A 72,089-nucleotide genomic window follows, 5' to 3' on the forward strand; every position below is an offset into this window, starting at 1 on the left:
AGTATCCGCTGGAATATTTTTGGGCTTCATGCTTACGGCCAAAGGGATAGTGGCGAATCCGAACAAGTGTAAGGTGTTGCTAGAAATGAGAAGCCCCTAAAACCTTAAAGAGGTACAACGCTTAGGGGGACGGTTGACTTCGTTATCCCATTTATCCCAAGACTGGCCGAGCGTATCAAGCCTATCGTAAAGGTGAGAAGAGTGTCAAGACCAGTTGGGACGATCGGTGTGAGGAGGCTTTCAACGATGTAAAGGGCTTTCTGGCTAGCCCGCCCGTGATGGGCCAACTTGATCCAAAGAACGATTTGCAGTTATTCCTAGCAGTGTCGGAGGAAACGATTAGGGCAGCTCTAGTGCAAGAAAGCCCAGAGTTCAAACTCGTCTATTTTATCAGTAAAACTTTGCAGGACGCAGACATAAGGTATAAGCAAGTGGAGAAGATTGCTTTAGTCCTTGTCGTAGCCGCACGACGACTAAGGCCTTATTTTAAAGGCCATCAAGTGGCGGTAAGAATTGACCATCCTATTGCTAAGATATTGCGTAAACCAGATCTGATGGGAAGGATAGTAGGCTGGTCAGTAGAGTTGTCCGAGTTTGGCTTACAATTTGAACTGTGCGAGTCTGTTTGAGGGCAGCAGTTAGCTGATTTTATAGTTGAATTACCTCTATAGGGAGAAGAGCCTTCGCAGCCTTGGAAACTCTTTATAGACGAATCAACTGACAAAATAGGCAGGGGAGCAGGAGTTGTTTTAGAAGGACTGAATGGATTACTTGTTGAACAATCCATTCTCTTTCGATTCGAGATTAGTAACAATCAGGCTGACTATGAAGCAGTGATTGCTGGTCTTGAATTAGCCAAAGACTTGGGGGCAACTTCCGTTGAATGTCGGACGTATTCACAACTAGTGGTTGGGCAGCTGGACGAGAGCTTTCAGACTAAAGATGACCAGATGCTTTGGTATTATCATAAAAGAAAAGAATTAGTGAAACAATTCCAAATGGTAGAAGTCAAGCATGTTCCCAAAACAGAAAACACTAGGGTTGATATCTTGTCAAAATTAGCTAGTAGTAAGGAAAAGGGCCAATTGTCCTCAGTCATACGACAGGTTATGTTGAAGCCCTCCATTGAATGTTTGCCTATATTTAAGATATCCAATCTTCCGGACTGGAGAAAGGAGATTGGGGAATTGATCAAAAGGCAAGAGGAAGGCTCGACCATAGAACGATGAAGGCCAAAAAGATTGCTCGGTACTTGTTCATAGGCGGTGACCTTTACAGGTGGGGATTTTCAGTTCAATTGTTGAAGTGCACTTCGTCGGACGAAGCTGAGTATGTGATGAGAGAATTGCACGAAGGGACAGGTGGAATGCATACTAGGTAGAGAGCTCTCCATGCAAGGGTATTGCAAGCAGGATACTTCTGGCCGACGATGGAAAGAGATTGGAAAATGTTCGTGCAAAAATGTGTGAGGTGTCAGGAAATGGGAACAATCTCAACTTGTCACCAATTGAATTGCAAAACTTGGTGTCCCCTTGGCGGTTTGCTCAATGGGGAATGCACATTGTCGGACCTCTTCCGATCGGGTGGTCGTAGAAGAAGTTCCTCTTGATAGCCATTGGTTACTTCACGAAGTGAGTGAAGGTGGAACCTGTGGCTACAATAACAACTGCATAAGTCTAGAAGTTTGTATGGACGATCATTTGTCGCTTTGGCTTACCACGTACAATAGTGATAGATAACGATCGACAGTTCATAGATAGACGACTCGCAGATTTCTATTCAAACTTAGGAATTAAGCATGTCACTAGTTTAGTGGAGCATCCTCACATGAACGGGCAAGTAGAGGCTGCCTATAAAGTCATAGTGTTGGAGTTAAAGAAGCGTTTGGGAAGTGCTAAAGGAGCTTGGGTTGATGAATTGCAAGACGTTCTTTGGAGATACCGCTATACACCACACGGTACAACAGAGAGACACCCTTCAATCTTACGTATGAAACTGATGTCATGTTGCTAGTAGAAGTGGGAGAACCAACGCTTAGAAGGAGAATGAAGGACATGCGGGTGAATGATGATTAGCTAAGCGTGGAGTTGGACACCCTGGCGGAAAGAAGAGATATATCAATTGACCGGGCGGATGCTCAATAAAGGCTGGTCGCTCGTCACTACATAGTGCCGTCAAAATGGGTTGAAACCCGTGAGCCAACACGGCTCACCACGGGTTTGAGCCGGGTTGGGTTGGAAAAAAAATGCAAAATTTTTTATGCGAGCCAATTTTGACCCAGCTCACTAAGAACCCGCCTCACACGGGTTAAACCCGTGGTGGGTCGGGTTGGCTCACCAATCCACCTATTTTTTTAATTAAATTAAATTAATTATTCAAATCTTATTTTTTTTATTGAAATCAAATTAATTATTCAAAATGCATAACCTGATAAAGAAGGAGATGTTTCAAGAGAGCATAATACTGTGGATTTATCCATTCAGAACTCCAATTTAATAGATGAATAATATTATAGATTGGATAATTCAGGAATATATTATTTGTTTTATCTTGTTTTTAGACCTATCTACAAGCATGACAGTTTTATCTTGTGCTATATATTTTTGTTAATGACTATATGTAATTTCTTGGTCAAACGGTTGTGTATTCTCATTAAATTAAATTGGCAAAATTTTATGTTTGATAGCTTAGAATATATATAACAATATATTTATTTTTGTTTCATTTTCTTTTATATCAATTGGTCCAATTATTATTGTTTCAATTTGATCGATCAAAGTAACATGTTATAAAAATCTGAGAAAAAGAGGGTGAAAAAAAAGTTAATTAAGTGAGCCAATGAGCCAACCCGTTTAACCCACCAACCCGTGGTGGGTCGGGTTGGGTTCAAATTTTTTTGGCTCGCTAATAAATGAGCCGGGTTGGGTTGGCTCACTAAGTGGCCAACCCGTGATGGGTCGGGTCGGGTCGGGCCGGGTTACCCGTTTTGACAGCTCTATCCCTACAACACCAAGATTAAGCCAAGGCAGTTTGTCGAGGGAGATCTAGTTTGGCGAAAGACGGGAGACGCTCGAAGAAACCGGGAGGAAGGAAAGCTAGTTGCTAATTGAGACGGTCCTTTCAGGGTCGTTGAAAACCTGAAGAACAGAGCATACCGATTGGAACACCCAACAGTCAAAGCAATACCCAACACCTGGAATGCATTGCACCTTCAATTTTATTTTAGTTGATAGTTTATGATGTAAAATGCAATTCAGCTCTTAATAATATCAGGTGTTTTCCATCCAAATTTTAAGCAATACATACAAATAATTCGACCTAGGGAATGTTCTAAGTAAACTCCTAGAGTCTACCATTCGCTGAGGAACGTTTTCGTAACTCTCACCTTAGCAAGCTAGACCTAAGGAACGTTCTAAGTGAACTCGTAGAGTCCACCGTTCGGTGATGAACGTTTTCGTAACACTCACCTTAGTAAGCTCGGCCTAGGGAACGTTCTAAGTTGAACTCCTAGAGTTCAACGCTCGGTGAGGAATGTTTTCGCAACTCTCACCTTAGTAAGCTCGGCCTAAGAAACGTTCTAAGTTGAACTCCTAGAGTCCAACGCTCGGTTAGGAACGCTTTTGCAGCTCTTACTTTAGTAAGCTCAACCTAGGGAACGTTCTAAGTGAACTCCTAGAGTCCACCGTTTGGTGACAAATGTTTTTGTAACTCTCACCTTAGCAAGTTAGACCTAGGGAACGTTCTAAGTGAACTCCTAAAGTCCACCGTTCAGTGAGGAACATTTTCACAACTCTCACCTTAGTACTCTTGACCTAGGAAATGTTCTAAGTTGAACTCCTAGAGTCGAATGCTCGATGAGGAACGTTTTCACAACTCTCACCTTTGCATTCTTGGCCTAGGGAACGTTATAAGTGAACTCCTATAGTCCACCGTTCGGTGAGGAACGTTTTCGTAACTCTCAACTTAGTAAGCTCGACCTAGGGAACGTTCTAAGTGAACTCCTAGAGTTCAGCGCTCGGTGAGGAACGTTTTTGCAGCTCTCACCTTACTATTTTTTACCTAGGGAACGTTCTAAGTTGAACTCCTAGAGTCCAACGCTCGGTGAGGAATATTTTTGCAACTCTCACCTTAACATTCTTGACATGGGAAACATTCTAAGTTGAACTCCAATAGTCCAATGCTCGAGGACGAACGTTTTTGCAACTCTCACCTTGGCATTCTTGACCTAGGGAATGTTCTAAGTGAACTCCTAGAGTCTGTCGTTCGGAGAGGAACGTTCCCATAACTCAGCCAATTCGACATAGGAAACAATTCACTAAGATCAAAGCGATTGAGAGAACGTGAAAGAGAAAGAATGAAAAAGAAAAAGACAAGTAATGCGTAGATTCATTCATAAAGTTCCATACAAGAGCTAAGGGGTAGATAACTATATGGGCCCCGGTACAAAAAGTAGATAAAAATTATGCAAAACTAAACATTTTCACGTTCGGCCTCTGCAATAACTTCAACTAATACTTGTTGAGGCTCAGCAGAAGAAGCGATCGGGGTTGGAGTCTAGGGGAACAATAGGGAGGGGTACAAGTTTACCCTTAACCACAATCTTCATAACATCAAAGCAAAGATCATCTGTTGGCACTTGATGAAAGAAGTTACATTGGATGACCTGGTTGAAGCCCAGGACATGTTTGTTAATAACCTCTTCATCTAAGAACTTATTTTCATCGTCTAACTTCTGCACTTTGCCGTGAAGAGAATCCCGCTTGGTTAGAAGGCTTTCCCTTTCAATGACTAGCTCCTTGTTCTTCTCCACAGAACGTTGAAGATCCAACTTCAAGCCATTGTTGGATTGTTGTAGTTGACGTGCGATGGTGCGAGCCTCAGCAAGTAAAGTTTTGGCCTTCGTTTTCTCGTCAACAGGAACCTTCTCAACCTCTGCTACCCGAAGGGTAAGCTCTTCATTCGACTTTATGGTTGCATCAAGCTTTTCTTGAAGAGCTTGTAGCTCTACGGAGGCAGCAACTTTCCTCCTAGAAGCAACATAGGCTATGCATACGTTGGACCGAGCGGCCAGCTCGTAAGCCATGTCAGAGGCCTCTTCTTTTGTCATCCCCTTGAAATACTCCTTCTCCTCGGGGATGAGATTGAAGTGAATCCGACGGGCCACCCATAGGTTTGGGTCGAGCGGGAGGAGGCCTTGAGGGGTAGCTGAATTAGTTGGCTGATCACTTCTAGCTCCTTAGGGGTCATGAAGGACTTGGGACAAGAAATTATTTTCTTGGCACGATCGGTCAAATATAATGGAAACTTAGGCTGGCATTCGGAAAATAAAAATGGGAACGACCGGCCTCAAGAATGACAACCTTGAGGAAATTTCCCTTGGAGTCTTTGTAAGATGTGTTGAACAATGTAAATAATTGTCTTTCTTTTATTGAGATAAGGGAAACCCAAGGCTTGTTCGGGTGAGGAGTGACACAGAAGAAATAGAGGAACGAAGTAGGAGTGGGAGTAAGTGCAAGAGCGATGAAATCAACCGAGAATGCTTGCATAAAAGCCCAACTGTTCGAATGAAGTTGGGTACGAGCAACGTTAAGTTCTCACAACACGCCCATTTGAAATTTTAAGAAGGGAAGAAAAACACCCAAATCGTGGAATAATTTCGAATAGTAGTAGAAGAAATCTGAGGCATACCCTTCTTGGCCATGGCAAACCCGCTGGTTTTACTGGCAGACGACCAACTTAAAACAATCAGCATCACTGGCCTTCCTCACCAAGAAAACCCTACTGGCCAGATCTTCTATTAATTTTCCAATGACGAAGGAGGAGGAATAAAGCTTAACCTCGTGAGGAGCCTAATCATAACTAGGAATGGTGGGCCTAGCTTTGCATCTTCCGTCCCACTCACCGGTGAAGTCGACATTGATCGCAACCACGTCGTCTTCACTTTCCTGAAGTAGTCAAGAGGAGTTCTCGATAGTTGGCGAAGCAGCCTGGTCGTCGGTGGGAGGGTCCCTCTCACCATTGGGACCCAACGTGGAAGAGTTGACTGAGGAGGAGGACTTTACAACATCGTTAGCATACCTACAACCATCCACCCCAACAAACTCAAAGGAAGACATTATTTACCTAAAAAAGAGGATGAAGGCTTGGAGCTTTGGAAGGGAAGGTAGAACGTTCGGGAGTCGGAGATGTTAAGGTAAAAGTGAAAATAAGGGACGACCACACCACTTTTTATAGCCGATAAAAGCGGTTCATCGAAGCTATTGAGACGTTGAAGGAGAGGGGATTTGACGGTTTAAAAGTCCTGACGTTGAAGTTTCTACCCTTTCCCGCCTTTTCACATATCCCGGAGGAACACGTGTCATCATGTGAATCGAAGTTACCCTGGGTAATTTTTACAAAGATATATTTATCAACCAATCGGCAAAACTAAGTAAACCTTACGTAAAACCAAAGGATTCGCTAGGGCTTGGGGGGCCTATGTTACTATAGGGATAGAACTTTGCAACCGATCGGATGAACCGATCGGTAGGGTCACAAGAAAGAACTTTGCAACCGATCGGAAAATACAGCAATTAAGCACAATTAAAGCGTAATCAATACGGTAATTGCTATTGATGAGTGATCAATGTGGCATTAATGACTATTAAGAGGTAAATTAATAGGTCTGATTTTTTTAAACTCTATAGGTAGAGGTTTAATTTGGGGTAAGACACACTTTCCATATTTTAATTACTTTAGACCTTCAAAAAAAAGATATCTGACTTGAGTGTCGGAGTGTCTTCTACAAGTCATCCCCCTCAAACCGATCGATCATCTGGAGTAGAGAGAGGAGCAACTGTTCGTCCAGATAGGAGAGTTGACCAAGATTCATCCTCGTCCCAATCCAGCGGAAACAATTACCATCAATGTTGATTTTGTCATTTTATCTTATTCGTGATGTTATTATTGAAATTGTATTTACAATTTATCATCATTTATATACCTTTGATGTAACTATTTATAATTATTTTTCATAGATTTATAGTTACTTAACAAAATAAAAAAAATACATATATTGAAGTAACTATCTTATAACTATTCGTGCCAAGAATGAGTGTTTCTTCATGTATTCTTATTCTTTTTCCTTGTACCTCTAAAATTACAAATATAACCTTTAATGTAACATTTAGATTTCTGATATCTCACGAGTTATTAAAAATCGATAAAATTCAAAACTTACATAGTTCTTAAAGAAAACCTTACCCAATTACATTATTTCGAGTAATAAAATAACGAAGGAAATACTTCAATTATATTGTCTTAACTTTAAAACAAAATAGCTTTGAATGAATCCCAAGGTTATTCCCCATCCTCTCTCGAGTCAATCATGCACTAGAGCATCTGGAACATCTGTAACATTATCTGCTCACGTATAACACATTATACAATCATCGCCGATAATTTCATTCACAAACACACAAACACAAACATGTATATGGTAAGCTACCGATAAAATAATCATAACAAAAAGATACATACATACTGATTATATCAACCATAATCAAAGACACAACAAGATACATATCTTCTGATTATAACAATCATAATCAAACACAGAACAAGATACATACCTTCTGATTATACCAACCATAATCAAACACACAACAAGAGACATATCTTCTGATTATATCAATCATAATCAAACACCCCACACATAGTAGTAATAATAATAGGATTCATAATCCTCTAACATAAATAATTCAATCATACTGAATTACTCGATCCTGGATCCCAGATCCTTGAACTTCAATCATCGATCCTTAATCTCTAACCCTTGATATAATTTGTAACATCTCACACATACACCCTTGGTCTATCCGCTTATTAGCACACATGCTAACTACTTACTATTGTAGTAACATAAGTTGGAGCATCTCAAGTACCATGATCATCATTATAGATACGCCACCATCATGACTATCTTAGTCATGAAAAACACCATGAGCATCACCATACCATAAATACATAGTAGAAAGAGTCCATCTCACTCTTGTACCCTATCTCACCTACTGTAGCCTCTCCTATAGCCCACTTATAGCCTCCCCTACAAGACATTTGTTGCCTCCCCTAAGGATCATCTCCTTCCAATGCACACAAGGAAAAAGGAAGCACCTATCTATAGATAGAATTAGGATTTACGAGGTACAATAAGCAGACTTATCCTCCACTCTCATGCTCATCAATCACATACTCAGGTACATCCCAACACTCATTCTAACACTAAACATAACCACTAACCTCAATCTCTCATTATCATCATGTTCCATAGCTGCTCAAGCTTGGTTCACGTCTATTCTTCATGAAATTTGCCATTTTTCACCAAAATGTGCTACGATAATCGATTATCACTTACCTAAAAACATCACGTAGGAACGGATAATCAATTATCATCCCAAATCATCAATTATTCCTGAAACCACACTCGATTATAACTAATGATAATCGATTATTGTTGAATCGAAACACATCTTGGACGTGATTCAAGCATTCAAACATACATACATCAACCCTAGATCACGTGGAAACATAGTTATACACCTCATACTCAAACACATATAATACATCACATACTAATGTAAACATACTCAAACACATATAATACATCACTTGAATCATCGAGATCCAATCATTGACATGTTATACCCCCAATAATATGGTACAAAAGAGTCTTCGATAAAAACACCAAATAGGGTTTTCAATCACCTAAACTAACTTAGCATAATGCTTACAAATGAGACCCAAGAAGATGAAATTTCTCCAAAATAGAGATGCTGATGGGAGGCTGTTTTCTCGCAAACTAGACCTCCAATTAATGGTTTGAACGATCAGAATAAAGAACCATACGTCTGGAAGCCATTGTCCAAAAATCAGCCCGATCCAATGGTGAACGACTCCATAAGGACGAAAACACCAGTGCAGATTTTATGAAATTCTCCAAAATAGATCTACTGATGCAAGGCTATTTTCTCCCAAATAGATCTCCGATTGACGATTTGAATTGTGAGAATGAAGAACCATACGTCTGGAACCAACTGTCCAAATCAGCCCAATCCAACGGTGAACGACTTCACAACGACGAAAACACCAGTGCATGTTTTATGAAATGTGGGAATGACTTCTTCTCTTCCTTTCTCTCTCACTTGGGTTTTGCCTCTCTTCAAATGACTCTAATGTTTCCTACTCATCTAACCCATCTCTACTAAAACAAAGTGAGACATAATGGTCCATATTATTTGGCCTATTCTCCACATAGGAAGGGGGCCCAATAACCCAACACTTACAACATATATTTGCATGGAAACCTCCAAGCATCATAACTTTGTTCTCCCTTAGCATCAAACCCTTTGTTGAGATAACCCAACAAAACATACACAATACATTCATAAGGAAAACTCATCACAAATATTACATACACCCTATGTCCATTCATACACAAACTCTTACCCAACAATAACCACAGATAATCATAATCATATACACATGTATCAAAACAAGGATTACCAATAAAGATAATCAAGAACACATATAACATACAACCATAACCAAACAAAGGTAAGCTTCCCCATACCTTGGTCAGTCATAATTACTTATCTACAACCCTAAAACACCACCAATCTTCCTTTACACTAAGAGTTTCCCGTCGCTCTCTCTTTTCTTCTCCCAAAACGCCAATCTCCTTTCTTCCTCTGTTTTCTCTCTTTGATTTAGAGTTTCTACGGTTTCTAAACACCAAACCACACCTTAATTAATTTCTACACCAATTAAATAAAGGTAAAAGACCCTTTTGCCCCTAGGTAAAAATATTAAAATAAAGAAATAACATAACAATTATGTTTCAAATAAATATACACTCAAGAACACTAATTTCCAAACAAAAACCCAAAGTCTCAAAATTACTTTATTTTTAAAACTCTTATTTTCCAAGATTTTACATTTAATCCTTTACTAAATTAATACTTTTTTTACTTTTCACTTCTCTCTCTTCACTCTGCACCCCTTTTATTTCTTAACCGGCTTTCGAAAACGAGTTAAGTGTTCAACGATTTTCGAAAGTCGGCTAAGGATCGAAATACATTTTTTAATCGGTTTTCGAAAGTCGACAAGCTCTTAACCATCGAACGCCTGTTAATGAAGAAACGTATTTCGAAATCCGTTTAAGGAATAAACGTATTTTTATATATGTTTATTTGTTAACCTTATTACGAAATATGTTTATTCCTTAATTGTAGTTCGAAATAGTTTAAGAAAAAAATGTATTAAATTTAAAATAAAAAAAATTAAAATAACAAATAATAAATTTTGAAAAATCAAAATAAAATAAACAAAACAGAAAAAAAAACAATTAATAAAATTTCAAATAAAAAATAACAACCAAATACAATTGTAATATTTAAAAAAATCAACTAAAATTAAATTCAAAACTTATAAACAAATAACAAATATTAGTGTTGTCAAAACGGGTCACCCAACTCAGCTCGACACGGCCCACCAAGGATTGGTGGATTAAATAGGTTGACTCACTTACTTAATTACACTTTTTTTCCTTTTTTAAAAAATCTAAAAAAGAGTTACGATTTTATGTAATTCAAATTTAAATAATTTCATTATAAAATGATGTTAAACTCCAAAAACAATTCATAATAAAAAATTGACATACAACTTAAATATAATCCAAGCAAACCTAAAAAGCAAATAAATAAGTTTATAATATTGATAATTTGTGTCACTTATCCATTTATAAGATTACAGTCTTGAATGGATTTATAATATTTTTCTCTCTTGAAACATCTTTTTCTTTATTCCCATTTACAATAAAAAATATGTTAACTAATAATATTGAAACACAAAATAATAAATAATTAAATTAAACTAGGTGGGTTGGTGAGTCAACCCGGGTGAGTCAGGTTCTAAGTGAGCAGGGTTGAAAGTTGGCTTGTATAAAAAATTTCATTTTTTTCAAACCCAACCCGACCCGAACCCGTGGTTGGCCGGGTTGACCAACAGGTTCTAACTCATTTGACAACACTAACAAATATTAATATAATTTAATATATATATATATATATATATATATATATGTATATTAATAATAATTACTAAATATTACAAATTTATTAAAACAAACAAAACATAAAATTAACAATTAAAATTAAATAAAAAAACCTACAATTTAAAATAACAATAAAAAAATGATTTTAAATTGTTTAAAAATAACAACTTAAAGTAATAAACGTTTTTTTATTTATTTTAAATTGTATGTTTTTTTTATTTAATTTTAATCGTTAATGTTATGTTTTGTTTGTTTTAATAAATTTGCAAAATTTAATAATTGTTTTTAAAATATTTTTTTGTTGTTTAAAATTATATATATTTTTGTTATTTGTTTGTAAATGTCTAATTTAATTTTAGTTGATTTTTAAATATTGCATTTGTATTTGTGTAATGCCTCGTAATTATGCACCCAAAACCCACCTGTTAAATCGCATTTAATGCGTTCAAACCCTGTTCAGATTTCATTAAAAACGCACTCAAACTCTACACACGGACGCCAGGTGTCGTTAAACGAGAATCCGGAATCAGTTAGTGGAATACAAGTGGCAGCAGGAGAACGGACGCTCGTCCTACGTGGGAAGGGAAAATGATTTTTCTGAAAACCCTCTTCCCACTCTTCTGCATGCACCTTCTTCTTCCCAAAATTCTGATTTCCATTTCTCCACCTTCTCTCTAGAAAACCTCCACCTTCTCTCTACCGTAACTCACTTTCCTTTTCTCCGATCAAATTTCAGAGACCGTAGAAGAGATCCCGACGTCCTAAGCTTTCCATTAAACCGAACAAATTCAAGTTTGAAGCTGGTAAGTTTCTTCCCTTAGTCGTTCGTTCTTAGGTTTCATGCAAAACCAAACCTGGTTGCATGCATTCACTTTGTCTGAATCAAATCTTGATTCTGTAAATTGTTTTAGTACACAAGAGTTGAGTGACCTGAGGGTAGAAGTTGTAGTGGACGAACCAAGAACATACGTTAGGACGTTTCAGTCACGAATCCAAGTAAGGGAAGCTTATTTAATTTAATTCGTGTGTTTTATTTGTGTTGTATGGACGTTCTGTGAGTTGCATGAAGCATGATCTGTGTTATTTGATTTTTGATACATGATTATAAGTATGAACTGAAGTATGTTGAATATGAGATGTACTGTGATATGATTATTTGGAAGTATGAAATGTATATGTTGAAATATGAGTAAGTGTAAATGAATCTATAAATCTGAACTTCGCTATGATAACATACGTTCGTCATTGAACGGTTCTTGACCGTTCGGTGCTGTTGGTAAACTTATTTCAAATGGAATTCTTTCATTTGGAAAGAATTCTAGTTGAGGACGAACGCCCTCTTATATTAATCCTACGTTTGAGCGTTCGGCCAAACGTAGATGCCTGAGTGTTATGTGAGAAAATTGAGAAGCTGGTAAATATATATTCATACACTTAGTCATTAAAAACCTAACTTCCCTATCTCTTAATTTATAAATTTCTATTTCTATTAATATTTCACATCAGCGATGGGTCTCGACCCAAAGCGTTCGTTATGAGTGGCGTTCGGTCTTATACTGAACGCTCGTCCTTGCCTTTAATTATCAAACGGGTGTAAATAGCGTTCATCCAAATATTTTAGTAAATGTGTATTACCGCTTTCGGTCATTGACTGGCAATCGGTTTTCCTAAGCGAATTGATCTCAGTATAGTCCTTTATTAGTCTGGTGGTGTTTATATCCTTTTGGATTCGGCCTGGAGCCCTTGTACTTAAAACATTCTAAGTATTATTCGGATCGTACTAGAATCAGTTCATTGAACTGATTCAAGTGGTAATGACATTCGTCAAATAACATGTGTCGGCTTTATTCTGCTCGAAAATGAGTTTCCTCGGTCTCGTCTTTAACGTTCGTCCTCGTTATGAAGAGGGCTGAACGCTCGTCTTTTTATGAAACTAGAACGGAATATGAAAATGATATTAAAGTGGAAAGTTATTAAGAATTAACAGTATATGAGGTGAAACTATGGTTGTGGATTTTGAACGAGCGTTCCAAGGAGGAACGACTCTTGGATGAAAGTTGAGATTTGTAAAGTATGAATGTGGTAAGCTTAGTTGGCGGTTCATCCTGATGTTCCGTGAGTGCTCGTTCTCAAGTAGAGAGGAGTATGTCATGCATGGGAACGACAAGAGGTCCTACTCCATAACTGTAACTTGGACGGAACGGACTAACCTCGGGAGGTAGCTGATGTAATATTCCAGTTATTATATCACCGGGTGCACGAACGTCGTAGCTACACATAATTCATACGGTCCGGACAGTCAGTCTAGTAACAGGAAATTGTTTGAATTACAGAAGTTGATGTAAATTGTATGTTGTGATTTAATTAACATGTTTGATGTGTTATGAAATGCATGTTGTTACTTGAATTAAATTCAATAAGCTTACCCTTTCATTTTCTTTGCGTTGTCTATTGTCCTTGTACGTCCGTCCTGTCTATGCAATGATCATCCGTGTGGATGTGAGCAGACGGAGAGGCGTTGCTTGAGGAAACGCTGGAAGAAGAAAATTTGGAGGATGCAAACCTCGTGGAAGTTGAAGTGAAGACCGAATAGTAGGACGTTCGATTATGTTGTTAGTGTTGAACGTTAGCCTATTGTATTAGGACATCCCTCTTCCCTTTTGTTCATTTGGACCGTTCGGTATTTTTGCATTGTAAGCCGTTCGGTTACTTTTTTTTGCTCAGAACGAACGTCACTAATTGTATTTAGCTTCTTGTAAGGTCGTTCGGCCAGAACCTTGGTTTTAGTTAATTAAGACTGATTTGGTTTATCATTAAATGTAATTAATTCTACTATATGGTGTTTACTGTATTTTTGGGATGTTACATTAGTGGTATCAGAGCAGTTTTGTTCTTTTAAGGACATTGTAGGTTATGAGTGCACTGTGTTTTTGCTGTGTGCTTAATGTGTGTTTAATGAGTTATTTTAAACTCTTTGAACATGACTAACGACCGTTTTTCTCTGTTGTTCCAGAGAACAAATGGCACCCAGACTCCCCCCTCCACCTCAACCTAACGAGCGTGATGCGCCCGACAACAACAAGTTATTGGAAACAGTGATTGAGAGGCTACAACAACAAAACGCTCTCCTAATGGAGCAGAATGCAGCTGCTCAACAGAGTTTGGAGGCCGCTCGCGCCAACTCCGAAGCTAAACATAGGCAGCTAATGGAGATTCTTGCAGCTAATAGGAATACGCAGGGAGCGTCTTCTTCCAACGCTGCCCAACATACTGAGTGGAGCTTGGAAAGCTTCCTTCAACACCATCTTGCAAAGTTCAGTGGAAAATGCCTTCCTGATGAGGCGGACTAGTGGCTGAGGGATATGGAACGTATCTACAACGCTAAGAGGTGTCCGGATGACAACCGGTTGGCCTTTACAGAATACTTGCTGACTAGAGATGCTAGCCACTGGTGGACGAGCATGAAAGCTATTTTAACGGACACTCAGAGTCCCATTACTTGGGCGGTTTTCAGGAGTAAGTTCTATGAGGAATACTTCCCAGACAACGTTCGTTACGCTAAGGAAGTTGAGTTCCTTCAACTGGTGCAAGGAGCGAAATCTGTGTCGGAGTATACCAACACTTTCAAACATCTGTTGAGGTTTAATACCATGGCGACCAGTGAGGAGTGGCAATGTAGAAAGTTTGAAAACGGGCTGAGGAGTGATCTGAAGGTGTTAATCTCCAGCTTATGTATTCGGTCATTCCCTGCAATGGTCGAGAGGGCCAAAGTATTGGAGAAAAACATGGCTGAAGTCGAACAACAGAAGAAACAATAAGCAACTAGGGGACCGATTCTAACGAGAACAAATCTGAATCGGAATAGGACGCCGTAGCTCGACCAGTGCAATTAAGTGGGTCTCAGGCGATGGTTGTTGCTGGACAGTCTGGACAGCAGGGGACGATCGAATGTTTTCAGTGTGGAGGGCCCCATTTCAGGTCAGTCTGCCCTCAGTTGGTAGGAGGAAAGTATTGCACTCGATGTAGAAGAAACAGCCATCTGGAGAGCGAGTGCAATATGGGCGGACGAGCGGCAATGAGACCGCCAAACGTTGGAAGAGCACAACAAGGTCGGGGTGGACGAGCACAGGCAGTGGGGAGAGTGTAGGCAATCACGGGTGCTGAAGCAGCCAGCTCAGGTACACTCGTCATCAGCCCTTGCTTATTATATGGAATGCACTGCTGTGTGTTATATGATTCGGGGGCAACACACTCCTTCATCTCGAAGGCCTGCGTTGATAAACTGGGGTTAGTAGAGAGCGAGATGCAGTTTGACTTGGTGGTGTCAACCCCAGCGGCTGGTGAGGTTAGGACGTCTAAAGTCTGTATTAGATGTCCTATTGAGGTAGAAGGGCGTAGATATAAGGTGAACCTCATTTGCTTACCTCTTCAAGGGTTGGAAGTGATTCTAGGAATGGATTGGTTGGCTATCAATCGCATTCTCATAGACTGTGGAGAAAAGAAGTTAGTTTTTCCGGATGAAGAGGAAGAAGAGTTGTCAGTAACGCTCGGTCAACTGAAGGAAGATATCATGGAGGGCGCCAGTTGCTTTTTGATTATGACGCACTCGGATGAAGACTCCAGTGGAGAACGATCGTCCAGTAATCAGATGAGTAGAGGACAATCGGTCGTGGACGAGTTTCTTGATGTTTTTCCAGAAGAAGTACCTGGACTGCCTCCCATTCGTGAGGTTGAATTTACCATTGATTTAGTGACGACGGCGGCACCCATCTCTGTTCAACCATACCGTATGTCGCCTGCCGAGTTGGTTGAACTTAAGGATCAGATTGAAGAATTGATGGATAAACAGTTCATCAGGCCGAGCGTGTCACCATGGGGAGCGCCTGTTCTCTTAATGAAAAAGAAAGATGGCAGCTCTAGACTTTGTATTGACTACAGACAACTAAACAAGCTGACCATCAAGAACAAGTACCCGCTACCTCGAATTGACGATCTGCTGGATCAACTACATGGTGCGAGCGTATTCTCTAAGATAGATTTACGATCGGGGTATCACCAAATTCGAGTGAAGGAGGAAGACATTCGGAAGACAGCGTTCCGATCTCGTTATGGACATTATGAGTACGTGGTGATGTCGTTCGGAGTAACGAACGCCCCAACAGTGTTTATGGAATATATGAATCGCATATTCAGGCCGTATCTGGATAAGTTTGTGGTGGTGTTCATTGACGACATCCTCGTCTACTCCAAGAACCACGAAGAACATTTGAGGTTGGTGTTGGGCGTATTGAGAGAAAAGGAGTTGTACGCCAAGTTATCTAAGTGTGATTTTTGGATCAAGAGCGTACAGTTCTTGGGGCATGTAGTCTCGGCAGAAGGTATCTCAGTAGATCCGGCCAAGGTGCAAGCGGTATTGGATTGGGAGAGTCCACGATCGGTTACTGAGGTTCGTAGCTTCGTGGGACTCGCGGGCTACTATAGGCGTTTCATTGAAGGGTTTTCTAAGATAGTAGCGCCGTTGACGCAGCTAACGCGCAAGGATCACCCGTTCGTTTGGACTGACCGGTGTGAATCGAGCTTCCAGGAGTTGAAGAAGAAGTTGACGAGCGCTCCAGTGTTGGTCATTCCTAACACGTCCAAACCCTTTGAAGTATTCTGCGACGCGTCTCACCAAGGGTTGGGCTGTGTTCTTATGCAAGAGAAACGAGTAGTGGCATACGCTTCTCGATAATTGAAGATTCATGAGAAGAATTACCCCACGCACGACCTAGAATTGGCAGCGGTCGTTTTCGCACTGAAGATTTGGAGGCACTACTTGTATGGATCAACTTTCTAAGTCTTCAGCGATCACAAGAGTCTCAAGTACCTCTTTGATCAGAAGGAGTTGAACATGAGACAAAGGAGGTGGCTTGAGTTCTTGAAGGACTACGATTTCGAATTACTTTATCATCCTGGCAAAGCGAACGTTGTGGCAGATGCGTTGAGCAGGAAGGTGGTACATGTCTCGTCTATGATGGTGCGCGAATTAAGATTAGTAGAGAGTTTTAGAGACCTAAGGTTACAGTTTAATCTAGAGCCGGACAACATTAAATGCTGTAACCTTAGGATATCAAGTGACGTGTTTGACCGGATCAGAATAAAGCAATTAGCAGATGAAGAATTGGTGAAGATAAGAGGCGCGCTCGGTACAGATCAAGCAAAGGAATTCAACACTGGAACGGACGGCCTATTACGCTATATGGGTAGGACATGCGTTCCAAAAGATGGGGATCTGAAGAGAATTATCCTGGAGGAAGGACATCACAACCGTCTTAGCATGCACCCTGGCATGACTAAGATGTATCAAGACCTCAGGGGATCATTCTGGTGGCCCGGAATGAAGAATGATGTCGCACGTTTTGTGGCATCATGCTTGACTTGTCAACGTGCAAAGGCTGAACACCAAAGACCGGTCAGTTTGTTGCAGCAACTTGAGATTCCAGAATGGAAATGAGACAGCATCTCAATGGACTTCGTGACCCATTTACCGCGGACAGTCAAGAATCACGACTCCATCTGGGTCATAGTGGATCGCTTAACCAAGTGTGCTCACTTTTTGGCAGTCAACTTGAAGATGTCGATGACCAACTTAGCCAAGCTCTACATCAAGGAGATCGTTCGTCTACATGGAGTGCCGTCCAGTATCATCTCTGACCGAGACACGAGATTCACCTCTCGGTTCTGGCAATCCTTGCAAACCGAGCTCGGTAGCAAGCTTCAAATGAGTTCGGCATATCACCCTTAGACGGACGGTCAATCCGAGAGGACCATCCAGACGCTTGAAGACTTATTGAGGACGTGCGTCCTAGATCACATGGGCGTTTGGGATGAAGTATTGCCGTTAGTAGAGTTCACCTACAACAATAGCTTCTAGTCCAGTATTGGAATGGCTCCCTTCGAAGCTCTGTACGGACGGAAGTGTCGCACGCCACTTTGCTGGTTTCAAGAAGGAGAGAATGTATTGACTGGACCCGAGCTCATTCAACAAACGACTGAAAAGGTGAAATTAATCCAAGAGAGGTTGAAGACGTCAAGGAGCAGACAGAAGTCATATGCAGACAAGAGAAGAAGGCCGTTAGAGTTCAAAGCTGGAGACCATGTTTTTCTGAGGCTCAATCCGACCATGGGAGTAGGCAGAGCTATGCGACCAAAGAAGTTATCTCCGAAGTTCGTCGGACCCTATCAAATACTAAGGAAGATTGGCCCAGTAGTGTACGAGCTATCCTTGCCTCCTCAACTGTCCAACCTTCATCCCGTCTTCCACGTTTCCCAACTCCGGAAGTACGTAGCCGATCCATCTCACATACTGGAGTTGGAAGACGTTCGTCTTCGCCAAGACCGAACGCTGGAGATGCAGCCGGTACGCATTGAAGATAGTGACACCAAGTATTACAAAAGGAAAGCTGTCAGAATGGTGAAAGTGGTGTGGGACGAAAAGACGGGCGACTCTACATGGGAAGTGGAGGATGCCATGAAGGACTTATACCCTCAACTGTTTCCGGGAGTTTTAATTTTCGAGGACGAAAATTTTTGTAGTCAGGGAGAATGTAATGCCTCGTAATTATGCACCCAAACCCCACCTGTTAAATCGCATTTAATGCGCCCAAACCCTGTTTAGATTCCATTAAAAACGCACCCAAACTCTGCACACGGACGCCAGGTGTCGTTAAACGAGAATCTGGAATCAGTTAGTGGAATACAAGTGGCAGCAGGAGAACGGATGCTCGTCCTACGTGGGAAGGGAAAATGATTTTTCTGAAAACCCTCTTCCCACTCTTCTGCATGCTTCTTCTTCCCAAAATTCTGACTTCCATTTCTCCACCTTCTCTCTAGAAAACCTCCACCTTCTCTCTACCGTAACTCACTTTCCTTTTCTCCGATCAAATTTCAGAGACCGTAGAAGAGATCCCGACGTCCTAAGCTTTCCATTAAACCGAACAAATTCAAGTTTGAAGCTGGTAAGTTTCTTCCCTTAGTCGTTCGTTCTTAGGTTTCATGCAAAACCAAACCTGGTTGCATGCATTCACTTTGTCTGAATCAAATCTTGATTCTGTAAATTGTTTTAGTTCACAAGAGTTGAGTGACCTGAGGGTAGAAGTTGTAGTGGACGAACCAAGAACATACGTTAGGACGTTTTAGTCACGAATCCAGGTAAGGGAAGCTTATTTAATTTAATTCGTGTGTTTTATTTGTGCTGTATGGACGTTCTGTGAGTTGCATGAAGCATGATCTGTGTTATTTGATTTTTGATACATGATTATAAGTATGAACTAAAGTATGTTGAATATGAGATGTATTGTGATATGATTATTTGGAAGTATGAAATGTATATGTTGAAATATGAGTAAGTGTAAATGAATCTGTAAATCTGAACTTCGCTATGATAACATACGTTCGTCATTGAACGGTTCTTGACCGTTCGGTGCTGTTGGTAAACTTATTTGAAATGAAATTCTTTCATTTGGAAAGAATTCTAGTTGAGGACGAACGCCCTCTTATATTAATCCTACGTTTGAGCGTTCGGCCAAACGTAGATGCCTGAGTGTTATGTGAGAAAATTGAGAAGATGGTAAATATATATTCGTACACTTAGTCATTAAAAACCTAACTTCCCTATCACTTAATTTATAAATTTCTATTTCTATTAATATTTCACATCAGCAATGGGTCTCGACCCAAAGCGTTCGTTATGAGTGGCGCTCGGTCTTATACCAAACGTTCGTCCTTGCCTTTAATTATCAAACAGGTGTAAATAGCGTTCGTCCAAATATTTTAGTAAATGTGTATTACCACGTTCGGTCATTGATTGGCAGTCGGTTTTCCTAAGCGAATTGATCTCGGTATAGTCCTTTATTAGTCTGGTGGTGTTTATATCCTTTTGGATTCGGCCTGGAGCCCTTGTACTTAAAACATTCTAAGTATTATTCGAATCGTACTAGAATCAGTTCATTTAACTGATTCAAGTGGTAATGACATTCGTCAAATAACATGTGTCGGCTTTATTCTGCTCGAAAATGAGTTTCCTCGGTCTCGTCTTTAACGTTCGTCCTCGTTATGAAGAGGGCTGAACGCTCGTCTTTTTATGAAACTAGAACGGAATATGAAAATGATATTAAAGTGGAAAGTTATTAAGAATTAACAGTATATGAGGTGAAACTATGGTTGTGGATTTTGAACGAGCGTTCCAGGGAGGAACGACTCTTGGATGAAAGTTGAGATTTGTAAAGTATGAATGTGGTAAGCTTAGCTGGCGGTTCATCCTGATGTTCCGTGAGTGCTCGTTCTCAAGTAGAGAGGAGTATGTCATGCGTGGGAACGACAGGAGGTCCTAGTCCATAACTGTAACTTGGACGGAACGGACTAACCTCGGGAGGTAGCTGATGTAATATTCCAGTTATTATATCACCGGGTGCACGAATGTCGTAGCTACACAGAATTCATACGGTTCGGACAGTCAGTCTAGTAACAGGAAATTGTTTGAATTACAGAAGTTGATGTAAATTCAATAAGCTTACCCTTTCATTTTCTTTGTGTTGTCTATCGTCCTTGTACGTCCGTCCTGTCTATGCAATGATCATCCGTGTGGATGTGAGCAGACGGAGAGGCGTTGCTTGAGGAAACGCTGGAAGAAGAAAATTTGGAGGATGCAAACCTCGTGGAAGTTGAAGTGAAGACCAAATAGTAGGACGTTCGGTTATTTTGTTAGTGTAGAACGTTAGCCTATTGTATTAGGATGTCCCTCTTCCCTTTTGTTCATTTGGACCGTTTGGTATTTTTGCATTGTAAGCCGTTCGGTTACTTTTTTTTGCTCAGAACGAACGTCACTAATTGTATTTAGCTTCTTGTAAGGCCGTTCGGCCAGAACCTTGGTTTTAGTTAATTAAGACTGATTTGGTTTATCATTAAATGTAATTAATTCTACTATATGGTGTTTACTGTATTTTTGGGATGTTACAATTTGGTTGTTATTCTTTATTTGAAATTTTGTTAAATTTTGTTAATTCTTTTCTTCTGTTTTGTTTGTTTTATTTTTATTTTTCAAACTTTAATATTTGTTATTTAATTTTCTTTTGTTATTTTAAATTTAATACATTTTTTTTCTTAAAAGTATTTTGAAATAAGGAAAATTTCGTTTATTTCTGAGATGTATTTCAAAATACGTTCATTCCTTAAACATATTTCAAAATACGTTTATTCATTAACCACCTTTCAAAGCTAGTTAAGAAAAAAAAGGTATTTCGAATTTTAATAAGCTTTTTTAAACTCCTTAATCGGTTTTCGAAAGTCAATTAAAAAATAAAAAGAGTGCAGAGTGAAGTGAAGGTAAAGAAAAGTAAAAAAAAAAATTAATATAGGGTTGAAGGTTATATTTATAATTTTGGATGTGTATGAAAAAAAGAAAGAGGTGGAGGGAGAAACACCCTCCAAGTATCGTGGTTGCTTCCACAAAGCGGTTATTACATGTAATCTCTCTTTCAAGCTGAAAGCATACAAATAGACTTAGTGCAAAAATTGAATTATTGCTTTGTAAAGCTAACCTTAAAATGTAGTCTCTAACATTCTCGATCAGCTCATCAACCAAAATGTTCAAAATACTTGCAACCTATATCCAACAAGATTAATTATGTTAACATATATACTATTGTTTTTTACGTGTTCTAACATTAAAAGACCCCTACCACAACAAAGATAATATGCCATAATGGCAGTAAAAAAAAGGTCTTATTTAGTTTCTACATCCAATTTTGTAGTTAATCCTTCGTGTGAAAATTTTTCACCAAAGTTCGTCATATTTATTTACGAAATTTTCCTATGTAGTTGTTTTCTTTTTGCTATCCACGAATTTTAATATTATTTTTGAATTCTTTTTATAGATAAAATGTAATTATTGACGAAAGAAACTTCTAAATAATATTTTGTCGTAATAGACATTTTTTTTGTAGTGGATTATTTTTATTTGAATAAATAATTTTATTTAAAGTGAGTTTTGAAAGTAGGTTCCCAATTTAGGAACCTAACAACCACACTCTTCATTTCTCCCTGCCTTCATTTTCTCCCAAACCCAATTGACTGTACCGTAATCTTCAAACAAGGCGATTTCGTGTTGGTCTTCTCCTGCTTGGGCTAAACAAGGTGTCGAGGTGTGGAAGCATGGAGGCGTGGAGGAGTCGAGGCGTCGAGGCATTTATGGGCTCAGTGAGGCATTGAGGCACCCTATCGTGGCTGCATAAGTCGTCGAGGTGCTCTAGCTGCACAGGTTTAATTCTAGACCAATTCCCAAAATAATTTTGTATGTAAAAGTCAATTCACTCCCATGCTAAAACTTGCTTTCTTCCTTCATTGAACGGGTGAATTTATAAATACATTCTTTATTTTCCTCATATTTTATTTGGTACTAATACTATAGCGTAACATGTAGGAACGATTAGGGTGTTGAGATGTTATGATAATTTAAAAGTCCATGGTGCAAAAATCAAAGAAGAGGAATATAAAATCTCTAGTGAAAATAACTTGTGTTGTGTTGTAGTAAGGTGTACTACATGAAAATGAGCAACCATATATTTGTTATTGAGATAATCTTACTCTCCCATGGGAGAGTGTGCTAACGGTGAGGATGATGTTGTTCACGAGATCAGAAACTCTATTGATCCCATTATCATAGGTTTTGTTTGGAAGTAAGAATTTTGGACCTTAGCTTTTCATTTCAGAATGCCAAATTTGGACCCTTGCTTTCCAAACTATATTCCACTCCTCACAATTTAGGATTACTTGTTCCCTTGCTTTGCTTTGGAAGAAATGTGTAGCAATTACAGAAATATAGGTGGTTTGAGTTTTATTTATGTAATTGTTTGTAGACCACCTAAAGATGAAGAGAATGACAGTTAAGAAGGAGACACAACATCATACACTGCAAAGTGCCTCTTATACATGGGTCATATAGTTAATCATCCACCAGCAGCTCAAAGTGCAACTCCTCTAGTCCAATCCTCTCCCTCTCTATCTGCCCCTCAAAGAAGTAAGTTCCCTTTTCTGAATGTTTAATACTTGTTTTATTCATGTTGTTATCATTTTTTGACATTCATTTATTTGTAGGAACATACAAACTAAATTTACCTTTGATAAGCCAAAGTCCATGCACTCCTGCACCTATTCAGTCCCCAAATGCAGTTATTTTTCAGTCAACAGTTCAAGTTGATTCCTTTGGACAACCCCCAAATGAAGTTGTTGTTCAGTCATCAGTTCAAGTTAATGTATTAAGTGTTCTGTTTCCTTCAATAATTGACTCCATTCAAAGTCTGATGGTTGTGTGGTTGTGTCTTAAAATTGATTATAGCCTAGTTAGGAAACTGTATTTAGACTTTAAATGAATTAAATGCGCAATATTTGATGATGCAATTTTGTAGCTTTCCTCATAGATGGTTTTAATTGGATGAACTCTTGGGGTTATTCACTAACACTTATGTGTGTTGCTGAATTGAAAGTCACATTGAAATTAACATGTACTACTGTAATTTGGTTTCTAAAATTGAGTTTGTAGAGCTAAATCAAATAAACTGGTTTGGTGCATGAGGTTTTAGCTAGTTAATGAAAATGCTTGAAGGCATGATATGAGGTTCTGGTTAATGATTAAGTCAAAGCTAGGACTTGTTTCTTATTTCTAGTACCTATTGCCTTGTCCATTCCAAAAGGCTCCTTAGCTCTCTTGAACTTTTTAAGTTATTGATCAATTGTAATTCTTGTGCTTACATCCAAAACCATTCTTTCAAATGTTTCATATAAACCATTCAACACTCCATATCTGGATTGAAATTTTTGTCATATTAATATCTAAGACAATAAAAAATAAGTTTATGAGAACAAAAAAGATAATGCTACTTGGTAGGAAAAATTTAGGTGTAATTAGCTTACCTAGAATTGAGATAATAGACTGTTGCTTTAAGAGGAATTTAGTAATTGTAAATTCCTCACTTTTAGTAGCATGTGGACTAGTAGCCCATTCCTCTAAAGAAAACAATTATCTAAGAGCATTCTTGTGTAGTCCTTAAATGGAGATGCTCTTCATTCACCACCTCAAGTTGGAGGAAATTCTCATGTACAAGATGAACATGAACAAGATGAAAATCAGGATATTTTGTTGGAAGTTGAACAAGAAAGACCACCAACACACAAGGGATCATGGTTGGTTGATGTCACACAAGTTCTACATAATAATGATTGCATTATGTTCCTTATATGAATATTTACTGTTGAAGTTGTTTGACACAAGGGTATTTGACACAAATTTTATTTCTTCACATATGAACAAAGTATGACTACCAAACACTTAAAAAGAAATGATGTTTGGAATTTGCCTCAAAATGAAAGGATTATTGTACGTTGGAATGATAAGTATCAACCAATTGGAGATGGTGGCGCATTATTGAATTGGTTCTTAGGGAGTATTACTAGAAACGTCAAGGCATTCTCTATTTGTTATTCTACTTGGAAAAATATTCCTAAAGATTACAAAGAAGACGTAATTAAAAATATCATTCAAGTAAGTAATGTAAATTTAGAATACCATTATGAAGAAGGCATTCACAATTGATTTATTTGGTAATTGTTGTTAATTTTGATTAAAACCTATTTTGAAGGCAAAGTTTGCAGTGAATTCCGATATTCAAATCAATTACATCTTGAAAGCGCTTAATCATAAATGGAGAGATTGTCGAAAAGAATTGTGGCAACAAAGAGATGATGGCACGTGTACTAGAGATGAACTGATTGTCATGGCTCCGGAAGGCATATATAGAAATCACTAGTATTCTTTTGTTGAATATCGACTTGATGAAAGAACAAAGGTAAAACCTATATTTCTTTTCATAAAATTTTGTTATGATTTAATAACTTTTTTTATGACAATGTTAGGAGATTGCCCTAAAAAGGAAGCACAATAGTACAAAACAAACTCTTGCTTGCAGGGGTCCAAGAGCATTGCAAGGAAGAAAGAAGAAATGGTGAAGCATTATTTATCTTCAATTTTTTTTCTCATAATATTTATGACATACCTAATAAGCATTCGTTAATTTTCATAGCAAAGAGAGAGTGGGCACAAAGTTAACAAAGGAGAAGTTTGGATAGCTACCCATAAGAAGACCAACAAAGCTTTTATCAGTGATGACATACCTAAGAAGACCAACGAAGTTTGGATAGTTTCCATTCCTACTTATGACCTTGCTGCTTCACCAAGATTCCATGCAGATTTTTGTTGTTATAACTATTTTTACAAAACTATAGGAACTTAAAAGTGTCGGATTGTTTTAAATCTGAATGCATAGATAATTAAAAGGTTAATCATGTGGTTGTTTGAATGCATATATCTTCACTATGTAGTTAAAGAATAGGTAAGCATGAAATAGGTATACCTAACCAACTGACCAAGCAGACCGATTTAAATGTTGAGATAGTTGACTACCCCATCTAGCATCCTTTGGGGTTGAAACTGACCTTGGACTTCTTATAGCACCGGGTGAAGAAACATGACTTGCTGATTTAGTAGTCCTTCCCTTCCCCAATGGCTTTTCTCTATCATTTCTTTTCTTCTTAAACACAACCAACTTCTTTTCTTTCTATATTTTCTACAAAATCATGATAGATTATCTCTTTATACAAATGAAATGTTTTTAATACTGGCATCATTGATTACGTTGTACGTAGGAAAAAATTCAAACATATGAATCTACAACATCATCGTCTTAATCAAAAGAAATATCCAATTCAGATTCATTGGCTCATGTTTTAGGAAGCCAAAAGCATTATGGACGCTGATAACGGTTGAATTTACCGTTATTTGATACTTAATTTTGATACTAAAAACACCCTTTTTGACTTAGAAACTAGCTTGAAATCATATTTTGTGTGAATAAGAGAGTTGAAGGTGAATTTAATGATTTAGTGCTAGATTTCCTTGTTTTCAACAGCAATTAAGATGATTTGGAAGAAGAGTTGAAGTAGTAAGGAGTTGGAACTCAGGAAGAGCTAGAAAAGCGTCAGAAAGGAGGATCACAACAACGCTGAGCGCAATTTTAGGGGCCCTCAACACCGGATTACACTGTCTCACGCTTGGCTGCCCTTTTTCTGAAGCCCTCAGCGTAGGAAGTCCCTGGCTCTCACATGAGTGCCCTTTTTGGGGCGTTGAGCACCACTTCCTCGAGTCGCACCACGCCTGCTTGCCTTTTGAGCTGACCCTGAGCATCATATGATTCAGCACGCCGCCTGGGCACCCTAAGTGGGACGCTGAGCGCCAGTTTCGTGGGCTTGGACCATTTTCTGTTATTTTTATGTTCTATTTAAGGACTTGGACGTCCTAGGGATTATATCTTTTGACAGAAGAGGTGTAGAAACACATCCTTTGACCTCTCGGAGGCAGATTTGGATGCAGAAGCTCTTATGTTCAACTTCTAGGGTTTTATCTTTCATTCTTTTCCATTATTCATCTAGTTTCACCATGCCAATGGTGAACTAAATTCTATTTGTTGTTGGGGAATGATGTAAACCTTTGTAAACTCTCATTTATTGAATTGATTCTTAATTATATATGCTTCTTTCATTAATTGTTAGGGTAATTCTTCTTCACTCAATGTTTGCTTTGTTTAACTCATTCATTAGCATGATGTATGATTTGCATGAGTACTGGAAGGTATCTTACAATTCAGGTTCTGGAGAATTACTCCCATAAGCAGTATTGCTCAGGAATGGGGGTATGAGTTTTGGTTGTCTTAAGCTACTAATCGTAATGTAGAATTAATTGTTAAGGATGCAAGGAATTATGACCTAGTAATTAAGGATAGGCTTTTTTCGCCGAGGAATCGAGTTTTAAGTACTTTAGATAGTGACATTGACATTAATGAAGAAGTAGAATTCGTATATACATGAGAATAAACTAGGTGAAATCTAACCCCAACAACATATTCATCCCATAATATCAAATTCATCCGTTCATCTCTGCATTTTTGTCCAATTGATCATATTTACTTTTCTGTATTTGCATTTTAAACCAAAAGATTTTGTGTTCAAGTCTTATTTAATCAAGAAATCACATAACTGTTTAGGCCGTGAGTCTATAGGGAAAAATGATACTTGGTCTTACCATGTTTATTACTTGATAAGATTCGGTACACTTGCCGGAGTGTTAACATATGTGTTCGTGGTCTAGGTTTGGGTCCTTGCCCATCTAAAGTCTTTGGAGTTCATGTTCGTTCTCATAGTGGATCATCTTCATTTACTCCTTCTAATGTTGAATTACAATATCAGGTTAATGAATATTTTATAAATATTTACTTGGTTTGTTCCTTTTAAGATTAACTTGTTAGGTATCATTTTTCTTACTTTTTAAATAAATTTTTCTGTTACAGGTATCTTCATTGACATCATGAAGGCAATGAACACACTTTTGTTGCAAAATCATTAAGGTCCATTGACTTCACAGCTTTCCATATTTCAACCATCTTTGGTAGTAATTGCAAAATTTATTTGTATGATTTTTTTTATTAAATATATTATAGATTAATTATTATGTTATATATTGTAGGTATTTGATCAAGCAAGCGTGCCAAACAATGAATGTAATGAAAAAGAAGAAAATTAGATATTGTTATTGAATATTTTTATCAGTCATATTTTTCGTATTGAACATATGTATTGAACATATTTCTTTTTAATTTTTATATATCAACAATTAGTTGTATGAATCATATTAATATGTTGAACAATGTAGTTTATTTTATACAATAATATTCAATTTTAGTTCATATTAATTTATTATTTGTTTTGTCACCAAAACTACTTTTATCATAATCCAATTTTATCACAATAAAAAAATGTGATCTATATACATTTTTGGCGGTTTAGAACCTCGGTTATTTTTGACGGTTTAAACAAACCCCGGTTAGTTTCAACGGTTTATGAGAAACTCCCGCTAATACCGAAAGTTTGTGTAAAACCCCTGGAAATGACAGCGATTTTAGAAAAATCGCCAATAATTATTTAGCGATGCAGCGAACCTTGTTTGGTGGAATCCTCGCTTGAGGTGTGTTCTCTCGAATCTCTCTCGATCCCTAGCTCTGCATTCTCCACTAATTCTCCCAAATTTCTCTGCAACCCTAACCTTAAGTCTCCACTCTCTACGCACTGATTCTCTCAAATGTCTCTGCAACCCTAACTTCAATTCTTCACTCTCCATGCACTCTCCACTCTCCACGCATTGATTCTCTCAAATCTCTCTCGAACCCTAACTTCAACCATCCACTCTCGATGCATTGAAACTCTCATATCTCGAACGCACTGAAACACTCGAGCTGTGTTCGTGCGAAAAACCTTTTCCCTAAATCTCCTTGTGCCTCGTTGAGGAATCTCGTTCAGCACCTTCGTTTCACCTCCGTGGTTCAGTTGCGGTCTTCGTTAAGATGATGCTAAGACCTTCATCTTGTAAGTAATCCTTTCTTCCTTAATTTTCGTAGTAATCTCTAATGCTAGTATTGCGTAAAATCGAAAAAGGGTCAACCCTAATCTGTGTTTAATTCATTCAGGTTACCCGCAATAATTCGTTAATAAGCATGAAAAGATTTTAGAATTAGGGATTTACTAGTTTTTCTCTATTACCGAGTAATATGATAAGCAATACTTTGCTTTTTTTTGGATGTTATGGGTTTGATTTTGAATTTCTTAATTTGACATCTGAGTGGGTTCAGCTTAGTTTTGTTAGATTGTAGAGATTTGATTTTGGTGAGGAGGGTTTTTCCTTTTTCAAATGAATGCATTTTTTTTCATTTACTTTCAACTGTTTGGATGCTAGACTTTTGAGTTTGACTTTCGAACTCCGAAAAAAATTATGAATTATGGGGAGCTTTAGGGAAGTTAGCGCTTGTGTTATGTTGTGGAGGTAAAGGTAGTGGAAAATAGTAGTGATAAAAACTGGTTCAGAGGTTCAGTGGATATGAATATTGTTGATTGATGAAAAGAAAGAACACAATTTTTCTGGATATTGGAAGTGATGCATTTACTCTTTGCAAGCTGGAAGCACTTTAACCAGGAAAAAGGGGAGCTGTCGTGGGATTAGTGGAATAGAAGCATTTCATTCTCCTTTCTTAGATGGATGGTGACGCTGCAGAAGGTTTTTAGTTTTCTTGTCTATGTTGAAACCGAGGAGAATTTTGAAGAACACATGGTCTTGTTCTTGTTTTTGTCTTTATGTTTGAACCAGATTTTTATTTTTATATTAGTGTTATTTTGTTGTGAAGAAGTGTGCATGTTGGTAGCTTTTGTCATTTTCATTTGGTGATTAGATTGTTGCTCACGGTGATTTGTGGTTTCTTTTAGAAAAAGCTGATTTATTTGAGTTGAAAGAACTTGCACAAGGTGTCAAATTATTTTCTTTCTTTGATGAAAGAGGAGAGCACGGTCATTGAAAGTAAGTGGGGTCACAGCTTGAGTTGGTGCAGCTGCCATGTGGAGAAGAATTCATCCACTTTAGAAAGCAAAACTGAAAGGGTGGTTGGTGATTTACGTGAAGAAAAGAGAAGTGGCTTACATGATGCATATTTCTTTTATTTCTGAGTTGGTGCAGCATGGAGAGAAGAGAAGCACACTTTCATTTGTTTAGAATACTTTCAAATTTTTTATTCCAGCTTAGGAGTAGTTTTAGTTTATTTTATTTGCTGCCAATTATTTTGATTCCTTAAGTGTTCACGTTTTTTTGCAATTGAGAAAAAAAAAAAGAAGGGGTGCTAGAATGAGGAGGGCTATTGCGTTTGCCTTTAGGGAATGAGGAGCAAATAGGTGTTGCACGTAGAATAGATGGAGTAAGGGCACAGTGATTAATTGCATTTCAAGTGGAAGAATATGCCAATCAAGGGCTGCTGCCACGTTATTCATCTAGGAGCTAAAAGGGTCTTCTTTTAAATTATTTTAAATGCTTATTCTTTGGAATGGTTACGTGAATTGGTATATGATGTGTCATGCATTATCTTATTTCTATGTATTGCATTTTAGTGGATTTAAGCCAATGGTAATTGAAATGCATTCTTGCTGCACATGCTATGCTTCCAACGTTGGTTTCTAGTTGAATGAAGAGCACATTTAATTTACTTGCATTTAGTAATAGGGATGTTCTGGGAAAGGAGACATACGATGATGGATGTTTGGGTGGTGCTGGAATATTTTTTTTATTTCATCTTCTTTAGAGGAAGTAGCTCATGCCGTTACCAACAAGGTGAAATTAAAGAATAGGATGAAATTTCAGGGATGGTTGTAAACATTTTATATCTCTATAGAAAAGAAAGCATGAAAGTGGCCAATGGCTTGAAATTGAAGCTACCGAAGTCACACCCAATCGTGTTGACACCTGTGCAGTTAATGCTTTTGGTATATATATTACACTTTTATTCCATTATTCACCATTAAAGTGACTTTGTGTAAAATATATATTGACTTTGTGACTGACATGCATTTGGTATTTGAGTTCTTTTTCCAATCCTTTTTTGCTTAACTTAGTGCCACCATTTTATAACTGCCATGATATTTGGTATTTGACTTGAAGATTTGACTTCTTTTGAGCCCTGCTTCTTCTTTTCTGTGTTGGCAGTCTATCTGTGCAGAAAGAACCGTAGGGATGCTTTTCTGTGCTGGTATTCCGAGAGTTAATGGTGATTACTAGTTAATACCCTCAATAACTACCATGGTCTAACCTTTTTGTTCAAATTTTCATACTGGATTGAACTTCATTAAACTTTTCTTTGTCATTGCAGGTTGGAAAAGCTATAACAAAAGATGATAAAGCTCAAACATAATTGTTCTGGTTGTGATTACAAGTTGCTAAATTAGTATTGAAGTCCAAAGTGTTATTACTACAGAGAGGTATATGATACTATTATACCATTCTTTTGTAATAGGTTTGGTTTCTGGAAAGTTTTCTTGGCTTATGCTCAAGAGCAATGATCTATTGCTCTGTAGGAAAACCAATAAAAGGTTTTGTGCTAGGTTTGGTTCCTCTTTTCCTTTTTCTTATCCTCTCTTCTCATTTCTTCTTCCTCGCCTAGAAGCCATCAAATCCTGGAATCCATTGTGCAATGGGACGTGAGAGGAAGCAATTATGTCCGGAGAGAAACGAAATTAGCAGAGTTAAGAAGGGAATGAGTGGGAGAAGAAGTGGGAATCACATAAAGGAAAGAGAGAAAAAGAGTCTCAAGAGCTAACGAAAATAGGAAAAGAAAACAAAGGCCAAGGTATGGGAGAGTTAAATTGATTTTGATCTTGTATCTTGTTGTTCTATGAATTGTAATGGTGTCTTTGGATTCTGGAAATTTTATAATATTGTTGATAATAACTGAAATAAGTGTATGAATGTATTTATTCTGAGAAATAGATGTGTATGGGTGTTGTTATCTTTGCTTGGGCTGCAGTTAGTGACATGTATGAGTCTGAAAAAGTAAGTATATGATGTATGCTCTGTTTTGTGAATGAAATATTAGAATGGGTTTTCTTTATGGGATGGTTATATGTCAAGAATAAAGGAGTGTATGAACGTGTATATATTTGAACTGAATTAGTTAGACTGGGGATTCCCACCAAACCGATGAGCTACGTTGATCTGGGTTGGAGTAATTGATGACTGATTTATGTAAGTATTGTGCCTTGATATTGCTATGTATACTGTCTCAAGAGTTCTGCATAAACTGTTGTTGTTTCAGAATAAAAATCTGCTGAAAAACTGTTTTGATTCAAATGCTGCAGAAAATTATTTGCTGTTTTGATAAAAATGTTGCAGGAAATTATTTGATGTTTGGATGTAAAAATGCTGCAGAAAATTTTTTGTTGTGTTGATTCAAATGCTACATAAATATTTTATTGTATTAGTTGGTTAAAATCTTGTTTAATATATATTTGTATAGTGTGGATGCAGGGCATATATATTTATTGTATGGGATGTTAGTCATGATTGATATATTGTTATATATATTACATTTATTAAGTTATATATTATATAGCAAGATAAGTTTTCGTTTCAGATTTTGGGTGTAAAATATTATAATATATATATATATATATATATATATATATATATATTAGATGGTTTGTAATAAACTTTTTCCTTTGGAATTATTAGTATGTTATATTAAAAGTATTAACTGGATTGCTGCAAAATTAATTATATTTGGATGTTATGTTAGATGCTTTTTGGCAATTTGTTAGTTATGTTGACTTTTATCAGCTATTGAAACTCATAACTATTAAATGCAGATGCAGAATCACCTATCTTTTTCTTTATAAAATCATAAATTATATATGGATTGTATATACGAATTTTCCGTATATAATTATATATGGATTTTCTGTATATAATTATATACAGATTTTATATACGGATTTTTCCGTATGTAAATTATATACGGATTTTTCCGTATGTAAATTATATACGGATATATCCGTATATAACTTATCTACGCTTGTTTTATATACAGATTTTTATCCGTATATAATCCGTATGTAATATCATTTTATATACGGATTTTGAAGGTTATATACGGATTTTGACCGTATGTAACTATGATTTTTCTTGTAGTGTTAATAGCTAGCTTTGATCTAATAAACATATTCAAAAACAATTTTTCTAATGTAAGAAAACTTCATGTGAAGCCACATTTCTTGAAGGATAAGTATTTATATTATTGGAAAATAATATACGTTTTAGAGACATGATTTATCATAATAGCACAACCTGCACTAACGAAGAGGTAACAGAGACATCACGGTTTGTCTGCTCTTAAAATATGTGAATGAGTACGGAGATTGAAGTAGAAATTTGAACAAAATTTTATAGTTAGAAACCAATTTTTCAACTTATAAAAACAAGGAAAGGTAATATATTCAAATGACATACTATAGATGAGGAAATGTTCAATATAATAAGGTAGATGAAAATAAATAACCATCGTACAAAATCAACTACTATTCTTTATTGTAGGATTTATAGAAATTTTCGTAGAATAACTAGAAGAACTAACAAATTCACTTACAATTGTTTGTTTGGAGTATTCACTAGCTTCATATGGATATAAAGAAAAATTTGGAGGGATTTCCAAGTTTTCCATCTTTTCTTCAAGCATTTCTACCACTTTGTTCATGGAGGGACGATCATTTGGATTCATTTGTATACACCAAAGTGCAACTATGATCATTTTCTTTGCTATTTTCTTTTCCTCCTTTGTGATATCTTCCATTTCTATATCCTTCTCTTCTCTTATGTTTTCATAAACCCAAGAAGGAAAGAAAATTTGACTTGAATGCTCGGCATGGGAATTTAAGTTTTTCCTTCTGCTTGCCATTTCCATCAAAAGCATCCCAAAACTATAAACATCAGACTTATGGGATATTCTTCCAATGTTTTTATAAAACAATTCTGGAGCCATATATCCAATTGTTCCTCCCACTGCTGTCATGGTGTCAATGCTATTATCTACCGGATATAGTTTAGCCAATCCAAAATCAGAGACCTTTGGAATGAAATTGTCATCTAGTAGAATATTGTGGGGCTTTATATCAAAATGCAGAATTTGCATCTCACATCCATGGTGGAGATAAGCAATCCCACGAGCTATCCCGATTGATATATGATATATTTTGTTATAATCAAAATCTATAGTTTTATCTTTTGAAAAAATAATTTTATCAAGAGATCCATTGGACATGAATTCATAAACAAGAGCACGTCTTGAACCTTCGACACAAAATCCAATTAATTGTACCACGTTTTGATGATGAATTCTTCCAATAGTTGCAACTTCACTTATAAAATCATGTCCATTACCTTTTGATTTATCCATCATTTTTATTGCCACGCAAGTTCCACAAGAGAGCTTTCCCTTGAACACTGAGCCATAACCTCCTTCACCCAATTTTTCTTTGAAAGCTTTAACCATCTTCTTGATTTCCTTATATGAGTATCTAATAGGCATCAAGTTATTGTGTTCTAGATAATTTTCAATATTTTGATACATTGACAGATGCCTTTTACGCCATTTGTATATCAGAAGCGCAATAAGTAATGTCACCCCAAACAAAATCCTGACTAGCAAGAATAATGGTAGACCATAGCTTCCAATCATCCGTGATACTGATTTAAAGTTGAAGATGTATATTTGAAATCTTAGGTTTCCTTTTATAGTTTGAACCAGTCCTAAAAGTCAAATCAGAAATATAGTTGTGAAGAAAGAAATATGTAAGTGGAATAACATATAAATATAACTTCCTGAATTTTTCTATTCTAAGGTGAGAATAGTGCATGTTAAAAGGTAAAGTATAATAATTATATAAATAATTTTAAAGTTTGTTATATGAGTATTGGATTTTATAATAATTTTCAATTGTTGATTTTTAATCAATTCGTACACTTTATTTCTAAAGTGCACAAATAGTGTGAAATCTAGTTTCTTAAGATTCAAAGTTTATTTAGATGTATACAAACTATTATAATAAATGTTCTATAAAACCAGCACATGACTAATGTTATTTTCAGCGTAAAGAAGTTGAAAAACTCACCTGCCCCAACATAAATCACAAAATAATCTGCAAGAAAAGCAAACTTGAATAAGTAAATAGCGTGAAAAATATATATCTTTGATAAGAAAGTTAATTAACAAGAGATACAATAAGTAATATATTTGTTAAAATAAAACATGAATTTGGTTTCCAAAATTTGATAGTAGACGTCAAATTAATAATAATAATAATATTAATAATAATAATAATAATAATAATAATAATAATAATAATAATATAACAACAACATTAGAAAAAGTAAATTTTCTTTCTAACTTAATCAATAAATTTAGTTATAATGTTGCTACATTTTGTAAATTTCATGTCTTCATTAGTGTTCGTTTAGTACTAAATTAATTTTAAGATGTCAAAAATAAAGTATAAATATAATTTTTTGCCGTATAAAGGGTTAAAATGAAAGGTTATGTTTATTTTAGGTAACTGTTTTATATTTTACATTGTTAAATTAGGTTAATACGATACAATAAAGTTATAGTTTAAAATTTTGACAAGTAAGTAAATTATTGTACTGAATTATTTCAAAACAAAATTATATTTTCATATACAAAATAATTTTTTATATTTATTTGAAATTTTTATTCTTTATTTATTTTTTAAAAAATATAAAAATTCATTCTTTTATAATTACATTATTCTTGTAATTTATGTCAGATAAATATAAATGTATGTTATGCTAACATTACTTATTTTAAAATGTATTATTATTGAAAAGTAACATATATTTTTAGCAATGTTTTATTACATGATTAATAGATATCAAATTATATATATTTGTAGAGTTAATAAATTATCTTAAAATATAGGTTAAATATAGTAATAACACGTAAAAATCAATTCTTGTTATCATGCTCATAACCAAAGCGAAGGTAAATTAAGATGACACTATTCTTACATGCTCCATTAGCTATCCTCTGTAACCATGTCGCTTTTCCTGAAAGTGAAAGAAAATATCATTTTCAGAATTACTTTTATCACTCCGAGACGAAGAATACTGCATCATGACTAAGGTTATACCCTTTAACAAGATTTAAAATTTATTATTATTTAAAACTGTTAAAGCGTATATCTTCTTCAATGTTCTTGTAAAGCAATAGAAAAAATAATTTAATGAATAGAATGACGTATTAATCATAGAAAATATATAAATGTAGACATGGGAAGCTTTGCATGGAAAATTAGTATTAAAAAAAGACAGATGGTTTTGCTGATCATTGGTAAATAAGTAGTTATCATGTATAATGAGAATTGAAGAAATTTAAATATGGAAAAAAAAGTTAAAGAAGATGATACATAAGGTTTCGTTTGATTAAAAATATTAATTTAACTTGCATTTGAGCAACTTTACCACAGTCAGTTAGCAGTGATGACATGTACAATATATTGCAGGAGAGCGAGCATTGAAGCTTGAGGATGGAAGAGTCCATATAGCACTCGCCATAAGATGAGTTTGCACAATGATCATCACAGGCGGAATGCAACCACGACATCTCAAATCCATAAAGTAGCGCCGTATTCATCACAGTGTAGGAATATTCATTTTCGTCCAAACCCCACCAAGACGTCGGAGAAACCAGCTTTATACGACAACCAACTTCAAAGCTCGCTGCTGTTAAGTTACCGGCGAAGGCATACATATATCCCTTTGACTCCCACTTCACAAACGGAGTAGTATTCACGTACCTATGATTCTCACTCACTGGATGGCTGCAATTCAGGTAGATTATGTGCTTGAAAAGACTCTTCTCGTAAAAACCAATAACTTCAGAGAATTGGGATTGAGTGACTCGGTATGGATCCACGTTGTGAGCAAGATAAGTATCACTGAAATTGGATTGAGACAGGAAATAGCGTGGAAGGGAGGAGCAACTTGGTTCTTCAACTCCCGGATCAACCACTCGGATTGTGAAATTATCGTAGTTGATTGCCTGCACATGATATTTTTTCCCGTACAAATTTAACACCGTAACATTATTTTCACAGTTCAGTTCGTACCTTCTGTCGCCGCAATGTATTGGGTCACCTTTCAATCGAAATGGGCGACTTATGTTTGCGATTTTCCCACAGAAAGAAGGGAGACACTCTGTAGCATGCTCTTGCTCTTTCGTAGCACATACCTGTTGGACTAGAAACAGCAAGAACATCACCAATAACACCATCTCTCTCCATATCACCATGGTTGGAGACATTAAGACTTGGATCACATAGGATTATCTGTGTGGCAATATTTAAAAGTTTAAACGCAGACTTATATTTTTTACCAAGTCTCTATCTGAATTTCTACACCTTCGAAGAAATCAACAAATATAAAAACTAAAGTGCGATTCCACATCGATCACGCTGTTTTGCCTTTAAAAAGTTGTGCAATAACATTCAAAAGTTAAAACGCGGGCATGGACTCACTTTGACCGTGATCTGTCTCTTCCTGTTTGTGATCACGCTCTCTTCCCAAAAGAAACGAAACCACACACATAAGTGACCTTCCAACTTGTGCCGGCCCAAATTATTCTATAAAGCGGAAACCGTGTTCACAAAAAAACCTCACATTTAAAACGAACAAAGTCAGTGATTAAAAAAAATATTATCTAATTACCAAAATTCAAAATTAACAAAAATAACGACAAAATAAAGAATCCAATTACATTATTTCAAAAGTTCATAATATAAAAGAAAAACTTTAAATAAATCGAGTTCTTTTCCATCATCATGCATCCGTAATATCTGCAACATTTTTTATTTCCATATAACTAAGTTCATACTATTTTTTCAAAACACAAACATATACACAGTACAAACAAGTATAAGATAAGCTATTGTTAAAACAATCAATAACAACATAATATATGAATGAGAAACTATAAGAAAAATTCGAGTTACTTACCAATATTTAGATACGAAATTTAATTTGAAGGTAATGTAGGTATTATAAACGAATTTAACATATGAATTTCGAAAAATGAGTTACATACAAATTTCGAAAAATGAGTTACATACAGATTTCACATACGAATTTTTACCCATTGATTTTATGTATGTAAAAATCGTATGAAATTTAAGTGTGTTATGGCGAAAAAATATGCAAAAGATAGAATCTGTATGTAATGATATACAATCTGTATGTAAATAAAATCAAATTTTACCTTTTGATTTTACATACTGAAAAATTATTTATTAAAATCAAATTTTCCTTCTTAGGATGACCCTCTTCTCCAACTTTTTTCATTTTCGAAACTTTTATCTAACCTAGTCAAGAGGCATTGTTTCCGAAACTGCATCCCCAAATTTGTTTATCTCTCTAATTTGAAAACGAAGAAACCCTCGCTACAACTCTCCTAAATCAATCATTCACTCACTCACCCTTCTTTCTTCCTTTTTCTCGGATAAAAGAAACCCCCCATAAACCCTTTCTTTTTCCTTCTTCTTAGATAGAAGAAACCCTCACATGATTGTGTCTCCCCATCTCACACCCTTGTTTGTTTCTTCTTCATTTCTCATAACAAAGAAATCATTGTCGATTATTTTTAAACATTTATCGAGAAAACCCTAACCAATGTCGATTGCATATTCTAGGTGTTTCTTCTTCTTTCCTTATTTTTCATATGGCCCTTAATAATGCCTCTTATGTTTCCTTTTCCTATCGATGGCTTTTTCTCTTTTTAAATCCACTAATTTAATGTGCTCATTTTTTTTGAGTTGTACTTTAATTCAAGCTTTTTAAGTATGATCTTGACTAACAGACTTCACTTGTCTGTTGTTCACCAACAAACTTAAATTTTAAGTCTGTTATTATCCAATAGGTTTAGATTTTCATACATTTGTAAATAAAACACTAGTAAAAAAGAAGCTTTTTAACGCGCTATATATGCCTCGGTTTTACTGAAATCGAAGCGTATAAAAGCGCAGTGGTATTTTTGTAGTTTTGAGAACTTATATACCTCGGTTTATAGGAAACTAAAGCGTAAAACGTCTACTGCCTCGGTTAAGTCAGAAACCAAGGTATAAAGTCTCATCAGCGCGCACTTAAATCACGTTATAGAAGCTAACATAATTTTTGAATAAGGTCTACTGCTTCGGGTATCAATAGAACTAAAGCAGAAAAGCTTTCCAACATCTGTTACGCGCCAACCGAGGCATATAACGCGTATATGTTTTTAAATTTTAATTATTTTCTGAAACTTTAGGCATCGGGTATGGTTCAAACGGAGTCAGTATGCCTCTATTACCCCAGGTAAATCTGTAACCGAGGTAGTATACTCATAGATATTTTTCTTTCACGGTACCCTTCTCACTATTCCTCTTCTTCTCTCTCGCTCAAACCTCCTTCTCATTGTTCCTCTTCTTCTCTCTCGCTCAAAACTCATAGCCATCACTCTGCCGCTCCGCCTCTCCGTCGCCACTACTCCGCCGCTCCGTCGCCACCACTCTGTCGCAAATCTCGCACAAGATTCAGCCTAACATTGCCTCCCGCTGCGTCGTCCCCTGCTTCTCGCGCAACCGCTTCGCTGCCTCGCCGTCACGCTCCCCCCTCATCGTTGCCGGCGTGCTGCCTCGACGCCATTGCCGTCGCGCTCCCTCGCAGCGCCTCCGCCTCCGTCGATGCAACCTAAAACCTAGACGAAGGGAAGGTTCTGCATCCAACCTCTCCTTCAACGCCGTCGCTCCGTTATCGCCGCCCAAAGCCATGGTTGCATCCAACCTGCTCCCGCGGATCTCTGCCCCCAAAGCCCATGGCCGCATCCTCATCTTGACCCGTCCCACCCCCAAACCCGTTACGCCTCCCACCCCGCAACCCCAACCCCAACCCCACCATCAATCGCCACCCAATTCGATCCATCAAACCCAGGACCAGTCAGAACCGCCACCGGACACGATCTCACTCCACCACCAGACGCGATCTCAGATCGTCTGGTGCTGTTCGTGGACCACCTGGTGCGGCTCGTGCTAGTGGTGGAGCTGCTGGCGTAGCACCCGGTCCAGCCCGCTCCCGAGCCCTCAACCCCCGTGGATGAAGCTGTTGCGGGACCGTCCGGCTCCGCTTCGGAGGCCGAGGATGACAGCGTCAACGAGGATGACGGCTGGGTTTTAGCATGATTGAAAAGGTGATTTCTTTGTACTGGGAAATGGGGGAGAAGGAAGGAGCTATCTTGAAATTGCGAGAGTGAAAGAACACTGTAGAAGATAAAGATTTATCATGCAAATCAGATTGGTTTTAGCATAAGTATGAATCCTGGTTTCTTTCATTCTTTTTTTCATTTGTTTTGCTGGTTTTATCTCCTCTGTTATGTTTCTGTTACTCTGAACTATTATGAATCCTTGGTGCCTTCAACTCCTAATTATTTTCTGATTTTCTGATGCAGAAGAACTGAACCTTTTGATTCTTTTAAACACATACTTCAATATGTTCTATGAGCAAACTTTTGTCTGAACATAATTTTGAATATATGTTGAAAATCTGCTTGGATATACATTTGATGGAGGAATATTTAGATAGCTTGTTCCTGACTTGCATACCCAAACCCAATACTGATTATCTTTGTTACCTGAGTGAAAATTGCACCTCAATTTTGCCTAAAAAACATATTTTTGGAGTTGGTTTGTGTTTTGGAATTAGTTGGCGTCTAACTCGAGCGTAACTCCAAGAACTATCATGAAAATGATTGAGTTGGGATTCTATCCGAAGTACTTGGACAGAGCTGCTGTATTAAAGGTTTTAGGAAAAGGACCTGGCAATATAGAAAACGGTTCAGCAGTTTTCTGAATTTTTTTTTATTGAATTTTCTAAGATACGGCCTCAGTTCAAAAGAGAACCGAGGCGAAAACCGATCCCTTTTTGACTCAGTTCAGAACCGAGGCATTAAGCTTATCCTTTTTACCTCGCCTGTATATGCTTCGGTTGCAGAACCGGTGCCTATAAACGAAAATAACCGGTGTCATTTCCCTTTATTGCACTAGTGAAAATGCTAGCAAATTTAAGTCTGTTGCGACCATAACAGATTTAAATTTGTTTTTTTAATTTTATTTATTTAATCACTAAACCAAAATCTGAAATAAAACAAAATTTTCAAAACATAATATATATTTCAAATTGTTCAATTCAAGTACATCATAAAGAGTTCCAAAATCAAAATAAATTATAAGATGTGTAACATAAAATGTGTAGTGTAAACAAAAGTCTAACTTCAACTTTTAAGTCTAAAAGTAATCTAAACAAAACTTAAACAACACCTAATCAAAACTTAATTTTCATGTTGGAGGAAATAACTTGTCCATTGATGTGTTATTTTGGTGATGACCTCCTTTGATATTAGTGATGAATCATCAAACACCTAAAACAAACAATGTTATTATGTAGTTGTGTACTTAAAACCGTATAATTCATGCACTAGTTATAAGTGTTTGTCATTGTCTTATTATCATAAATTTTTGCATGAATGATAACTTTGATACATTACATAGTACTCACATTCCTATGAACTAATATGCCTATTGCACTATAATAAAACTAATATGCCTATTGCACTATAATAAAAGAAAGAAAAATTAAATATAATAAATAATAAAATAAAGTGAAGAAATGTACCCAAAAAAAATTAAAATATTTTTTTTTCTTCACAATTATCTTCTTTAGTACTAAAGTTGATCGTTATTGTTTCTCCTTATTACTCATTTACCAAATATTATGTTTCATCTCTTAAAAAAAATCTCATTATTATAAGAGGAAAATAATAATGATCCACTTGGCAAAGAACAAGTGTTCAAACTATAACTAGTTAAAAGCATGAAATAAAATATATTCAAGATAGAAAGAATAATGTGTGGCAGGATATAAAACAATAGTTACTACACATGAAACTCTAACAGCCTCAACAAAAATAATCAAGATAAGACTCATTATTCTTGAGTGACAGGATCCGTTCCAGTAGAATGGCTAATGGAAAATTATGCACAAACATATCACTTTGTTGCTAATGGAAAATTAGTCATTAAAATTGGATCATTTAAATATTAAACGTTGATAGTCATTGTTGCAACCATTTATAATTATAATATCTTATGACAACTATAATACTTTATATAATAGTGGATCCAGTTATATGTGCTTAAGAGAGAAGATTCTATACTGACTTGGTGATTAGTTACTAACTTATTGGGAAAAAAACTACCTACGATATCTGCTACGAAATAAAAGTAAACTAGCACGGCCATATATTAGAGTTTTTTCTATATGTTACTAATAAATTGTTAATATTCATTAAAATTACTAAATTAATAAAATGTTTATTATCTGTTTTTAGAAGTTTAGGGACGTATCCAAAGGAAGGGTAGCAACAACACAACTAGAAAAAATTGCTTATCTACTTACCCCATGCCAGAAAAGGCATCTTGCATCCCACTTCTTAAAAACATAGAGAGGTGTCATTAATTATACTATCAGACCAAATATGAATCCAATCAAATCCAAAAGCTTTTACGTAAGTTAGGGCAAAGAGTGTGAGTCCAACCAGGGGCCAAGCATGAGGTTTATTATACTATCAGACAGATATTTATCATTTTGAAGAGTTCCCTTTAACCCAGCTGCGAAATTGTCATAATTCAAATCCTTATCTGTTAGGAAAAGAGAAGAGATATGAGCATTAAAAAGAATAGAAAAAATGACACAGTTAACCAAGGATAAAAAAATACATGTGCTAAAATTATGAGATAATTATGACACATTCAAAAGAATTAATTGTTTCCTTATCAGCTAAAAGGAATCAAAATCAATAATATTCTAATCTCCCTTACATCAGCAACTAACTCTAAGGGAATAAATGTAAGATAATATCTATAATGAGATCTATAATTTTGAAAGCTAGGGTGATGGATATGTTTGTAAGCTGCAAACCATGTTCATATATATAAAGTTTCAACAACACACTCTGCAGGTAAATACACTTGCTTATTTTGTAACACGATAATAAAGGCCTTCTTAATCAAGATACATAGACAAACAATCAATGAAAAATGTCTCGCTATCTTCTTGCTATGTATGAACTCATTTCAGCACAACAGGATAAATTAGAACGTCTTTAAAAAAGAGATAGTAATTAAAAGAAAATACAAAAATAGAGAGTCATTAACACTACGATTAAGGTGCTTTTAGGCGAGCAATTAACCAGTCGAAAAAAATTAAACGCAGCGTGCTAGGACAAAAGCAAAAATCTAAAGCATTTAGAACAAAATTATCGAAGTAGTGAATCCCTTCAAAATCCTTGAAAACGACACCAGAGGCAAATACCTATTATCATTTCATTTTTGAAAGCATTATCAGAAGGTAAAGAAGGAGGGTTTAGAATGAAGGGAATGAACCTGCGAAGTTGACGAGGATGTGGGAGGAGCGGCTGGCGACCTAGGCGGAGGTAGCCCTTGTTGGGAGGAAACTTTAAAGGCTAGAAGGAAGTGTTTAAGATTGAGAGAGGTCGGAAGATTTTGAGAGAAGAAGAAAGGCTTGTATTGAGTGCTTCTAAACTTTTTGGCTTGTTATCAAATGATACAACCATCCCCTATTTATACTAATGGCACTTCCTTAACCAATGGTTAGGATCTTGCCACCACAACATTCATCTAAAGGTTTTCATTTATTCTCTAGAACTTTCTAAAACATTCCTATAATTCTAAACTTATCTAAAGACATCTTATGGATAAGCATCTCTAGATATTTTTGTAGAACATTCTAGAATCCTTCTAGATAGGATTTTCTAAAATGCTATTTGGGTCTTTGCTAATATTGAGCTTTTATCTTTTAGGCCCAACATACAAAATCAATTTATATTCCAACACCCCCTCTTAAACTTGATTTTGTACTCCAAGCAAACTTCTCAACTTCATAAAGACTTCTTTCTTCAGCGGTTTGGTGAAAATATCTGCTACCTGATCATGTGTCTTCACATATTCCATTTGCACATCTTTGTTGCTGATGCATTCTCTAATGTAATGGTAACGGGTGTGGATGTGCTTACTTCGATCATGGAAGACTGGATTTTTTGCTAATGCTATTGCCGACTTGTTGTCCACGAAAATCTTTGTTGGCTCCACTTGTCGCAAGCTTAACTCCTTCAATAGGTTGCGTAGCCAAACTGCATGGCAAACACATGAAGTTGTAGCTACATACTCTGCTTCACATGTAGACAAAGTGACAATAGGCTGCTTCTTGGACATCCAAGTAAAGGCTGTGTCTCCCATGTAGAACACAAATTCACTTATGCTCTTTCAGTCATCCATATCTCCACTCCAATCGCTATCACTATATCCAACAAGCTTGTAATCGTTAGAAATGGAGTAGTATAGGCCATAGCTTGTCGTACCTTGGATATATCGAAGAATCCTCTTCGCAGACTTGAAGTGAGTAGTTGTTGGATCTTCCTTGTACCGACTCACGACTCCAACGGCATAGAGAATATCTGGTCTTGTATAAGTTAAATAGCGCAAACTTCCAACAAGACTTTTATAGAGGGTTGGATCCACTTTTTCTCCCTCTTCATCCTTCGCTAGTAGAATATTGGGATAAGAAGTCGGGCATTACGTTTCGGTTCCCCGAAAACCGAAGTATATGCATAATTTCAGCCAATTACCTCGGTTAAAGTAAAAAACCGATGCCTATGGTTTTGCATTTTCTCGCCTGCAACTGGAATTTTATTGTCAGCATTCTGAAATTGGGTTTAGGCATCGGTTATTTTCAGCAACCGAAACAAAATCCTCTGCAGCTTTCACCTGCCACCCTGCCACTCTGCCTGTTTCGCCTGTAATTTTCCACGTGGACCTGCTGATGGTTTTAAGCATCGGTTTTGTTGAGACCCGAGGCATATACTGTGAGTTTAGGCATCGGTTTATTGAAACACCCGAGGCAGTAGCATGTTATGACCTTAGTTTAGATTAAAACCGAAGCATAATTGCTTTATATTTTCACTCTCGAACGAAATTACCCTACGCGCATTGTTTTCTTCCTCCACTGCCTTTACTCCCTTTAGTCGCCGCTACCACTCTTCCTTCGCTAGCGCCACCGCTTAGGGTCGCCGGTCCGCCTTTGCCACAGCTACAGGGTCGCCGCTCCGTCACCCCCACTACACTCTGCTCACGATGCCACTATACCTTTCCCCATTTCATTCGTTTTCCGGTTCTTCTCCTCTCTGCCCCAAAATGAAGCACTTCATGCTCCCAAGAAACCCTCCAAGAAACCCTCTCAGGACGTAGAACTCGCTACTACGGCCACCACAACCGCCTCTCCTAGCTCCGCCAAAACCCGCCCATCTCGCAACCACAAACACTCAAAAGAGAATGACCCTCCCTCCGATCCCAATCTCGCCGTTCCTTCCCCCACTAAGTTCAAGAGTCCCTTGCCTCCGAGACCCCTCGCTTCCAACCCTCTCAAGCGAAAGCTCGCCATGGTTGCCGATGCCCTAACCGACAGTTCCCTCCCCGCATCCTCCGATTCCGGCGTCAAGGTTGCTTTCGCCTATTACTCTTTTCGACTTCTTACTTTCTAATGTCTTCTATCTGACTTCCCTTTCTCGCTTGTTGCCTTTTTTGCAGGTTATTGTGAGGATGAGGCCGCTTTGTCCCGACAAGGACGAAGGTGCTTGATGTGCTTTGGGTGTTTGATGCTTCTTGCCTTTATCGCTTCTTCAAAATTATTGATTTCGGTGTTTGATGCGCTTTGGGATCTGGTTTTTCAGCTGGATATTTGCGAACATGTTGGTGCGCCACTAGTGAAGCATTGCTTGGTTAGTTTTTGCTTATCAACTGTTTGATTAAAGGTCTGAATGAGATTCAATTTGTTTGTTTGTTCTTGAATCTACATTTCTGTGTTAGGTCTCCAAGTTTGCTTGTTATGTTGCTTAAGTCATTGTAATTTTCATTTTATTCAGTGCAATCCTCTGATTGGGTCTTTTAATATTGGAAATCATATTCTATCATGGCTCAGTCATGTTGTTGGTTTCATTTGTCATTTAATCTCAGTTTTTCATCGATATATCTTGTTTAAAATCACGATTCTTCTTGTACAATACTTGTCATTTTGCACCGAAGTGGTTTAGCTTTGTGGTGTCTGATCTTGAGTCAACAATACTTGGCACTAGTTCATTGCCATGTTCTGTTTTAATTTCCATATTGTTCATATACTGAGAACTGCATAATTGATTGTGTGCGCCAAGTGCTTGATTGAATGGTGATTATAATCAATCTGACGAGAATTTTTTTTTTAAAACACAAGGGCTTTGGTAGCGGTTCAACCTAGAACCGGTGCCATAGGTCCACCCTCCCCTCTTTTTTTTCTTCCTTACTACTTCGGTTGTGGAAGAACCGACGCAATACCCTTTGAGATATTACCTCGGTTGGAATCGAGGTCAAAAGTCTCCCATCTTTTTACCTCGTCCGTATATGCCTCGGTTCCATAACCGAAGCGTATTGTCAAAAACAAACGATGTCTATTCCCTTCATTGCACTAATGCTTACTCAACTTGATGCCGCATTCCATAGGAGTACCAACTGGATTAGCATAATCCATCTTGAACTTCTTGAGGAGGTCTTTGGCATAGCTTTCTTGAGTAATAAAAATTCCTTCGTTTCCTTGTTTTACTTCAATTCCGAGATAATATGCCATAAGCCCCATGTCGGTCATTTCAAATTCCATTGTCATATCCTTCTTGAATTCCTCAAACATGCTTGGATTGTTCCTTGTAAAAATCAAGTCATCGACATACAAGCATACAATCAAAATATCTTTACCTTGAGCTTTGATATAGAGTGCATGCTCATATGGACACTTGATGAAATTCGCTTCTTTGAAGTACTTGTCAATCCGAACATTCCAAGCTCTCGGGGCTTGTTTCAACCCACAAAGAGCCTTCTTTAATTTCAAGACTTTATCTTCTTCACCTTTGACTTCATATCCTTGTGGCTGCTCAATGTAGACTTCTTCTTCAAGAACTCCATTTAAGAAGGCGGATTTGACATCCATTTGATGTATCTTCCAATTATTTTGAGCTGCTAATGATATAATAAGTCTTACAGTTTCTAGTCGAGCAACTGGAGCAAATACCTCGTCATAGTAGATGCCAACCCTTTGACTGTAGCTCTTCGCCACCAACCTTGCTTTGTATCTCTGAACTTCTCCTTTGGAGTTCTTCTTTGCTTTGTAAACCCACTTGACACCAATTGCTTTGTACCCTTTTGGAAGCGAGACTACCTCCCAAGTATCATTCTTCTTTATTGCCTTGATCTCTTCATCCATTGCATTTCTCCAACTCTTCTTTTCAATTGCTTCTTGGAAGTTCATGGGCTCACGGTCTGTAAATAGACAGAATAAGGTAACATTGTCTAGATTTTCAGTTACCTCATAGATTTCTTGGAGACTTCGAAAACGTGGCAATCTTTCACTTGAGCTTTCATCATCTTGAATGGTTGTATTTGGTGAAGTGGGTGGAGTAGCAAGCGCCTCTTTCGATTGTTGTTGTTCTTCCACTTCATCTTCTTCAAAGCACGGGAAAAAGGTATGGTCCTCACAGTTTGTCGACCAATCCCATTCTCCTTCTTCATCAAACACTACATTTCGACTGATGACTGTTTTCCTTGTACTAGGATTGTAGAGTTTGTACCCTTTGGAGTTGGCGTCGTAACCAATGAAGATGTATTTTTCACTTTTGTCGTCAAGCTTACTTCGTTTCTCATCTGGTACATGTGTCGCAACCGGAATCGCGACGGGACGACGATCCAAAGGAAAACGGGATTTCGAAAAGAGATTGGGAGTCGCCACCATAGTTTATTCTGGAAAACTACGGAAAAACCATAAAAGGATAAGCCACGGTCCACGAAAACCAGATTCTGGGTTCGGGAGTCGGTTACGTGTAGGGAAGGTATCAGCACCCTGCAACGCCTGCCCGAATGCAGTACCTTTAACTAGATGCGCGAAAATGATGTGGTTTACAAAATGTTTAACTATCCCCTAAAATAAAACTCTAAAGAAAAACAAAATATATTTTTTAGATTTTTGGGCCCGACAAGGATTGACCTTGCTCCTATGTATTCTCATTCAGAATGAGAAATCAGGGTTACGTAGTTCTTTTTGAAACTGTTTGAGAAGTTTGTTTGGAAATTGTTCGAAAATTTGTTTTGAAATGATTTTGGATTTTTGGGAAGTGAACCTGACAAGGACTAGCCTTGCTCCTACGTATCTCCACTTTTGATGGAGAATCAAGGATCACGTAGTTCTGGCTGAAAGATTGTTTGTTTGTTTGAAAGTGTTGATGTTTCTAGCTTTTGAAGATTTTATATGTTTGTTTTTGACATTTTCGAGAAAAAAGAAGGTAATGAGTACTAGGCCAACGCGAACGGTCACACGAGTACTCATACCTTTAGAATGGTATTTAAATATTTATAATTATTTTTTAAAAGGGAAATAATGATATTAAGCACTAGGACGATGCGAACGATCACACGAGCACTCATACCGTTATCTACTTATTTAGGAAGACTTAAGAGTATTGAGTGCTAGGCTGATGCGGACGATCGCACGAGCACTCATACCATTATTTAATTTTTTAGATTGAAGATATTAAGTACTAGGCTGATGCGGACGATCGCACGAGTACTTATATCATTATTTAATTATTTAAATAAGAGAGAAAGGTATTGAACACAAGGACGATGCGGATGATCTCACGAGTGTTTGACCTTTAAAACATATTTTTGTAATTTTATTTAAGAAAGAAGAAAAGGTTTTTAGCACAAGAACGACGCGAGCGGTCACACGTGTGCTTAACCTTTAAACGTATTTTTTGTAATTTTATTTAAAAAGAAGAAAAGGTTTTTAGCACAAGGACGACGCGAGCGGTCACACGTGTGCTTCACCTTCAAAACGTATTTTTTGTAATTTTATTTAAGAAAGAAGAAAAGGTTTTTAGCACAAGGACGACGCGAGCGGTCACACGTGTGCTTCACCTTCAAAACGTATTTTTTGTAATTTTATTTAAGAAAGAAGAAAAGGTTTTTAGCACAAGGACGACGCGAGCGGTCACACGTGTGCTTATCCTTCAAAACGTATTTTTTGTAATTTTATTTAAAAAGAAGAAAAGGTTTTTTAGCACAAAGACGACGCGAGCGGTCACACGTGTGCTTAACCTTCAAAACGTATTTTTTGTAATTTTATTTAAAAAAGAAAAAAAAAGTTTTTAGCACAAGGACGACGCGAGCGGTCACACGTGTGCTTAACCTTCAAAACGTATTTTTTGTAATTTTATTTAAAAAAGAAAAAAAAAGTTTTTAGCACAAGGACGACGCGAGCGGTCACACGTGTGCTTAACCTTCAAAACGTATTTTTTGTAATTTTATTTAAGAAAGAAGAAAAGGTTTTTAGCACAAGGACGACGCGAGCGGTCACACGTGTGCTTAACCTTCAAAATATATTTTTGTAATTTTATATATATTTTTTATTCTTATGTATTATTATATATTTTTTTTAAAAAAGGTAGATATTTAAAATAGAGAACAAATTAAATAAGATACAATAGGAAACAAAACAAATTAAATAAAAGTAAAGAAATAAATAAAATACAAAATTATGGAGGTGCCTAAATGAGAAAATGGGGTGTCCAAATCATTTTTCCTTTTGTAAACAAACTGGGCCTAGACCCAAACTGAAAGTGAGAACAGGGGTGTCTAAACCAGGTTTATTTCGAATAACGGACTGGGCCAAGCCCAAACGGAAAAGGGTGTGAAAAGGAAAACAGGGGGTGCAAAGGGAGAATATCTTTTCTTTTTGTTTTAGGGTCTGGCCCAATTTTTTTGTCCAGAAATCCTAGGGGTTCAGCATTTCCCCCTTCATTCCCAACACTATGCTCGTTCTCAGACCCAAGATCCCTTTCCCCTCCTGGGGGTTCGCCACCGCTCCAGCCAGAACCGGCCACCGCGCCACCACCTTCCACCAGCTTTGAAATCGCCAGCGACAACAGGTACGTCTGAAACCAACGGCGGCCACGGCGTCACTGCTTCCAGCCACCGCATCCCAGCCTCCGATTCCGTCTACTCTCTCCGACGCCTCTGCGCCGCGTCTGCTTAACTGATCGTCGCTCACCACGCCACCACCTCTTCCGATCTTGGCGTCGACGGCAACCCCAATCGCCACCGGAACCGTTTCCAATCGCGGCGCCATCAGCCTGGGATGCCGCCACCGATGGGCTCTCCTAGTCTCCTTTATCTATTTTCTGTTTCTGTGTTTGATTGCTTTAATTGGGTTTGGCTCTTGGGATGGTTGAAGTGAATATGGTTGATGATTCGGGGAGGGGACCCAATATTGAGGTTTGGCCGTGTGGTATCAGGTGTTGGAGATGAAAATGAAGAAGAAAGGGATGAAAATGATGGTGTTGGCCGTGAGGTGGTATAAGGACGAAGATGGGGGTGATGAGCAGAGAGGGGTCAGTGCCGTGAAGGGATAAAGATGATGGGCTCGTCGTGAGGTGTAAGGATTAACTATTTCAGGTGAAGGTCTCTCTTGGAGATGGTTGCATAGATGGTTACGGGTGAGTAGTAACGAGGGAGCTAGTGCCCCTGGGCTGCGGTCATGAGGTGTTTGATGAATGAAGAGTAAGATGATGGGTGTTCCTAGTAACCCTGGGCATGGTTTGGGTTGTTGGAAATGGATGGAGGAGGGGAGCAAGCCAAAAGTAACAGAAATATGTATCCCTCTATAATTACATATTTAGTCCAGATATGAGCAAGCAAACCATGCCAGGCGTTATCAAATCAAATGGAAGCAGATATCAACCCAATACAAGCACACAACAGCCATCAATATCCCAAACATTCATAGCATATGAGCAGTTTAAGAGTGAAGACTTACCTTTCGTGTTCTAGCTTTCCCTTGCTTCGTAAGTGCCTGCGAGCTACGACCAAGAAGATGCTAACGGGAGTGGATAGATGAAGATGCTAACGAGAGTGGATAGTGAGGGTCCTCCCTCTCCTTTGGCTGGCGTCTGTCTTTTTCTGCAGGCGGAAATGATGAATGCTCTTCGGGAGACTCGATGATGATCGAAGATGAAGGTCCCCTGGAGCTCTCCAAAATCCCCCTTTCTCTATGCTTTTTTGTGCTTTTTCTGCCACTCTACAATTCCCTCTGCCCAAATCGTGTATGTGCCAAATCTGTAGGCTCCAAAACGTCTCTGCCACCACCCGCCGACTCTGTAGAAACGGTTTTCTCCCCCCTCCTCCCTTTTTTTTTTAAAAAAATCTTGGAAATATTCCTTCTAACCACCTGGTCTCTCTCACCCCAGACACGCCTCACATACACCACCTCCCCCACGTTTTTTATTTTCTTATTATATATATTTTATTTCAATTTTATTTTATTTTTTATTTTATTTTTAATTTTATTTTTAATTTTATTTTTCAATTTTTCAATTATTTTGATTAATTAACTCTATTAAAACAAAATGAATATAAGAAATAAAATAAAAATTGAATTAAAAGCAAAGATCTAAATACATTAAAATAGAATAAAACAAAAAGGTAAAATAAAATAAAAGGAAAATAATAAAAAACCAATAAAAACACATTTTTTACTACCCGGACAAAATTGAGTGTTGACAACATGCACATGAGCTATGCTTCCAAAGACTCTAAGATGGTATATACCTGGCTTTCTTCCGCTCCATGCTTCTTGTGGTGTTTTTCCACTAACGCTTCTTGTTGGAGAGCGGTTGGTCAGATAGACTACACATGCAATGGCTTCAGCCCAAAAATCCTTTGGAAGTCTCTTGCTTTTAAGCATACTTCTTGCCATCTTCAGGATTGTTCTGTTCTTCCTTTCCGCCACTCCATTTTGTTGAGGGGATCTTGGCACTATCAACTGTCGTCTCATTCCATTATCTTCACAATACTTCTGAAACTCTTTTGATGTGAACTCTCCTCCACGATCGGATCTCAAAGCTTTGATCATAAGGCCACTTTCCTTCTCAACATGGGCTTTAAACTTCTTGAAGTTCTTGAATACTTCTGATTTTTCTTTTAAGAAATATACCCATGTTTTTCTTGAAAAATCATCAATGAAGAGAAGGAAATAATTACTCTTACCGAGTGATCTTGGCTTGATTGGTCCGCATACATCTGTGTGTATGAGTTCTATTGGCTTTTGAGCACTTGAGGCTGACTCATTTCGAAAACTCAGTCGAAATTGTTTTCCAAGTAGACATCCTTCATAAACTTGGTTGGGGTGAGTAATATAAGGCAGCCCTCTCACCATTGCCTTCTTGGAGAACAACTCTAATCCTTTAAAATTAAGATGGCCAAATCGAAGATGCCAAAGCCATGATTGGTCTTTGTAGCACATTTTGAGACATTGTGGGCCATCACTTTGAATGTTGAGCACGAACATTCTATTTCTTGTCATTGGCACCTTTGCAATGAATCTACTTGTATTATCTCTTATAGAAAGGTTATTATTCTTAAGTTGAATATCATAACCTTTCTCTAAGAGTTGTCCTAAGCTCAAGATGTTGCTCTTCATGCTTGACACATAATATACGTTGGAAATAAATTGATGTTCTCCATTCTTTAGTCGGTTGAGGACATTACCTTTTCCTTTCACCGCCACCTTTGATTCATCTCCAAAAGCCACGTTTCCCTTTACTGCTTCATCAAGCTCCACAAACATGCTTCTTTTCCCACACATATGGTTACTTGCTCCACTGTCAAGGTACCACTGATTATCCTCGCCTTTATCTTGGCCCTTGTAAGCCAATAGCAAGGTACCATCTTCTTGACACCTTTCTTCAGCATAATTGGCTTTCTCTTCGACTTTATTTTTGTTAGGGGCTCTACATTCAGAAGCATAATGTCCAAACTTATCACAATTGTAACACTTGATTCGTGTCTTGTCATACCTTGAATTCGGATTTCCTCTCCCACGACCTCTGTTAGAGCTTTCTCCTCTTTGGTTATTGTTGTTAGGCCTTCGGCCTTGTCCACGTCCATATGCACGCCCTCGTCCTTGTTCTTGACTATAACTTTGCCTTGATTGGTTGTGTGTATTTTCTTCTTTTCTTGAATCAACATGTGCCTTGAGGACTTGCTCCGTGATCTCTTCCTTCTTCTTTTTCTTTTCTTTTCTTCTTTGGATCCAATGATCTAAGAATTTTCTCCATAATTCTTACATCATCTAGCTTCTCACCATTTCTTTTTAGGTTATTAGTAACCGTTAAAACTCTTGAAAAGTAATCAGAGACTAGTTCACCTTCCTTCATATGCAAAGCTTCAAACTCTCCTCTCAAAGTTTGAAGACGTACCTTTTTGACTTGATCTGCTCCCTTGTAAGAGATCTTAAGCTTCTCCCATGCTTCCTTCGCTGACTCGACTCCAGAAATCTTCTCAAAATGTATCTTCATCTAGTCCTTGATAGATTAGACAGAGAGCCTTCTTGTCTCTCTTCCTTGAGTCTCTCAAGCTATCCTTTTGAGCTTGAGAAAGACTCTCTACATTTTCTGGCTCAATGTGGCCCTTCTCGACCACCTCCCAAACATCATGTGCACCAAGGAGAGCTACCATCCTTAAGCTCCAATTGTCATAGTTGCTCTTAGTGAGCATTGGGACTTGAAAGGGAACTCCAATATTTGCCATTTCTATGAAGATCTTATGGCTTTTGATACCACTTTGTTGGGAGGAAACTTTAAAGGCTAGAAGGAAGTGTTTAAGATTGAGAGAGGTTGGAAGATTTTGAGAGAAGAAGAAAGACTTGTATTGAGTGCTTCTAAACTTTTTGGCTTGTTATCAAATGATACAACCATCCCCTATTTATACTAATGGCACTTCCTTAACCAATGGTTAGGATCTTGCCACCACAACATTCATCTACAGGTTATAATTTATTCTCTAGAACTTTCTAAAACATTCCTATAATTCTAAACTTATCTAGAGACATCTTATGGATAAGCATCTCTAGATATTTTTGTAGAACATTCTAAAATCCTTCTAGATAGGATTTTCTAGAATGCTATTTGGGCCTTTGCTAATATTGGGCTTTTATCTTTTAGGCCCAACATACAAAATCAATTTATATTCCAACAGCCCTAACATCCTCCATGGCATTGTGAAGTTGAGGAGAGAAATGTGGCGTTTACAATGAACCCTAATAAAAGGGTTTGAAATGATGGAACGTTGCACGCCACCGGTGCAAGTTGTCGTTGTTGGGACTCTGCTAGAAAAGTTCGATGCTGCAAGGCCGAACGACGAGTTGGTTGTTGGAGTGAAAACTGAAAAGTGAACAGGGTCTAAGAGTCTGCAAGTGAAAACGTGAATCCATCGTATTTTTGAGTATGTTTAAAAACATTTTAAGTCTGTTAATTTAAATCTGTTAAAAAAGTAACATATGTAAATTTATAATTATTTAATTATGTCACTCAACAACAGACTTTAATAGTTTTTATTTATCAAACTGCCACTGTGTGTTTTTTATGTTTGATTTTTTATAATTAGATTTAAATTTAGAGACTTAAAAGGTCTATTTTGTACTAGTGGATGTTTCTTACATTGGAGTCTTTTTGTTCTCTTTTAACTTTTAAATTTATTCTTCAAAAACATCATTGTATACGGGTTTTATTAATGTTGAGACTATGGAATATAAGAACATCAGCTTCACTGTGTGGGATGTATGTGGTAAGGACAAGATAAAACTACACTTTCTGTCTTTGTCTGCTTGTTTGTTCCTATTCTAATTGTCACAAGAGCTAGTATAGTCATGCATGACTATCACTCTCAATCTTAAAGTGTCTTTCATGTTATACTTCTTGACTCTATTCAAGTCTTTTATTTTCAAAAGCTCTACACCTGATTCAATTGATTTATGGAGTTGAGGATTATATGTGAATTTGCTATTGGATTTTATATGTCTTACGAAGGTTTGGTTAGGAAAGTGGATTAGCTTTGCTTAAGCCTTTCTCTATTGTATATTACTATATAAATTGATTAATGTGATGAATTTACTGCTATATTATTCATTTTTGGAATCACTGATGGACATGTCTTCTTTTGGTTGATGTTTAGTATTCTCTTAGCCAGTTCAAAAATTATTCACATTTGTGATGTTCTGTTAGTGCCTCGTATTGTTATTCAATTATTTATATTTTTCTATTACGAGGGTTTATGTTAGGTTCCTGGGTTGATAGTAATGGAAGAATGGATTTTTCTATTATTCACCGTAAAAGAATCCTCTTTATAAATAATGGGTTGATAGCATAACCTCTCTCTACAGGCTAAAGACCTGACTTTACACAAAATACACTTGATACCCTCTGTAGAGTTACAAGAGCTCTATTTATAGCAGCTCTAACTCGCTCCCCCTTTTACAACCGACACCCCCATACCCTTAACTTCTAAACCCAATCTATCCTATTATCCTATATCCTAACATTACATCCCGCTACAGAAAACCCTTGTCCTCAAGGTTGGAACTGAAAAACTTGATTCTTGGCTCCTCTTCATCATCTTGTTATCATATGAAGGGAACTCACTGGCTACTGCTTACCAATTTAGGTCTGGAGGCTTGGGTGGTGGTCGAAATAAGAGATAAAATTTATAGGACAATCTTCGCGTCTTCACTATTTCCTTGAAGGTGAGGAGCTCCATATTCTTCCCTGTAAAATAACTTATTTTACGGCTTGGCTCTCTTTCCCATGCCTTTCTACTGTTCGGTTCTTGTCGTCCTCTTGCGTTCGGGTCCGATAGTCCTCTACCGTACGGTTCCAGTAGTCCTCTACCGTACGGTTCAGGCAGTCCTCGACCATTCGGTTCCTTTAGTCCTCTCGGGTTCGCAACTTGTAGTTCTAGCCCGTTTGGTTCCGGCCGTCCTGTCACGTTCGGCTTCGTTAGTCCTCTCCCGTTCGAATCTGGCAGATTTCGGTTGTTCAGTACTGACCCCACACTCCCGACGACTCTCGATCTGCCTGGGTGATTGGCCTCGAATCGCTCGGTGACCCCCGATCTGCCTGGGTGATTAGCCTCGGATAGTGTCACCTCTTCGCTCGGTCGTCCCCAAGACGACTGGTCTTCAATCCCGCTCCTGTTCCCTACCTTTTTGCCTCCCTAGAATTCTTCAACATCCTTTGCAATCCGCATCGCCACCGTCCCCGTCTATTTCAATGCCGCCAAACGCTCAACATAGGTTCCAAACCTTATCACCAAGGCTTCCTTCAAACCATCCCATGAACGATTCTTGGCTTTCTCCTTCCAGGCTCTGAACCAGTAGCTCGCGCTGGCCTCCATGCTTATGTCGGCGAACCACACTTTCTCCTACTCCGCTACTCCTTGAAGCTCGAAAACCCTCTCCGCCCTATTGATCCAGTTTAACAAGTCTAGCCCTTCGAAAGCGGTTAATTCAACCCTTTTCCGCCATTGATTATGCACCTCCTGGTGAACGCCACCGTTATCGTGGGTTTGGGTCCCACCGTTATCGCCACCCACTCTCCCTCCAATATCCTCCTCGCACCATTGCTAGTTCTCGTTTACGGAAACCTATCGCTGGTTCCCGTTTACGGAAGCCTGACTTCCACCTGATTGTCCTTCGTTGTTGTGAGCCCACACCCCCATCATCCTCATTAGTTCTTGCAAGTCCCGGCGCACTGCAGCAGATTCCACCTTCATCCCTTCCATCATAATCTTCAGAGCCTCCAGTCATCCATCCGTGCTTCCCTTCATCTTCGATTTGCCCCCAATTTGGATCCGGCAGTTTCTTGATTACTTCTTGATCTGACACCCCTATCCTAAGGATCATCGCAAGTTCTCTTGTTGATACAGCAACTCTCTGGATGATCCGGCTGCTTCCCGAAACGGCAGGTCGGACCAATTTGTTAGGTTCCTGGGTTTGGAACCTAACTAAAAACACAAATAGTAGGTAGAAACAGTAATGGAAGAATGGATTTTTCTATTATTCACCGTAAAAGAATCTTCTTTACAAAGAATTGGTCTGGAACATAACCTCCTTGGTTGAGAGCATAACATCTCTCTACAAGCTAAAGACCTGACTTTACAGAAAATACACTTGATACCCTCTACAGAGTTACAAGAGCTCTATTTATAGCAGCTCTGACCCGCTCCCCTTTTATAACTGACACCCATACCCTTAACTTCTAAACCCAATATATCCTATTATCCTATATCCTAACCGTTTATGTAATTTTGCTTTAATTTTAGTTGCTATATGGAGATTTGTCCACTATGGAGGCCTTATTTTTAGAACATTCAAGGTCTCATTTTTGTGGTTGATAAGAATGATAAAGACCGAATGGTTGAGGCAAGGGATGAGTTTAAGGATTAACTTAGAGATGTTGTTTTGCTTGTTTTTTCCAACAAGACCTTCCTAAGGCAACGAAAGCTGCAGAATTAACTGACAAGCTTGGTCTTCATTCACTCCGTCAATGCCACTGGTACAAAGATATGGTCCTTATCTAAAAGTTTCCATTGATAATACTAATGATTTGAATTTTCTTACATATATGAGAGGAACATTCATTGATTAGTCTGGAACAGTGCTATATTTAATTTGGCCAAAGAGATTTGAATGTGTGAGCAACCCCTTCTCATTCAATGGCTTGATTTGTTTCAGGTATATCTAGAGCACTTGTGCAACATCTAGAGAGGGTCTCTATGAGGGTCTGGAGTGGCTTTCCAACAATATTGCCAACAGGGTAAGTCTCGATGTTGTAGCTCTAATTAAAATGTTATGTTAGGATGACATCATTTGCATTATTGATGTTTATGTATGTAAATAATTGAGAGGGAAAAAAATGAATACATATTTCGGGTGGTAAGTTTCCAATTTTTTGTGTTCAAATACATTTCTTTTTGTTTTCAACTGTCAAAAAGTTTTTTATCATGGTTGTGATCCTTGATTTTGGAAGTTCTGGCCGATGAGGCCATAATCATTGTTGTGCTGCAGTTTTATTGAACCCCAAAACCAAGTAAATTTTTTTTTGTTATTTTGTATTATTTGGCAATGATCTGAAGTACTATATATATAAATGTTTGTTAGGTGTGTATATTAGCTTTACTCTGTCAAAGCAGAGTGTGAAGAAATACACACATATTCTTCCTGTGAACGTACTTAATTACATTTTTTTTTAATTTTTGAATACTGAGTTTATTTAGTTTTTTTTTTATGTTCTCTGTATGTCTCTCTTTCTAACCTCTTTTTTATACTTTTTTTTTCTCTTTGTTTCGAAACTATTTATTATTTTCCATGGACAAATCTTAAATGGTAATAAGTATTGGAATGAGAAAGTTCTACTTCATAATTCAACTGGAGAAAATTTATTTTTACCATAAAGTTTCACTATTCTTATTTCTTTACCTTTGTTTATAAGTATTATGAAATTTTACCGATTATGTTAATGCAGAAAGATTATTTTCTTCATTAATCCATTTTCTTATCAATGTTCTTGTGATGTTTCCTTAAGTATCTAGACATTTAAGTTGCCCAACTTTGATTATGCTATTACTTATAATTCAAACAACTAATAATACAAGTAACTCTAAAGTCAGTAAAATTATTTTAAGTTTGATTAGTTATGATGTGTTTTTAATATTGAAATCGTTGATGATATATTTTGAAATGTTTGAATTGAATTAATTGTAATTGTGTTTTCATTGATTTTAAACATTTTTTAATTTATAAGAAAATAATTTCCTGTACTCTTTTCTATAAATATTTATTCAGAACATAATTATTTACTAATAAATACTTTTAAGTAAAACCTCACTTTCCTAGTTAAAAAATGCTTATTATAGTTTTTCTCAGGTGAATTTTATTTTATTGGAATATATATATATATATATATATATATATATATATATATATATATATATATATATATATATATATATATATATATTAGTCAGTTGTTTTTTCTTTCTATGGCGTTATATTGAAAATTTTAAATTATTAGATATAACTTAAACGCATACTAAAATCAACAACATTAACGTACATTTTTTAAAAATATGCATGTTACCTCCGGCAATGGAATTTATTTATCTTACCTGTAAATTTTAAATTAATGGGTAAAGACAAACGAACACGAATTGTAAAGTATTATCGTTATATAACTAAAGGTTATTAACTTATAAAGCAATTACAAAAATAAAAGCATGCTCCACACCAACTTTAAAAAGATGATTAATGTAAAAAGCTCTACGCTCACTTATATAAAAATTAACTAACCATATTTTCTGGTATAGTAATTATGAGATCTGTCCTGAAACATTATGATTGATCTAATGTTTTAAAGATCAATTCATATACCATTAAAATAAATATTTGATTAAGAAGTATGTTCTTCTCTCATTAAAACATAAGTTATCTCCTCAATGAATATATTAGTCCACTTAAAGGACATATTAGTCCTCATTTATAAGTTTTAGAATATTGCATAATGAGATAAGAGAATACGTGAAAACAAATGCAAATATAGTTGGGTAGATTAGGCAACTTGCGAATGCAAGTGGAACATTTGATGTTCACTGTTTGCCAATTGGATATTGCTTTGAATTTGATTGAGATAGTCAATCCTTTCTCGGTCATGTTGTCGGCATAAATAGATGCTTCACTACTTTCTGCATTGTAGGGGTTCCACACTAAGTTGTCGATTCCAAACCTAAATCATGTGATCACATTTCTAAATAAATTAATGTCGGACATCACCTAATACACAATAATAAAAAGAACAGAAAAATACGTGGGACTAACAAATACATAACAAAATTACACTAGATACTATTATCACATTTCACTAAATAACCTGATTTAAACATGTGTTGAACTAGCTAACTTTTTAAGGTTTTTTTTTTCTTTCTATTTTTAACATGTATTCGAAGTAATAGAAAAGCAACGTTACCGTAAGTAACATTGTAGGAATACAAAATCAAAGAATACTTTCTGTACTAATTAATAGTTATAAAAAGAAAAGAAGAAGGAAGTTTTGTTTCACATTTATAGTATGAAAAGTTACTAATTTTTTTTTTCAAAATATATCCAATATCTTTTTTGAAAATTCTAATATATCCTCCCACGTTTTATTTTTTAAACTAGACATGTTTACTATATACGTTCAGTAATGGACTCTTATGAGGTCAAGTTGTCAATTGTGATTAGGGGTTTTGGCTCACCATCTAGTTATGACATGTTTTTGTGCTTTTTATGCAATTGATTGAACATTTAGGGTGCTTCTATTCTTTGGCACATCCCTAACCTAACAGATAATAAAATGGAAATCCAAGAAGTTGAAAAGCTATAATTAGCAAGATAAGAAAACAAAGCTCATGGTTAGTTACCATTTACAATATATTTTCAGCAACATTTCTCTCCAAACGTTTTAAACATTTCATTGCCAGCAACATTAACAGCATAAATAAAAAATTTGTAAAAGAATCTAAAGAATGTGTAGCAAGAGCACGAACTAAAGAGAGATTGAAACCACATCCTTAAATCATTTTCTCTTAAATAATGAGAATCATCATTCAAACGAACTATTGAGATTGTAATGCAGAGGAAGAAAAATAGAGAAGCAAAAATAGTTTGTGTATGATCCCATATTTGCATAATGTAGATACATATATTTATACAATAAGATTATAACAAAATTAGTTATAATTCTATCTAATCTACCAGCTATATCAATAGAATAATAACAAACAGAAATAATAACAAGCAAGATTTTAAATCCTAACAAGATATTAAATCATAACAAATATTAAATCCTAACAGCCCCCTCAAGTTGGAGAATGAATGTCAATCATTCCCAGCTTGGAAACCAGAAATTTGAAAGTTGCGGGAGGAAGTCCTTTTGTGTAGATATCAACTAACTGACATGCAGAAGGAATCAGCAGTAGTTTAAGTAAGCCAGAAGAAAGTTTTTCCCTTACAATATGACAATCTATTTCAATGTGCTTCGTGCGTTCATGGAAAACCAGATTTGCAGCAATATGAAAGGCATATTTGTTATCACAGAACAAGACTGCTGATTGTTGAAAAGTTACGTGAAGATCCTGTAGAAGAAAAGTTAGCCATTGAATTTCGCAAGTAGCTGTGGCAAGAGCTCTGTATTCAACTTCTGAGGAACTTTTGGATACAGTGGCTTGTTTCTTCGATTTCCATGAAATAAGTGAGGAGCCAAGATAGATAGAGTAACCAGTGATACTTCGTCTGGTATCGATGCAGCCTGCCCAATCAGAATCACTGAAGCCTTTCAACTGTATGATGTTATTGCTGGGAAAGAAAATCCCTTTTCCAGGAGCACCTTTAAGGTATCTAAGAATCCTGGAAGCTGCTTGTTGATGATCTGTGTTGGGATTTGAGAGAAATTGACTTAGTTGTTGTACTGCAAATGAAATATCTGGTCTAGTGTTGGTGACATATAACAATCTACCAATCAATCGTCTATAAGAAGATGAAGCTGCATCATTTAGAGGTTGGCCAGAATTTGTGTTGAGCTTTGTATGATAGTCACAAGGAGTGGAAACAGGCTTAGAGTTTAAGTAACCTTCATCTTTGAGAATGTCCAGAGTATATTGTCTCTGGGAAATGGAAATACCTTCTTTGTTTCTAGCCACTTTAAGATCAAAAAAGAATTTAAGATTGCCAAGGTCTTTAATCTTAAATGTTGCGTCAAGAAGAGGAGCAATATGAGTGATTTCTATGAGATCATTTCCTGTGAGCACTATATCATCAATATAAACCACTAAAATAGTGACATTGGAATCAGAATGTTTGGTGAACAAGGAATGATCAGATGCAGATTGGAGAAAGCCATTAGATAAGAGGAAATCAGATAAACGAGCATACCACTGTCTGCCTGCTTGTTTAAGACCATAAAGTGATTTTTGTAACTTGCATACTTTATTGGGTTTGATACAGTTGAGCCCTGGAGGAGGTATCATATAAACTTCTTCATTTAATGTACCATGAAGAAAAGCATTATTAACATCTAGTTGCTTAAGATGCCAATTTTGTGCTGCCGCAAGAGCTATAACCAGTCTAACTGTTGTGATTTTAACCACTGGAGAAAATGTATCTAGGAAGTCTTGACCTTCAATTTGAGTGTAACCCTTGGCTACCAATCTGGCTTTATATCTTTCAATGCTTCCATCAGCCTCGTGTTTGATTTTGAAAACCCATTTGCAGCCTACAGTAGTTTTGTCAACAGGTAAATCTGTGATTTCCCAAGTGTTATTTCTGGCCAATGCAGCAAGGTCATCATCCATGGCTCTAACCCAAATGAGGATATTTGGATGCCTCAGAATAAGATCTAGGCTCAATGTTAGCAGAGATATGCATAATAAATCGATAATAAGGTGCTACAAGTTTCTTATATGAAATGACAGAAGCAAGAGGATGTTTGATACCTGAAGAATGAGAGGTAATAGTTGATGCATAAGAAGTTTCAAATTCAGATAGTCTTGAAGGTCTGTTTTTTTGTCGGGTGGATCTTCTAATGTTAGGAGCTGGTAGAGTGGAAGGTAAACTAGGTGGAGAAGGATGCGAAGGATCTGTATGAGGTGTGGGCATACATTGGTCAATATAGAGCAAAGGTGGGTGGGTGAGAAGGTGGGAATTAGAAGTGGTGGATGATTCATTGTGGTAAGGAAAACAACTTTCATGGAAGACAACATTTCTAGAAATCTCAATGGCCCTGGTTTTGAGGTTGAAGGTGATGAAGCCTTTTTTATGTGGTTTATAGCCAAGAAAAATAGCACGTAAGGCTCTTGGATCAAGTTTATGTCTATTGTTTGACAAGGTGTTGACAAAGCAAAGACAACCAAAAACTTTAAGGGTGGTGATATCAAAAGGAGAACTGTATAATTGCTGGTGTGGAGAATGGTTATTTAGGAAAGGAGTGGGAAGGCAATTAATGAGGGTAGAGGCATGAATAAGAGCATAAGACCAAAAATTATTTGGTAAGTGTGCTTGAAAAAGAAGAGAGCGGGTAACATTTAATAAGTGCTGGTGTTTTCTCTCAACTAAGCCATTTTGTTAGGGGGTTTCAACACAAGTTGTTTGGTGAACAATTCCACTATTTTTATAAAATTCGGCCATAATAAACTCATTTCCATTGTCAGATCTAATGGTTAGGACCTTGGTTTTAAATTGTCTTTCAACATAGGTAATGAAAGATTGTAAATGTGACTGAGTCTCAACTTTTGAGATTAAAGGAAACACCCATACATATCTAGAAAAGTCATCAACAATGGTTAAAAAATATTTATGACCATGAATGGAAGTAGCAGCACAAGGACCCCAAATATCAACATGTAATAAGGAAAAAATAGAAGAAGCATGAGAAGTACTATGAGGAAAAGAAGGTTTTCTTTGTTTAGCCATATGACAAGGAGTACATATAAAAGAGTGATCAAAATTAATCACAGGATATAACTGTTGCATTACATGTAACCTATCATGGGATAGGTGGCCTAATCTGTAATGCCAAATATCAATGGCTTCCTTATTACAAATTGTGGTGTTGATAGAGCTAAAAGAAGTCTTGAGTGTATAAAATCCATCTTGTGCATCAACTATTCCAATCATCCTCTTGTTGTGTCTGTCTTGTATAAAACATTTATTGTCAAGAAATATTAGTTGACAATTATGGATTGTAGTAAGCTTGGAAACAAATATAAGATTGAAATTAAATTGTAGAAGATATAAGACATTAGAAATAGACAAAGAATCATTAATCTTTACTGTTCCAGAATATGAGGTTGTGGTTTGTTGTCCATTTGGTAGTTTTACTATGATGGGATCAATAGCCTTATAGGATGAGTATAGATTTAGGGAAGAAGATACATGATCACTGGCTCCTGAATCTATAATCCAAATGACATGGTCTGTAGCAGGAGAAATTGGTAGCACATTACCTATAAAAGAAGTATTTGGAGAGAAAGTTGTACCAATTTGATTTATGTGGGAAGTAGTTGTAGAGGATCCCAATTGTGTTTGTTGTTGCAGCAGGGCTATCAAATGTTGATATTGCTGAGGAGTGATTTTTAACTCATTCGAGTCAGATACTTGAGTGTGATCAATGGGTCCTTCAGTGTTACTTGTGGCAGCATTGTTCACCATAACAGGTTTGTGCATGTGCAGTTTATGCCTAGGAGGGTAACCATGCTTCTTAAAGCATTCATCAACAATGTGTCCAGTGATATTGCAAAAAGTGAAAACCTTTGAGTTGTATGAACCTGAATTTGATCTTCCGCCAAAGTCTCCTCTATTTGATGAATAGCCTCGACCTCCTCTTATCCCTTTGTTGTATCAGGATCCTGAAGATCCTGATGGATAACCATTCTTTTTGTAACAATTTTTAGCCGTGTGGTAATCTTTTCCACAGAATGTGCAAGATACCTTGTTAGTGGCATTTGTTGTGGCTGCAATTAACATACTCATATTACTCATGATAAGATTCTGATCAATGGTAGCCATGAGTTTGTTTGTTAAAAAAAACGCAAAGAAATCAAGAAGGCGCAAGAACCGAATGAAGATTAGAGGCACAGCAGAACTCTTCAATTGAAGAGCTTTGATACCATCTTAAATAATGAGAATCATCATTCAAACCAAGTATTGAGATTGCAATGCAGAGGAAGAAAAATAGAGAAGCAAAAATAGTTTGTGTATGATCCCATATCTGCATAATGCAGATACAGATATTTATACATTAAGATTATAACAAAATTAGTTATAATTCTATCAAATATACCAGCTATATCAACAGAATAATAATAAACAGAAATAATAATAAGCAAGATTTTAAATCCTAACAAGATATTAAATCATAACAAATATTAAATTCTTTTCAACTCGCAAAAGGAGGGGAATTGTCGCAATTACAACAACATTGATGAGCAGGGACCATTATGGTGGTTGCACAAAATCCCACGTGGCACTGATAACAGTTGAAAAACTGTTATTTTCATGCTTAAAATTGATACTAAAAGCAACCTTTAGACTTAGAAACTAGCTTGAAATCATACTTTTATCCATATTTTCAGAAATAAGAGAGCTGGACAGGTTTATGCTTGATTTCAGTGTTTTTGTGCAGGTTTTAAGGTGAATTTAGTGAAAGAAGTGAAGAATGAGAGAGATGGAATCAGAAAAGGAATCAAAGAGTGCAAAAGGAGAAGCCGAAGGCACTACTCAGCGGCACTTTACCGCTGAGCGGCACTCAGAAGGTCACGGGAGGTCCGCTGAGGGGCAAAATGGCCGCTGAGGGGAAGAAAAGAGACGCGCACTCACCGCTGAGCGGTACTTTACCGCTGAGCGGCACACTTATGGGCTTGGCCTTAGATTTTTTGTAATTTTAGAATAGTATATAAGCTTTAGGACGTCCTAGGGTTTGTATCTTTGGCAGAAACGAGGCAAACACTCTCTCTTCCACCCCTTTGAAGGAGGATCTTGGATGCTCAGGCTACCTCTTCACCTTTTTAGGGTTTATTCTTTCATACTTTCATTGTAATTCATCTAGGTTCACCATGAATATGGTGAACTAAACCTTGTATGTTTGTTGGGGAATCAATCTAATCTCTTGAAGCTCTCATATATGGAATTTATGCTTGCATCTTAATCTAAGATTTATGCTTTCTTTCATCATTAGTTAGGGTTTTTCCTCTTTGCTTAATGCTTGCATTGTTTAACTCATTCGATGCATGATTATTGGTTTTGTCGATACGGGAACGTACGGGGAAGTCTAGATCCGGGGAATTTCTCCCAATATGATATTGGTTGTCTTAAGCTCCTGCACTTATGAACTGATCATTAGGAATGCTAGGAATTGTATGAACTCGTGATTAGGGAGAAGCCTTCTAGAAAGGTACTTTAGAGAGTGGCATTAACAATGATGATTTGAATGTTGAATTCCTAAAATATATGAGAGTGGATAAGATGAAATTGACCCCCAACAACATATTCATACATAAATTCCATTGAAAGTGTTTATCTTTTGCTTTTTGCCATTGATCAAAACTTCATGCATACATGTTTATTTTCTTTCTTGCATATTAAACTCCAAATATTTCGTCTTTAAGTCTTAGCTAATCAAGAAATCACATAACTAAACTAGGCCGTGAGTCCTTTGGGAAGAACGATACTTGGTCTTACCAAGTTTATTACTTGAACGATTCGGTCATACTTGCCGATTGAAAAACAAGTTTGTGACATCATATTTTTGTGTTCATAAATTTGTCCATCAAGTTTTTGGCGCCGTTGCCGGGGACTCGTGGTTTAACTAGTTAATTTGTGTGATTATTGATTATCTTTGACTTTAATTTTGAATTTCTGTTTTTATTTTTCTGTTTTTATTTTATTTTATCTTATTTGATTAGATTAGATTTGATTTTATCTTAGTTGATTAGATTTTATTTTATTTTTATCTTTTAGATTAGGTTAGATTTTATTTTTATTCTATCTTATTTTATTCTATCTTCTGAATCTTTTATCTTCTGAATATATATCTTCTATATCTTTTTGTGCTAACAAATATTTTCTAGGGTTTTGTTTTCTTGTGTATGCATGAGGCAATTCGAACTAGGAGTAAGAAAGCAACAGAACCTCTTCTTGAAGGTCTAGACGAGAGTAGAAGGAGGAGAAGAATCAGAACGTCTAGAGAACTTTTCCCTTCTCCAGAAACTCTCTTACAATCATCACCACAAGGTTCTGTTCATAGCACAGGAAGTATGGAGAACAATAATGCTAGAAGAACTCTTGCAGATTACACTAATATTGCTGGACCTCAGCACTTTAACAGCATAGCTAGACCTAGAGTCAATGCAGCCAAAATGGAGGTCAAACCAGCACTAATTCAACTGGTGAAGAGTAATCAATTTAATGGGTTATCTCATGAAAGCCCATATGAGCACCTTACTACCTTTAATGAGATTTGCAACACAGTCAAGATTAATGGGGTGCCAGACGAAGCTATCAAACTTAGCTTGTTTCCTTTCTCATTGGGAGGCAATGCTAAGCTTTGGTTGAATTTTTTTCCAGAAGAAAGTTTCACAGAGTGGGAAGCAGTGGTCACAAAATTTTTAAACAAGTACTTCCCACAATCTAAGGTGACTAAAGGCAAGCAAGAGATTTCTTCATTCAAGCAGGGCATGGAAGAATCACTGGGGCATGCATGGGACAGGTATAAAAGCTTGTTACGTAAAACTCCCACGCATGGTTTTGAAGATCAAGAAGTAGTCTTAAGTTTCCTTGGAGGGCTTGGTTCACAAACCAAGATGATGCTGGACGCCTCAGCAGGAGGCAATATTAAATGGAAGACTCTAGAGGAAGCAACTGAAATTATAGAAAACATGGCTACTAGTGATAATGAGCTGCACAGTGAGAGAGGAGCTCCTATGCAACAAAAAGGGGTTCTTCAATTACAAACACATGATGCCTTGCTAGCTCAGAATAAAATTCTAACTCAACAGCTGGAGACTCTGACTAAAACTTTGGCTCAATTACCTAAAGAGTTGAAATCTGCTGCACAGGTACAAACCCAGTTGTGCGAATTATGTGGAGGTGATCATGTCAATGGTCAGTGTGCTTTTCCAGTGGAAGCCGTGGAGGATGTTAATTTCATGGCTAATCAATTTCCATACCGTCAAGGGAATTACAATCAAGGGTGGAAACCACATCCAAGCATTGGCCAAGGACAAACTGGGCAAGCTAATCAATATAATAAGCAGCAGCAACAACCAACCTTGTGGCAACAGTTATCTATGCTTAATGAAAGAACAACAAGGTTGGAAGAAACTCTTCAGCAATTTATACAGAAAACAGAATCTTCTCAAAAGAGCACTGAAGCTGCTATAAAGAATTGGGAGATTCAAATGGGTCAGATTACCAAGCAATTGGAAGAAAGGCCAAATAGAAATTTTGGGGCTAATACTGAGGTTAACCCCAGAGAAGAGTGCAAAGTGGTAAAGAGTGTTAATGAAGAGATAACTGAGTTAGAAGAAGGAGAAACAGAAGAAAGAAGAGAAGTAGAAAGAAAGAACACTTTTCCTTTTCCAACAAATCAAGAGAAACAAATGGACTTCACAGAATTATTCAGAATGGTGGATAATGAAGCACCTTGGGAACAAATTCTACAGAAAATTACAGTTTACACAAAATCAGATGAAGGAAACTCTACAAAGAAGAGACGTAGAGATGATGAGGAAAACAAGTGTATAACTGTTAAGAAAGAGTCATTCCCTCCTAAAGCACCAGATCCAGGTAGTTTTTCTATCCCTTGTACTATAGGGAAGAAAAAGGTAAAGAAAGCTCTCCTTGATTTAGGTTCAAGTGTTAACTTGATGCCTTATTCCTTATTGGAGCAAATTGGCAAGGTTAAAATGAAACCTGTAAAGGTTAATTTAGTAATGGCCGATGGATCTTCAAAGGAGCCATGTGGGATTGCAGAAGACATTGTAGTTTGTGTTGGCAAACTTCAGTTCTTGGCAGACTTTGTGGTGATGAAAATGGAGACCGAGAGAATACCTATCATACTTGGAAGACCGTTTATGAAAACGGCCAGGGCCATCATAGATGTAAATGAAGGTATAGTAGTGCTCCAGGACAGAGAGGAGAGAGTGGTGGTGGATGTCTTCAAAGATGAGACGCAAGCAAAGGAGGAAGAGGCTAGTTATAAAGCTGCATTTCGAGATGCACCCATGACTAGACATAAAGATGAAGATCTTGAGGTTTCAGGTAACCATTGTTTGTTGTTTCAGGTACCCAAGGAAGAGGAGATTGGAAGAGGAGAAGAAATTCCTAGAGACTGGAAGAAAAGAAGACTCCAACTTGGCACACCAGTAAGAATCAAGAACAAGTTATGGGTTGTGAAGGGCTTTAAAGAGAAGGAGATGATAGAGATAGAGTCTCCATATTCTAGAAGAACCAAGACAGTCCAAAGGAAGCTGTTGAGAAGTTGGTGGAATGATAACATCAACTATAAAGAAGATGGAACTTGAACTTTATTGGGTCAAGCTAATGACGTTAAAAGAGCGCTTGCTGGGAGGCAACCCAGTGATTGACAAACTTTTGATTTTGATTTTAGTTTTATAATTTTTAACCTATGGACATTATCTTGTAAATATTTTGTTTGATCCAGCATCTACTGAAGGATGCTAGGTGGTTAAGTATCTACTGAAGGATACTAGGTTTGTAACACCTACTGATGGGTGTTAGTGAGAAAATTTTGCATCTACTGATGGGTTCTGGTAAGTTTGAAACACCTACTGATGGGTGTTGGTGGATTTTGGGTCAGGCTCGTGACGTTAAACAAGCGCTACCTGGGAGGCAACCCAGTTGATTGATTGTTTCTGTTTGTTTATTTTAGTTAGGATTTGCATACGCATTTTTAACATTGAATTGCAGGGAACCCATGAGGGGCATGTAGGGAAGACACGTAGGTTAAGAAAAGAAGGAGAGGAGCACATCACGAAAGTGCCGCTGAGCGGTACTCTCGCAGATTGGGCTTTAGTTCCCCTTAGCGGGACCCGAGCCCATTAGGGTATTTTTAAACCCTAAGCTGCGCAAAGTCTTATACTTTCTGGCTTTTCTCTGCACAAACACTTTCACACATCTTCTCTTAGGTTTTCCACATCTTTTCACTCTTACCTCTTAAGAAAAAAATCTCTTCCACTCACTTTTTCACTAGTGTGCCATCAAAGTTTGGGGTTGGAAGAGAGCATTCTAGCTTGGAAGCATTCTCATTGCATCTAGCATCTCCACCCAAGTAAGTAAAATGCATTTTGTTCATTCTAGGGTTCTTGAATTTGAATGTGATTGTCAAAGCATGAATATTTAGGGGTTTTGATTTCTATGCATGATTTGATGATATATTTGATGTTTGAACCGATTAAACTGCATGATCATGAACTGGAAAACTGAAAATTGCATTTGGGTGGAGTTAGGACAACTTTAAAATAGGTTTTTCAAAAATCTACAGAGTTACCGCTGAGGGGTAATCTGCCGCTGAGCGGCACTCTGCCAGATTTGGTTTTTCTGAGTTTTTGTGTGTTGGACTGTGGCACTGGTGGCGCTGAGGGGAAATTCTGGCCCTCAGCGGTGGTTTAGCTTCGAAAGGAGTTGTGTTCTATGTTTTACTAATGATTAACATCATGTTCTGTGGTTTTGTTTGTGTTTTGAATGTAGGAATGGCATCTTCATCAGGAAAAAGATTGAAAACCATGGCAACCAAGAGAAAGGAAAAGGAACCAGAGCAACCCCATTCTGGCAGGTTCCTCTCTAGGAAACATGAGAAGCACTTTAGGGTGGTTCAGGACAGGAGACTTCTGATGGAGAGAAAGGTTGGAATAATACCTAACTTTGCTCCTCAATTTGGAGAGCAAGTGTTAGGGAATGATTGGGGAAAGCTAGCCACTTATCCTGCACCTGCCAACATAGCTGTGGTGAAGGAATTTTACACCAATGCAAAGAAGATTGGTGATTATCCAGCTGAGAATTATTTGGGCTATGTCAGAGGCCATGCTATCAGGTATGATCCTGATTCTATCAACAACTTCCTGGATACTGTGTGGGCTGGTGAGCAATGTCAGTTTGCTCTTTGCATGGAGGAAGGTGCTGATTTTGAGGATGTGGAGAGAGTGTTGTGTATACCTGGAGGACACTTCTAAAGGAATAGATCTGGTTCAGTGGTTAACATTAGGAGGATAGATTTGAATCCTCTTGCAAAATATTGGATGGCATTTTCTCATGCCAACATTCAGCCATGTTCACATGTGTCAGATATTACTCTCAGCAGGGCACTATTCATCTACTGTGCTATCAGAAATTTGAATGTTAATATTGGGCAGGTGATAGCTGATGAAATTAGTGTATGTGCTAACACCTCAAACAACAAAGCACCGCTAGGACATCCTTCTTTGATCACTCACCTTTGCAAGTTAGCTGGGGTGGACACTTCTGTTCCACCATTTGAGAGGCCAAGAAAAGCTATTGATGAGGCTTATTATAGACAATACTGTGGAGGTGAGGATGTAGCTCAGCCAGTTCCACCACGTCGGGCTCGTAGAGAGAGAGGGCCAGCACAGAGCCAGACATCTGCTGATACACATGAAGCAGAACCATTCCAGATGAGGGACATGTATATGTCTCTTATAGGTGCTCAGTTGCAGTCCATTCACAGAGGGCAGGTGGCCACTACTGAGATGATAGTGGGGATGTATGATACACCTCCAGCCCACAGGTGGACTATGGATGAATTCCACAATGTAGTAGCTTGGCCAGAAGAACCAGTACATGGAGGAGGAGCTGGAGCAGCTGAAGCTTCAGCTAGAGATATGGAAGAAGATGAAGCTGAGGAGGAGGATGCATTTGATGATGATGAAGATGAGGAGGAAGAGGAAGATACAGAGGACAGCTCAGACTGATGAGGAGCTGAGATAGCATTTACTGATGACTGCTATCATATGATTATGCTTTTGTGGTTTAAGTTTTCTGAACTTATTTGTTTTTGTTTTTAGATTAGGGTTTGATGTACTCTATTGAACACCTGGTTTGTTATGATGGTTTGCTATTAACTGTGATTGTGTGATAAGTACTGCTTGATGATGCTTATTGATTGATTGATGTTGAGATAGATGTGCACATTAAAATGCTTATACAGGTGATTCACAAGCTTTGTGAACAAATGCATGATATTATGATTGTGATTGTGAGATTAAGCAGGACGTGTATGTCAAATGTGAATGAGCTTATATGTGAGGTTTTGAGCTCCAGAGTTTGTGGTATGATTGAATGCTATTACTTTGAAAGCATGAATGATTTTGCCCAGGTTTTCTATGATTGAATCAATTGCTTGTTTTGCATCATGTGATCAAGGCCATTTGTTGGAACCCTTTTTATTGGCCAAATTCATAAAGTTAGCCTACTAAAAGAGAACACGTTGTGTTCTATCCTTTGAACCTTTAGCCTTGAACATACACTGAAAACCTTTGATTGAAAATCTTTACCTTGAGTTAAGTAGAAGATCTTGTATGGTATTGTTAAATGTTCAAGTTTGGGGTTGTTGGGAAAACATGAAAAGAAAAGCATTGAGCTAAGAGCTAAAAAGTAAGAATATGCAAAGAAAAAGAAAAACAAAAGAAAAGAAAAAGAAGTAAAGCTCAATGCAAATGCAAAGGTAAAAGAAAGTTGGGAATAAATAAGATGATTGTGTTGTTATGATTCTCTTAACTCAAGGATTTTGTAATCCAGAAAAACCAATTTTCTTGTTAGCCCAGCCACATTATAAGCCATTGAAAAGTCCTTGTGATGATGCATGCTTGTGAATGTTTTTGATTGTGGTAAAATGAAAGGCAAAGTTGATTCATGTGA

General features: G+C 37.2%; 3 protein-coding genes and 1 long non-coding RNA gene across 4 annotated transcripts in view; 2 read left to right on the plus strand and 2 right to left on the minus strand.

Moving 5' to 3' along the window:
* LOC108336859 (uncharacterized) overlaps positions 1–1,229 on the plus strand; it is a 1,339-nt gene extending 110 nt beyond the window's left edge. Inside the window, exons 1-3 of the mRNA XM_017573306.1 lie at positions 1–73; positions 162–566; positions 672–1,229. The exon at positions 1–73 is cut by the window's left edge and continues 110 nt beyond it. Coding sequence (XP_017428795.1) covers positions 1–73; positions 162–566; positions 672–1,229 — 1,036 coding nt within the window. The remainder of the gene's footprint in view (positions 74–161; positions 567–671) is intronic.
* A 13,222-nt stretch (positions 1,230–14,451) lies between these two features.
* On the plus strand, positions 14,452–14,907 carry LOC108336860 (uncharacterized). Its single transcript, XM_017573307.1, has one exon. It carries the CDS (start codon positions 14,452–14,454, stop codon positions 14,905–14,907), a length of 456 nt encoding a protein of 151 aa, XP_017428796.1.
* An 18,191-nt stretch (positions 14,908–33,098) lies between these two features.
* Positions 33,099–37,237, minus strand: LOC108336862 (LEAF RUST 10 DISEASE-RESISTANCE LOCUS RECEPTOR-LIKE PROTEIN KINASE-like 2.5). Its single transcript, XM_017573308.2, has 5 exons — positions 37,124–37,237; positions 36,069–36,934; positions 35,616–35,654; positions 34,703–34,729; positions 33,099–34,340 (listed from the first exon to the last, which is right to left on the minus strand). The coding sequence occupies exons 2-5, from the start codon at positions 36,907–36,909 to the stop codon at positions 33,106–33,108; spliced, it is 2,142 nt and encodes a 713-aa protein (XP_017428797.1). The 5' UTR covers positions 36,910–36,934; positions 37,124–37,237; the 3' UTR covers positions 33,099–33,105.
* A 4,821-nt stretch (positions 37,238–42,058) lies between these two features.
* LOC128197681 (uncharacterized) lies at positions 42,059–43,226 on the minus strand. The gene is made up of 2 exons (XR_008250307.1): positions 43,070–43,226; positions 42,059–42,325 (listed from the first exon to the last, which is right to left on the minus strand). It is a non-coding gene; the product is annotated as an uncharacterized LOC128197681 (long non-coding RNA).
* Between the last annotated feature and the right edge of the window lie 28,863 nt (positions 43,227–72,089).

This window comes from Vigna angularis, chromosome 7 (genome assembly GCF_016808095.1).
Source record: "Vigna angularis cultivar LongXiaoDou No.4 chromosome 7, ASM1680809v1, whole genome shotgun sequence".
NCBI lineage: Eukaryota > Viridiplantae > Streptophyta > Magnoliopsida > Fabales > Fabaceae > Vigna > Vigna angularis.

Excerpts from the sequence above, each read along its gene's own strand:
- LOC108336862 (XM_017573308.2), bottom strand. The coding sequence starts at position 36,909 with ATGTCTCCAACCATGGTGATATGGAGAGAGATGGTGTTATTGGTGATG. Across the intron at positions 35,655-36,068 it reads ATCACTGCTAACTGACTGTG|GAAAAGCGACATGGTTACAG; the intron begins GTAAAGTTGCTC and ends TTTCACTTTCAG. Across the intron at positions 34,341-34,702 it reads TGTGATTTATGTTGGGGCAG|GACTGGTTCAAACTATAAAA; the intron begins GTGAGTTTTTCA and ends TTTGACTTTTAG.
- LOC108336860 (XM_017573307.1), top strand. The coding sequence starts at position 14,452 with ATGGAACGTATCTACAACGCTAAGAGGTGTCCGGATGACAACCGGTTG.